This window comes from Lipotes vexillifer, unplaced genomic scaffold (genome assembly GCF_000442215.2).
Source record: "Lipotes vexillifer unplaced genomic scaffold, Lipotes_vexillifer_v1.1 scaffold120, whole genome shotgun sequence".
In the NCBI taxonomy this organism is placed as follows: Eukaryota; Metazoa; Chordata; class Mammalia; order Artiodactyla; family Lipotidae; genus Lipotes; species Lipotes vexillifer.
The window spans coordinates 470,220-534,126 of NW_006791240.1; the positions used below are offsets into that span (position 1 = coordinate 470,220).

Here is a 63,907-nt window from a genome sequence, read left to right on the forward strand (position 1 = left end):
TATAAATAAGTGCTACGTATATGGAAATAAAGATTCATTAATAAAAATGTATTTCCTCCTATAAGCTGAAATAGAAAGCAAAGGAAAAAGCATATCCTGTCTACTGTTTTCAATCTGTAATAGGATTTCAGTTTGTAATAAGAAAAACATTTTTGAAAGGGTCATCTGTGCATGGTAAAAATTCAAGCAGTACAAAGGATTATTTTGATAAAAGATATTGTCTCCCAACCACTGAAGCTCCTATTCTTCTACCCCATGCTACCAGTGCCCCAATTTTCCTTTGCAACTTCTAATTTTGTATATAAGCATACATGTGTGTATAATTATATCTTTACATATAATTTTTGGTAACATTATTTATGACCCTTTGTATTTCCCTATCCATAACTAAGTAACTATAGTCCACTTATAATTTTTGGCCAATATCGTCATTGATGGACACCTCTTTTGAGGACTATCTTGTTGGTTGTCTCCTTTTTCTCCATAGTCATTTGGATTAGCTACTACTGAAGCAAAACATTTATTTTATAGTTTTCTTTCTTTCCTTTTCCTTTTCTGATTGCTTTCTAGCAAGGTTTGGTAGTACTCTAGGGCTGCTGGTTGATGAGCTGAAGCATATCCCCCTGGGTTTCCTCCCTGAAGTGGGCCGTTCCTGAATGATTTTCCTGTCATTAAATCCTACCGACTTGTTTATTCAGTCCCTCCAAATCCCACTCTTCAAGTGGAAGCCTGGGAATGGTCTTAAAACCAAGGAGTTGAAGGAGCTTGAGTTACTGATATACCCGCTGTTACAGAGTAGTGTAATAAAGATCGGGGCAGTTGCTCATTCATTGTCATGAATACTGCTAGTTTCCTGGCTGAAGTACCTCGTGCTCTCTGATTCTTCCTACACTTGCTCTGCAATGTCATAGAAAACTACTTTCCCTGTTGGCCTCATTTCTTCTCTGTTCAGCGAGAACTCTAGCTTCTATTCCTGAGAGTAAAGCATCCTAACTTCCGCCACTTATTCCACTAAATGAATCTGAGTTCAAGCTTGCAATTTATCTTTCCTCCTCTATGGCTGGCGGAGCCCTGAGATATACTGTCACCTGACTGCAGACTGCCATTTCAGGCTCCTGGTTTCCAGGCCAAACCTTTAATGCCCAACTCATCAATCCCTTTACACACAGTATTACTGAGGATATAGACCTGGCTGGATATAACAGAGACACCTTACTAGCCATGGCAGACACAAGAAATTCCATCTCTCTTTGATGTAGTAGTCCAAAAACAGGAGGTCCCTGGTCCAAAACAGGTTATAGGATAGTAGCTCTGCTCCCCAAGGCCATCCAAGGACACAGGTTCTTTTTCTCTTGTTCTGGCTTTCCCAGTGAATTACCTTCGTTTGGTCTACAGATGATGTGCTGCTTTGTCCACATTCCACGCAGCAGGATGGAGAAGAAATGGGCTGCCTGTCTCCTGCTTCAGGGCACTGTCTGGAAGTTGCACACATCTTCTCTGTTCATAGCCCATTGGCCATAACTTACATGGCTACACCCAACTGCAAGGGCAGCTGAAAAATAGTCTTAAAACTGAAATAAAAAATATATACTGAAAAGTACAAAAATCATACATGTATAGCTTGCTGAACTTTCATTAACAGAACACACATGCATAACCAGCATCCAGGACAGAACGAGAGCATCACCAGAAACCCTGAAGCTTCCTCATGCCTCCTTCTAGGCTCTATCCCCACCCAAAGGGAAACCACTCCTCTGTGTTCTAACAATAATAGTTTCACCTGCTTCTGTACTTTATACAAATTGAATCATCCACACATCATTTGTGTCTGGATTCTTTCACATGACATTATGTGAAAATTGGCTGTATTGCTGGGTGGGTACACTCCCAACCAAAACTTCTATTATTATGAAAGAAGGAAAAAAGGTATCAGGGGACTATTAGCAGGCTACTAGCTACTAGCCATCTTTCTCACTGACTTCAATGTCTTTCTAATTTTTCCTTTTCCTACAGCCTCTTATCAACTCCCCTGCTCCATATTAGCAGATGACTTCTCTGCTCCTTTCCCCAAGTCTACAATAGCAGATGACTTTGCTGGAAAATGCAAGCTGTGAATGCCTTTACATTATTACTGCAAATATACCATATCTCCACTTACTATATCTCCTTTCCTCTAGACTCAAATCAACTAGCATTAACATCACTTTGTCATGTGGTTAGAGCAGTCACAGGGCCTGCTCAAATTCAAGGGGGCAGAAAAATAAAATCTAGTTCTTAATGGGCCACATCACATAAGAGCATGTGGGATGGGAGATTTTGTTGTGGCCATCTTTGGAAAGTGCAGTCTACCACACCTACCTTGAAAGCTTTTGCAGAGTTATTTAAAACCATAGTAATCATATACAGAACTGTGAGAAATAATAATAAATTGTGTTTTCAAGCCACTAAATTTTGGGGTGATTTGTTACACAGAAACAACTATACAGTTAGGTGTATCACTTACCTACTGTTTCAAGAATGCTGCATAACAAACCATCCCACAACTCTGTGGCTTACAATCATAACTATTCTTACCCACAAGTCTGCAGGTCAGCTGGGTGGTTCTGCCAGTCTGGACCAGATCAAATGCACCTGCAGTCAGCTGGCAGGCTGGCTGGGGCACAGCTAGTCTAGCACAGCCTCACTTACATATCTGGCTGTTTACTGGCTATTGGCTGGTACAACAGAGGTGACTGGGCCACGTGTCTCATTATTCTGCAGGCTGTGCTGGTCTGGGTTTGTTACCATGGCAGCTGGGTAGCATTCTAAAAGGACTAGCCGAAGTGTTCAAAACCTTTGGAAGTCAGTCTACTCAGAGCTGCCATGTTATTATTTCCTCTGTATTCTATTGGCCAAAACAAGTCACAGGGCCAGTCCACCAGATTTAAGGGGTAAATAAACTCAACCTCTCCGTGGGAGGAACAGCAAAGTCACATGACAAGAGTGACAAATATATGCAGGGATAAAAAGGTTGGGGACACACTGCAATATGTACCCTAAATATGTAAAAACCTTATTGTTTTCTATAATATATGTTTTATATAATATATATGTAAATAAATTCAACTCCTTTTTTTTTTTTTTTTTTCGGTACACGGGCCTCTCACTGTTGTGGCCTCTCCCTTTGTGGAGCACAGGCTCCAGACGCGCCGCTCTGTGGCATGTGGGATCTTCCTGCACCGGGGCACGAATCCGTGTCCCCTGCATCGGCAGTTGGACTCTCAACCACTGCGCCACCAGGGAAGCCCCCAATTCCTTTTCTTTTAATTCAGTTCTCACTGGCCTATTACTTTGCCTCCTTTCCTAATCCTCGTGTTCTATTTGAAGAAGGATAAGCTGGGGTTTTTTTGTTTTCTTTTTACTACAAAAGTTAACTTATATTCTAGGGATTCAATAAAGCTCCCAACACCATAAGTAAGAAAACTCTAGGGATTCAATAAAGCTCCCAATGCCATAAGTAAGAAAACAAGCTGACAGTTAATAACAAATGGAAATGAATTCCTCTGCATCCGGAGCGAAGCAACTAAAGAATAGAATAAGTGACTCAGACAACTCAAAGGTCAATAACTGGACTTTAATGAATAATTCTCGTAAAAGCATTTTTGCACAGATATGCAGGTATAAAACACATATAAAGAATGAACATAAAGATTCCTTCTCTCCTTAAGTACATCTTAGAACAGCCATGACTAAGTTTAACTTGATATATATTTCAGAGCTTAAAACCCAAGAAACTAACAAATTTTTGCACAGTTTAACTTGAGGCACATGCATTTATTGTCCTAACACTGGAAATACTTTCTTGACATTTGATTTGATACTCTTATTGGTAAGCTTTGCCTTTTAAAAGTTTTCCTAGGAGAAAATACAAGAAAAAAGTATCTATCCAGATTACCCATCACTCTTTGAACAATACTTAGGAATAACACAATCTTAAAATAGCTCAATTTTGAAAAACATGGACAAAATGCTGGAGTGTTATTCTTATATTCAGGATCTCTTTTTTAAAAAGAAATGAGTATAAAAAAGTAATTTTGTCCTGACATTGGTGGGATGAGATACATTTGTACTGTTCACAAATTCAACACACAAGAGTGTCTGTTTTAAATGAGATCAATACTAATAGGTAACAAGAAGTAGAGAAGCCAACTTTAGGAGATGCACTCATTCCAGGGTACTTGGTTAATCCCTCTCGGGTTTTACCAGCACATCTCTGAAGAGGTGCACATCCTAATCTCACAGCTATTTAACAATGATCACTTTCCTTATACACAGAAAATATGCTTACCTCTTTGACAGCTCCAGTCTTAACTGCAAAGAAAAGGTTATTACGAGAACCCAGTTCTAGGTGCCCCAACTACATTTTATCATCACAGGTAGCTCTCAGTTTTTCTTAACAGGGGGATTATTGGCCGTGCGTGTAACATAATTCTTAGTTGTGGAGGACCATTCCAGACACCTAGCATTCCTGTCCCATTCACTAAAAACCAGCAGTTTTCAAGGTCGCCGTGACAAGAAAAAACATACCCATATGTTTCCAACTGCCCCTTGATGAGAATCACTGAGTTAGATGATTCAAGATTAATATCTATTAACTTCGTGACTTCCACAGAAAGCAACTGCTTCATTACCTTCAGTAACAATGACTGAAGAGAAACATTTTGTTTTAAAAAACATTGTAATTAAATATTACTTTGGAAAGATAAGCTGATTTCTTCAAATCCACAGTGATCTGAAAGGATCAGATGCACAATGTGCAATACTTATTTGTCCCCAAATGCACACATACAGTCACAGGAAAATGACTGTTTACCTTCTACTGGCAAATCTTACCCCATTTATCTTTAGTATAAAAATATGTCCATCCACTAAAATAAGATAAAAAACGTGTAGGACTTCTTGATAAATTCGCTCACACTGATGTTCCTGGAAACTGCTGTTGTCTTTGCTCCAAAACTTGCTGATTTAATAGCTGTTGTTGTTTCTGTAAAAACTGCACCACTTCTGGACTTCTTAGTAATGACTTAAAAAGGAAAAATAAAAAACATATTTATTAATAGCATTATTTTATGGGATTAGATCATATTCATGTTATAAAATTACTCTTCTGTATCCTTACACAAGATACCATATGCTTACGAAACGAAACATCCCTAAATTGAATTCACTTCTGCATCTGATGTACTGCAATTAAACTGCAAACTAATAATAATAAAATTTGATGTCATATATCAAATACTAAAACCTAAAACTCACTGGTGAAGCCTGATCTTATTGGTGATTTTGCACACAAAGGAAATGCTTTTATGATGTGCCAGCATGTATACCCTTTACAAAACATAAGAGCCAAAAACAGCACTGGATTACAACAAGAAAAAAAAAAGGAAAAGGCGCACCATGTGAACATGGTTAAATGCCAGTTTAGAAACACATACGTGTATGACTAGTACTGGAACTCAAGTTCCTCCCACTAGTTTACTAAGTCTTTCTGAGAAATTAAAAATGGTGTGTCTGTGTGTATAGGTATGTGTGTGTGTATATATAGGTATACATGTATAATAAAAGTAATATTAGCACATTACCAAAATTTCAGAAAAGAAATACAACTGCTCTGAAACAACCAACACAGTTTTATACACTCACCATTTTTAAATATAGTTATACTCATATGACAAATATAATAGACTATGGCTAATATGTTTTTATTAAAATACTTATATAAATTGATGAAGGTAAAAAAACCTTGAACCTAATAAAGTGAACAAGATAAACCAAAAAAGGTGGAAACATTATCATTAAAAACTGATTTTTAAAGTGTAATATTACAGCATAGTATATTTCCTATTTATTACTTTTCTTTAAAATTTATTGGTAAAGACTGCCCAACCTTTATTAAGTAAATGTACTAAAGTCTACTTAGCTGTTATGAGACTGTTGGACACTGAGGTTGTTTAAACTACCATTTTACTATTTGTGATAAATACATTTCTGGCAAATATCCTTATGCTTAATTTATCCATATTTAGAATTTGTTTCCTGAGAATGTCTTCACAGTAAGTATGATTTCTGAGTGAAGGGATACAGACCGCCCAGCTGCTTTCTAAAGTGCTGTACTAATACAAGATGCCATCAGCAGAATGAGTCCCTTTCATGGAACCCTCAACATCACTGTGTGTTATCATTTAAATAATTTTCACTTATTGTACTGTTTATTGTATGATTTTTACTGATATGAAATATCTTTCCATATCATATAAGGGAAGCATTCTGCTTTTTTCTGTTTATATTTCTTGCAATGTATTGAGGTCAAAATTTTGTCCTCCCCTATCTGTGTGATAAAAATGTCAACCATACCAACCACAGTCTTTTACATATTTGTTGCAAATGTTTTTCCTATATGTTATTTTCAAGTTTGCATTTTTATTTTTACCACCATTTTTAACTACAATATTCATTTTTATGTAGTGAAATTATATTTTCTTTGTAATTTTGTCTTTATGAGATTCCAACGTGTACTGGCAGAGGCACAATTCTGATTACCAGTTTAACAAATTTTAAGATCTCAAAAGCTCAATAGTTCCATTTATAACAAACAACTTTTGTTAGATTTGTAACTACTTTACAAACAGATATTTACCAGTCTTTTCTGATTTAACACTTGTTCTAAAAGAGTAGGTCTTGCAGGTCGATCCCCAAAAGATCCTGTTCTCTGTTTAACAATGGAGAGTATATTATCTGCACTTTCCTGGGATAAAAGATAAAAATGCAAATAGGATTAAATGTTGATATAATAATCCATGATTAGAGGCATTTCAATGATGTAATGAACAGGTCTTTGCTTCTCTTCCTTCTTGCCCAGTTCCTGGGAGCCTTTGAGAAAGTCCCTCTTTAAGTCATTAGGCAAAGTGTTGGCAGTTAATTTTATATAACATGCCTCACTCCCTCTCCCTCCAGGACTTCCAACCTGGGATCTTCTGTCTCCAGAAGGTCTCAAAAATCAATAGTGGGGCAGGGTAGGGGAAGGGAACCTATTTTAATATTTGTGAGTGATTTTCAATACTACAAAAAAGTGCCAAGTGTAAATTGAACATTCTCCTCAGATAAAGCTATCCAGGCCAAACCAAAGTTTGCCTGCCTTTGAATATATGAACTCAAAGGCCATTCATGTAGTGCTAATGAAACACTCTTGATAGTTTTTTGCCCAACAAAACAACAAACAAATTAACAACAGCAAAAAAAATGGGGAAGGGGAGTAAAATATTACTCAAAGAAGCAGTTGATACACAAAGATTTCAAAATTTGGAAGTCACCAGGAGAAAAATGACAAACTGGCTTTGAAAAGACTGGAAAGCACTGGTATAAGTAATCTCCTGCCACTGGTGTAGACAAAACAGGCAAGTCCTAAAATGACACCATACTCTTTGAGACATCATTCCTCAAACAAAATCAGCAGCGTTTACTACCAACTGTGTATTCCTACTGACCTGATAAAATCTTAAATACAATTTTCCTGGCTAACAAAATGTTAGTTCACTGAAACACTCTGACTCTTATAAAACCATGATACAATACTGACCACATCCAAAAATTCTGACCAAATATAAAGTCACATAAGCTATGCCACGTATGAATTCACTCTTATTCTGCTCTTCATTTCGGTTATTATTGAAGCTGTTTTTTTCTCTTGACCTTCTTTCTAATGTCCTCTGAGTTGTCTATTAGAATACTCCCTTTCTTTATCTCTTTCACTATGAGAAGTTTATCAATCTGATGTTAAAAAAAATGTTCAATCCCTTAACATTTTAAGCCTCACAATATAAAAAACTGTAAAAAGAGGAATCTAATACCCAGAGAAAACAAAAATAATTTTTTCCTCCCTCTCTCCCCATAGGATTAACTACTTATGGGACTGTGCTTCATTTTTATTGCACAAGAAATGGGATGCCGAAATTGATGATGGAGTACCCTGCATTCTCACCTCACACACAGCACTGTGTACATTCTGAATGTTAATAACACAAAATCACAGAAGCTTGTAGTGAAAATAAACTTGAGTCATCTAGTTCAAACTTCTACAAGTGTTGGAATTCCCTTTTCAAAAATTTTCAACACTTTTTGTCCTAAGGAGTTACCAACTTTTGAGGCATCCTATTTGGTTTTGAATATCTAACATGTAGGGAGCGTTTACTTAAGGTTGAGCTGAAACACATAACCCCTGTGATTTTCACCTAAGAGTCCTAGTTACTTCAGAACTATGCAAAATAAGTCTACTGCTTCTTCCAAATGATAGCCTTTTAGATATCTAACGATAATGATCAATCTCACAGGTCAGTTCTTTCATCCCTGGTTCCTTTATGTGTCTCTCACACAGCCTAATTTTTAGATACATCGACTAAATATTATATACGTTTGTTTCTCATTTAACCCTGATTTGTGTAAGAAATACTGATTTTTAAATATCTTAATTTCTAATCTTGCTGCTCACACTATGGCAGAAGACCCCATCACCACCTACCAGTCCTACTATAATCATCTCCTAAAACATCTCTAAATCTATAGGCTCTTGACTTTAATCCACCCCATCAGAGTTGAAGCCCCTGTTACTTCCTAACTAGGAACTTTCTTTTGAAGACTCCAAATTCAAAATCATACATTCAACATTCAACATCATACAAAAATTGGCTTCAAACTCTTAAATTTATCTTTTGTGAATTTTCCACATAAATATTCTGCTTTAGCTAGAATGGTCCCCTTGCTGCCTTCCCAGAAGTACCTTCTGTATTCCCACTTCCCTTCCTTTACTAAAATGTATTCTCTTTCTTTTCATCACCAAAATTCTAGGGAAGCAGTATAGTGCGGGGATAAGAATGAAGGCTCTAGAACCAGATTGCTTGGGTTTGAGTACTTGCTGGCTGCATGACCTAGGCCAAGTTACTTAACCTCTCTGTGCCTCAGTTCCACGTATGTAAAATATAGTACTTATCTCATTGCTGAAGGGTGTGAGGCTCCATTTACAGTTTTGCACAGTGCCTGGCACATTAAGAAACTTAGCTGATTAAGGACATACTATTAGCCGTCCTTTCTGGCTTATACTGAGTTGTATTTTCTTTGCAAAGCCTTTCTAGAATATCTCAGCCTACAGTGATCTATCCTCTCCACTACTAAAGCACCACTGTACAGCTGGCCCTTAATGTATCCTGCCTGTCCCTGTTAGTTATTTTCTTTACACTCAGTTCAACAAAGACTTACAGCTCTTGATTCCTCAGAACTGGTAAAGTGTCCCATACTGTAAGATAAATGGCTATTATTTGTTGCTTATAGCAATTAATTATCTTCCCTAAAAAAATCATGCAAATTGTTTTAGAATAGGAAAATTATTAAGGTTCTTTTCGGGGGGGGGGGGGGAGGAAGAGATTCGAATTCAGTATCTATTTGCCTTTTGTACATTTTCCTCAAACTGTAGATGTAAATGCTGGGCAATTAAAAAAAGAAAGTTGCTACAGGTAAAAAATACTTCCTTCTTGAAAAGAAGTATATTATCTCCTCTTTCTGTAAAGAATTCTGAAGTGAATGGGTACGTTTGGGACAAACAGAGGGACAAATGACTATTTCATTCTGTAATAAGTGGCTTATTTACTGATAATTGGGATACTAAGAACAAAATCAACAGAACAGGACACTGAGAACACAGTAGTACTAAGCACAGAGTACTAAGAACAGAGAACTGAGAATAGGTTTAACTGAGAAAATAACACTAAGAACACTAAAAGAGTACTCTTAATAGGGGTACTGAGAACAGGGTACTAAGAATAAGTATGCTAAGAAAAGGATACCGAAAATAGGGTAGTGATAACAGGAAGAGATTATCTTCTCCAAAGTACCAATTTCACGCAGGTTCCTAAGTCTCTGCCTGCTCCTCTAGTGATGAATCAGGTCAATCATTTACTATCTGCCCTTCCAGCCCATATCCCAGACCTTTGAAAAGACAGCTTTGCTGACATGTCACATCATTTTCATTGAGATTTATTCACCTCTCACAAGGATGCACCAGAACCGTTCAGGCTTTGCATATGTTTGTATAAACTGTAGTTGAGGGCAAGCACTCATTAACTCTCAGCCACAAGTCCAGCCACAGCAACCTGGCCCATTTGGGAGGCGGTAGGCAGGCGCTGGAGACGCGGTCTGCGGCCAGAGTGGGGTTTCTTTTTCCACCTCCCACTCCCCCAGACCCCAGTCGATACCTCAAGTTTGACATTTCCTGCGCTGCCAGCCTGGGCGGCCCCACCGCAGTTCAGGGCCTGGTCGCTTTTTTTCTTCTTGTATTTATCCTTGTACATCTTGTTGCGGTGTTTCTTGCACATCCACGGCTTGCGCTGCTTGGCCACCTGGCTCGTGGTCTCGCTGCAGCCCTCGTAGGTGCAGGTCTTGCTCATGCTGCCCCCGCCGCTGCCCCGTCTCCGGGCTCCACCGCTGCCGCCCTCTCCCCCAGAGTGGGTCTCCTCGTCCTCCAGATCCTCCAAACTAGCCGTGCTCTCGCCTCCCCCCGGGGGGTCCGAAGTGTCCAGCAGGTCTGTCTCGTCTTCCCCCGCCTCCTCCTCGCCATCCCCCGCCACTTCGCACAGGTACCGAACGGGCTTGCCCGCCCCGGCGCTGCCCCCCAGGGCCGGAGCCTGCCGCAGGACGCCCTCGGCCGCAGCCTCGTCCGGCCCTCCACAGGGGCGCATCACCAGCAGGGTGAACTGAGAGGCCGCGGCTGGGACGGGGGTTGGAGCCCGGGCCTGGCCAGGGGCAGGGGCGGGGGGCCCGGGGCGGAGCGCACCGCTAGCGGCGCCCGGCCCCGCGCCCTCGGCGACAGCCTGCACCTCCGTGCTGCTGAGACCTGGCGGGGGTCCACGACCCCAACCCTTCAGCACCTGCCGGGCCCAATTGCACTTAGCAAACCAACGACCCGGGACTCGCGAGAGGAAAAGTGGCTGGCTCAGCAACGGCGCCCCGACTACGCCTGCGCGGCTGCAGCCCGCGCTTGAGCGTCTCTACGCTCTGTCCCTTTCAAGGAACCCGGCGTCTCCGAGGGGCGGAGCTGAGCGGCCGCCGGAGGGTCTGACTGCGCATGTGCTGTGGACTCTGGCGGGAGATGCTGCGCCGCGCGGTCACCGCCGGCGCCCACCGGTTTGCTGAGCGCACTTGAGGTTCTGAGGTGCTGGGCGGGACAGCGCTTTTGCCTGGAACCTACTCTGCCTAAAACGTTTCAAAGCACTTTTGTACTGGAACTCCACAATGTAAATTCAGCTTTTTCCTGAGCAATCTTATGTGGCGTCAGGACGCTCATTAAAATATTTCTGACTGAAAAGCTGACTGAAAAGGGAGATGTGATGCTGGGATGTGGCAGTGTCACAACCGGGCCCCAGTAGTTAGCAGTCAAGGAAGGCAGAGGCGGCCGATTTGAAAATGGTACCGTGGAGGAGTGGACCAGACCGGGGGCCAAGGAGTATTTGTGTGGAGAACTAAATGATTTACTCCTGAAACCTTTTTCTCTCTTGGAAACATTTGATTTTTAATACTTGGCTTTTGCTGTGACCTCCAAGGTAAGTCTTAAATAACGTTTTCAGTAACTATAGTGAAAATGTGTGAAAAGGAATACTGAATGACAAATGTTAAAAAAACAAACAAACAAAACACACAGTGATCTATCATTTCTACCAGTTGTCACACGATGGCTGATTGCTGAATCTGGACTCAGCCAAGTCTCGGGAAGGGTCGGATCCTGCCATGTCCTGAGCAAAACTGTCGGGTAGATGTGCTCTTTCCTTTTATTTCTTCCTCCTGCCCTGGTCAGAGTTCCCATTCCACCTATTGGAAAGGAAAGCAGTGGTTATCCAACAAATGACCAATCCATTGACGTTAGTGTTTGGGTGTTGATGTGTGGGTCGGTCACCAGCTACATTTGAAGGAGAGGCACGTTGGAAGGGAGAAGGTTTGGAATTAGACCGACCTGGGTGGCACCGTGCTGTGTGACCAGGGCTAGTTAGTGACTGCCTCTCTGAGCTTCAGTTTTCTCACTGGTAAAACGGGGAGTAGGTTGGTTGTGTGCTAGAGCCAGTTGAGTGCCCACTGTTAAGATTTCACGAATTCATTTAAAAATTAAATTCCATAAATTTACAGTTAAATTATGTTAGAAACAAAGGCTAAAAAACTTGAAACTCATCTCTTTCTAATTGTTTTACTCTTAGCTCTGCTGATAAGATTATTTATGTCTATTGTATCTGTATGTGGAAATACTGTTTAGTGGTATGTAACTGCATATTTCTTCCCAACTCTGCATTCAGTGGTACGTTGGTAGCTTGAAACCAGCCATGGTGGGACTGTTTACACCATGGAAATTGTCAGATGCTACAAAGCAGGGTTTGAATTATTGTTGGTTGTCTCCAGACATAAGAAAGTAATAGTAAAAATGTTAATGAAGATTAAACTTAGACTGTTTCATGTCTGGGGCTGTCACATTGTCAATACCCCCCTCCCCCCAACTGAGGAAATATTCTTTCATTTTTTGACAGCTATCATTATTTCAGCAAAAAAGTTGCTTACATCATTGAAAAACAAGTGAAGTTTTGGCATGTGTCTTCATTGTTTCACTTTTGTCCTTAATGTAAACAAAATCTCCGCCAACATTCATGTCAGAACTACACTCTTGGTCAGTAACGTGAGCAACTTCCTTGCTGTATTAGAGAGAAATCAAGCATTTATTTATTGTTTGAATTTGTGACACTATTGTTGGTGAAATAATTATAAAAACTGATAGTGGATTTTGCAAGATATGGCAAGTCATACTGAAGTATAATAAATAAAGAGTCTTATATATTGTATCATTAATTGTAAATTATGTGCTAAACATTCTTTATATCAGTTAACTTGTTTTAAAAAATTTATGAGCATATCACTGAGGGTAGTACTGTTTAAATCCTAGTACAAATTCCTGTTATATAGTATTTAATAAATGACAGCAGGTTTTTTTTTATTTTAAATTTTATTGAGATAATTTACAGGCCATAAAACTACCCATTGTAAATGAACAACTTAATGATTTTTAGTGAATTTATTGAGTTGTGCAACCATCACCACACTCCAGTTTTAGAACATTTTCATCACCCTATATAAGATCCTTCCTGTCCGTTCTCAGCCAACCCCTGCTCCTATTCCAAGACCCAGGAAACCACTAATCTACTTTCTGTCACTGCAGATTTGCCTTTTGTGGGCATTTTATATAAATGTAATCATGTAAACATGGTCTTTTGTACCTAGCTTCATTCACTTAGCAGAGTGTTTTTAAGATTTGTCTACTTTGTTGATTGTATCAGTAGTTTATTTCTTTTTATTGTAGAATATTATTTCATTGTATTGTTTATCTGCTCACCAGTTGGTGGACATTTGGATTCTTTCCAGTAATGTTCCATAACGGCAGCAGGTGTTATTATCTAGGGCTGAACACAGAATAGGCTCTCAAAATATTTCCTGAATGAATATATTAACAAACGAATGAGTCAGGGTGAAAGAAGGAGCGTGGATGGACACAGACTTTTAGGTTCTAGGCCTGGCGCAATCCCTAAGTGTCAGTGCAACCGACCAGGTGGGGACCAGGAGTCTCTGGTTTAGTTTCTCAGTTATAAAGATAGAGTTGGTCTAAATGATCTGTAAGCTCTTTCCTAAGTTTAGAATATAATATACTTTAATGATCTTTTACTGTGCTTAGGCCTACTCCTTGGGATTCTGATTCCAGTGGTCTGGCGTGGGCCTGGGCATGCATATTTTTAGAAAGCTCTCTAGGTAATTCTAATATGTAATCAGGGCTGAGAACCATTGACTTATCTGTTATAGCTAAAATGTAATCTAGTAGACTTATATATATAAACAGATAACCTAGCTTTGGGCTTCATTAATATAGTGTATTTGTCACCAACCAATAACATTTTGCATATATAGTTTTTTTTTTTTTTTTTTTTTCGGTACGGGGATCTGAGTTTCTGGGGAAACTTCTCCTCTACCTCCTATCCCTACCGTCCCAAGTCACCTTCATCCCCCAAGAGTCCTCGTCCTTCCTGGGGCGACCAGGAAGCTGCCACATATTCCTCCTGGCTCTGGACGGAGCACAGGCTCCAGACGCACAGTCTCAGCAGCCATGGCTCACGGGCCCAGCCGCTCCACGGCATGTGGGATCTTCCTGGACCGGGGCACAAACCCGTGTCCGCTGCATCGGCAGGCGGACTCTAAACCACTGCGCCACCAGGGAAGCCCTGTGAGAGGCTCTTTGATGTCCAGCGTCTCCTTACCTGTGCCCTCAGCCCATCTTACTGGCTGACTTTCTTCTTTAAAGTGCTCAGAATGCAGTAAACAGGAAACAGTAGTTCATTTCTTCTAGAAGAGAATCTCCAGTGCTTTATGGACACTTTACAGATTGGTATGCTTAATTCATTTCTAAAACTTTAGTGTACAACTTCTGAATAAACTTTTTCTTAAATCATGGAATAGTACCTCTATTCCTAGCCAAAAAAGGTTTGACCTGCTTCTCCACATGAGGTTATTTTAGATTTGCAAGACTGAGCCTGGTTGACATTTAGGGAGGATTTCATGTCGACCGGGGTCAGTGAAAGTCTACTTATTCTATACATCTGTTTACTCCCCTCCTGTGTGGTTTACTTCAGCTTCTGTCTCAGGAGGACCATCTAGACCCGTCGTAATGCAGCCCCAGGGAACGGGACTTTCTTAAAAACATGTTGAATCAGTCAAGGAGTCATGCAAATAAAGTTAAAAAAATAAGGAGAATTGTTGTTAGAAGTGCTTTTTCAAATAAGGTAAACAAAAAAGAACCTAGGTTTCACACCATCTGTATTATGTGTACTCACCACTGCTTTTTATGAACTTTTGTCTCACATTGTCAGACAAGGAGAAAAGAATATACTAAATTCAAGGCTCTGGAAGAGCAAGAAAAATACTTTTGAGTTGAGAATATACTTTAAATGCTACCAAAATTCAGCAGAAGAATTAAGTCAAAGTGCCAGGTTTATTAACCATTTATTAATAACAGAAGTACTTAATTTTTCCAAAAGGAAAAAAAAGGGCGGGGGGAAGTAATGTCAAGTAACTTCTAGCTGGACAGTAACTCCAAGGTGATGTTTAATGTTCAACACCATACATTCGTACATCTGTATTTTCTCAATATGATGAAAAGCTATCTTGGGTTTTTCTTTTCTTTAACAAAGTAACTAAATATGAAAATTTGACTCTACAAACTAGTATACATAAAATAGATAAGCAACAAGGATTTACTGTATAGCACAGGGAACTGTATTCAATATCTTGTAATAACCCATGAGGGAAAGTAAATCTGAAAAAAAATATATAACTAGATCACTTTGCTGTATACCTGAAACTAACACAATACTGTGCTTCAATTAAAAAAACTGAACAATGTTTAAAATATTTTTCCATTCCAGTAGTCTTTTTAGAAATATATTTAGAATGAATAAGGGTATACTAATGGTATGTCAGAATGGCAAAGGACCAAGCTGGAAAGGCACCAAGCCTTCTGGAACAATGTCAAGCTGGGCATGGGGGGCAAGAGTATTTGTGTCAAACCACTGTTGCCCATTGCCTTCTAAGGGCCAGATGTTAGACTCTGGGAGAGGAATCCAACCAAGACCCTTAGGCTATGGAGCTTTAAACTGCAAGCATAGGATAGCATCAGCCCCTCCCCTGGCATAGTAAGGAATTAAGGTCCAAGGTAGTGTGACTCTGCAGAACCTTGGCTCCAGCCCTAATCTGCCAGCTCAGCTAGGGAAGCAGCAGCTCCTTCCCAGGTGAGATCAGGTGCCAGGATCCAATCCTTGAGACTGACCAGGGTTTATTTCTTATGTAGTTGGCTGAAACTGGTTTCTATGAAGCTCTGCCTGCAAGGGATCCACCCTGGATATGTTATCCCTTACCTCTTAGGTATTTGTTGTTTAATTGAGCTTAATGTAAGTTACCAATATAGGAAGAAACAAGTCAGTATTTCCCTTCTCTTGAATTTACACTATGCTGCCGAGTTGGTGTATTGAATAAAGTTTGTTCTGATGTTTAAAATACAATAGTAATTTATATTTTGCTTTGGATATAAAATGTATTTGTATGTCTAATATTCTGAGAAGACCTAGAATTTCAAATGAAAGTGTAAAATCATAATTGGCTGAACATTTGATAAAGTCCTATGATTTGTCAAGGACGGGGACTATGAGTTTAAGATTTATTCAATCAATCAATCATTCTTTTTTAAAAAACCTTATTGGGATATTTCTATATCATAAAGTTCACCCACTTAAAGTATACAATTCAGTGTTTTTAAATATATTTATGGAGTTGTGCAACCATCACCATTATCTAATTTTAGAGCATATTCATACAAAAGACTATGGAGAGATCGTGCTAGGCCTCTGGGGACTCTGAGTATCAGAATTAAACAGGAAAAAAAAAAGTAACCAAAAAATAAATACATAGTTTCAAATGTAAATTTCATAACATAATATCTCATCATACTACTTAGAAATTTTTAGATTATATAAAAATATGAAATATTTGAAAACAGTACCTTTCTTTAAAATTCAAGGACATGTCTGTGTTTCCGATGTCTGTTTTAATATTTTGTACTGTCTATTTACGTTAGTTTAAAATGTCCTGTAGACTTTTATAGTAAGTGCACGGACTGAAACCATTCTCAACTATATAGGTAGTAGAAAATGCTGCCACAACTTAGCTTCTTTTTAGACAAGTGGGTGTGAAAGTCTTAGCTGGATCCCAAACCTTTTAAATTAGACTGATTAAATCATGCTTTGTCCTCAAAGTTCTTTTGAAGCTCAATTAATTTTTCTTGAAAATTCTGGGTAACGTGTTCCACATCTGCTTAAAACCACCCCATCTGGTGTTGTAAAATGTTAACTGATCTTTAAATCTATCATCATAGCATCCACATGAGAGCAATCTGTTTCTGAGTCAGTATCCTTTCATCTATCCTCATGTTAGATAGATTATGCTGCAAAGCTGGAAAATACAAAGATCATCAGTGAACAAGGTTATTTTAAAATATTCGATTTGTCGAAAAAGCCAAGATAATTTCCTGCACTATAATGAGATCTATCCCCTTTCCTTTAAGTTTAAGAGGGACCTCATTTACACTGTAAATGTGCATTTACGTTGGAGAGATCTGACTGCCCCTTCTAACCCAGGTAATTGCATTAGTAATAGGAGTAGAGTCGACCTTTCCGATCTCCTATGTGAGCAAATAGGAAGTATCAGCATCACACAGGATGTATTCTGGCCAAAAATGTTTAACATGAATCGAATGAAACCTATAATTTCCTGTTTATAGGGGAGGGAGGGAGGGAGGAATAAGTTAAACCACACAATGAGGAGACAATCAGAAACATCTAGAATGTGGAAATTCTAAAAGATGACTGGTCTGGTGTAAAAAAAAAATTTTTTTAAAGATAGGGTCGACAAATTTTTTGGATTAAAAGAGACTGAATACAACAAACAAATGCAATATGTGAAACTTGATTAGAGTCCCCCTTAAAAACAATAACAAAAAACAATAAAAAGTATCTAGGGGACAATTGGAGACATTTGAAAATGGACTGAGTATTAGGTTACATTAGATAATTATTCCAAAATTTTTTTGATGTGGTAATTACATAGTGGTTATGTAAGAGAATATCCTTATGTTTAGGAGATTTATGCTTGAGAATACAGGGATGAAGTGGCATGATAATGTATATTTTATTTTGAAATGTTTTAGCTAAATATACATACATATAGGAAGCAATTATGGCAAAATAAATTATTGAATCTAGGTAATGAGGATAAGTATGTTTATTGTCCTGGTCTTTCAATTTTTCTGTATATTAAAAAATATGCATATTATATACAAAATATAAATTAAAATATTTATAAATTGAATAAAGAGAAAGACCTTTGCAAATATAGCTTAAAAGATATACCTCATTGTTTTGCAGTATTTCAAATTTGATATTTATGTTTTTCATTGATTACATCAAAAATTCCACATAAGTCCATAATGTGAGCCAAATCTTTTTTTTTTTTTTTTTTTTTTTTTGTACACGGGCCTCTCACTGTTGTGGCCTCTCCCGTTGTGGAGCACAGGCTCTGGACACGCAGGCTCAGCAGCCATGGCTCACGGGCCCAGCCGCTCCACGGCATGTGGGATCTTCCCAGACCGGGGCACGAACCCATGTCCCCTGCATCAGCAGGCAGACTCTCAACCACTGCGCCACCAGGGAAGCCTGAGCCAAATCTTTAAAAAAAAAAAAATCCTTGAAGAACCATCTTATTTGGACAAGACATTCAAACTCTTCATTGACATTTGATAAATTATGGGTAATCTGTCATTGAAGGGACTACTTTTAAACACTCATGGATCTGTGGCCCCTTTCTCTAAGATTCTTGGTAATTAAGTATTGCTAATGAATAATGAAATGACTTTGTAAAAATATTTGGTGGTTCTTTTTTAAATTGGCTCTGAACTAACATTACTGACTCTCCATCTGTTAAATAAGTAATGATGTTGGAAAAGTTTTGTTTTCTTTTAAGTAATTTTGAGGGTTTCAAATATTGACAATTCTTTTGTATTCATTGTCAGTCATTTTGAAAATGACATTTTTGCTACAATTTTTTCGGGCCTTGGAAACTTTACATATGCAAATGGTAAAGCTTGTTTATCATAAAGGATGCTTTCATCTACTCATTTACATCATGCAGCTGATTTCAGTGTCTTTTGTAATCCTCTTAAAGCAGCATTGCAATGGAATAGAGGAAATAATTTAATATGATCTTTTCTTCCTCTTTGTAGTTATCTTTTATACAGCTAAGATTAATTTTTCTTGAATATTGTGTGGCATGCCATATGATCATTTACGTTGTTCTGTAGAAAACAATGAGACCTGTCTCCTTCTGCATAGAACATTGTCACACGTTCCAGGGACAGTATTGCAGTTTTTAGTATTCTTTAAATATAGAAATATATATCTCTTCCAATCAACATGTTCCTTTGTAAAATGCTCGCTTAATCTTGTGTTTGTCGGCTTAATGAGAAAAAGCATGCTGGCAGAGTAGGCACATTCGTGACTGTTCATTTGTACAAAAAGCTGTAAAACCCAGCTTCTAATATTTAACTGAATACTTGTCCATATTTAAAATCTATATTTGACATTTTGAAAGAAGAGCTAAATGAGGAAATTTGTACATTTGCTTAGAATCACCATGATTCTATAGCTACAAATGCAGACCAATGCAGTTGTGTTGTTTTGGTGACTCAAATATCACCCATGTTGCTACCCTTGGTGACCTGGCTTTCTGTAATGGGAACAACTCTTGGTAAAATTCTGAACAAAAACCAATGCATTCTTTCCTCAGTATATATGGTAGTTAGATTCCTGTGAGTTCAATATACATTAACACCATGAACACATACTTTTGGTTATATATAAACCAGAACTTGAATCTCAACTCAGACAATTATTAATAAGTTTTTCACCTACATGGAAGCCCAGAAGAACATTCAGAAGTTGGACATGATGCCTACAGTTCCGTTTTGGTACGGGCCTGTCTGCATATTGCAGGCATCTCGCATCCCTGGCCCTACACACTGAACATTTGTAGAGTTCCCCAAAGCTCCAATCTTATGACAACCAAAAATGCTCCTTGCATTTGCAAAATGCCTTCTAGGGGCCTACATCACATCGTTTGAGAACCACTCACTTAGAATTTAATAAGCACTGACAAAATATTAAGAAAAATAAAATGTTATAGGTGCTATGAATGCATGGGTAATTCTACCTGGAAGACTTAAGAGCTTCAGAGAAGAAGTGATAAGATACCTTAAGTTGAGCCATGCAAGATCTACATGGACTAAGATAAAAGGGCATGACAGACAGAAGAAACATATGATAAAGTTTATAAAGCTCAGAGGCCTACAGCTGGAAGGTACAACTGGCACCCAGGTTGCAGAGGTACCTGCATGGTATCAAGAAACCATTCAGGGGGCTTCCGTGGTGGCGCAGTGGTTGAGAGTCTGCCTGCCGTTGCAGGGGATGCGGGTTCGTGCCCCGGTGTGGGAGGATCCCACATGCCGCGGAGTGGCTGGGCCCGTGAGCCATGGCCACGGAGCCTGCGCGTCCGGAGCCTGTGCTTTGCAACGGGAGAGGCCACAACAGTGAGAGGCCCGTGTACCGCAAAAAAAAGAAAAGAAAAAAAGAAACCATTCAGGGAAGTACACAGAAACCAGGTTTTGGAAAGGCTTGTCTTCCATGCTAAGGAGTTTGCATGCTGGGAAGTCCAAGATCAAGGTGCCAATAAGATAGATTTTCTTCTGAGGACTTCTCTCTTGGCTTATAGGTGGCTGCCATCTCACTGTGTGCTCATGTGGCCTCCTCTTTGTGCTAGTGGAGAGAGAGAGAGAGAGCACAAGAGCACAAGCCTTTTCCTGTCTCTTCTTATAAGGATACTAATTTGTATTGGATCAAGTCCCCACCCACCCTTATGACCTCATTTAACCTTAATTACTTCCTTAGAGGCCCCATCTCTGAATATAGCCACATTGGAGGTTCAGGCTTCAACCTTTATATATAAGTTTTGGAGGGACGCAAATATTCAGCCTATAACAGGCTGCCATGACAAAATACCATGGACTGGGTAGCTTAAACAATAAGCACTTATTTTCTCATCATTCTGGTGGCTGACAAGTCCAAGATCAAGGTATTGGCAGATTTGGTTTTTCCTGAGGCCTCTCTCCTTGCTTGCAAATGTCTGTCTTCTTGCTCTGTCCTCACATGGGCTTTTCTCTGTGCACATGGAGCTAGAAGGATCCCTGGTGTCTTTTCATCTTCTTATATGGATACCAGGACTATTGGATTAGGGACTTAGCCTTAGGACCTCATTTAGCCTTAATTACCTCTTTAAAGACCTCTCTAAATACAGTCACATTGGAGGTTAGATCTTCAACATGTAAATTGTAGGGGGACACAATTCAGTACATAACAGATTTTGGTAGGATAATTTTGAAATTTTTGATTTACTGTTTCTAATCTAGTAGCAACCAAATATATTCCCCCTATCTAAAACCTTCTTTAATACCAGTTAGAAACTTAGTGTGTTTTTCTTTTCCTTTTATATCTAAAGGTCTTTGAGGTCTCATTTTAGCATAATTTCTGTTTAATATATCTCCTAAGATTTTACCCTTACTCCTAAGAAATATTCTTCCAGCCTAATCTGTCTCTTCCTTTCTTTTATTTTATTTTAATTTTCCCTCCTTTGTGATATGAAGACTGACATATTTTTCACCCCAGTTTTTCTGTGAGATTTTGAGCAATCATGTCCCCCTAGAGACAGTATTTTTAAATGATCAGCATTTTTATTTGTCGTTGGGTCAGCAATAATTTATTTCAGTTATTTCTCTAGTATAATCTAAGAAGATGGCATTTTTTTTCAATACAGATGCCCATTTGTTCTTATTGTAAATATACCATCCTTTTATGGTTGAGCCTTGGCTTGAACTCATGAAATGAACAAATTTGGGCCATCTTGAGTTTGCATAATTGGGGGTGACTCAAGACTGTTGACAAGTCACCTAAATTTAAGACTAACTCCTCTGGCTCTGAGTATAGAATAGAATTTGGGCAGTAAGATCTGGTACTACCTATCTGAGCTTAATGTTAACAATTTAAAGCTAGAATCTCATATGCTATTGCTCAGTGACCCATGTGGAACTTAACTATCTTTACCGACCTGGCTGAAAACCACAGGTAGACACAACATCCTAAATCAACTATACTTCAGTTAAAAAAAAAAAAAACAATTAAAATTAAAAAGCCACAGCAGAAGCAGGAAAGTATGCTGCTGAAACTCTGCCTCTTTCAAGGCAAGACTTCACTGGGACTCAAAGGCTCTCTCCTGATGGTTAAATCCCTATATCAGCCCTATCTTCAGGCATAGACCTACCTGGGCATGTATTGTTCAAGGTCATCTGCAGCTACCCACAGAGTAAATTCTACCTCAACCCAGGTTTGCTTGCTAAGGCCTGTGTGACTAATGTTCTAGATCACCTGAAGTGGTCAGTGCCTGCAGCCCAGGCAATATAGAGAGAGCCCTTGCCTGTATACAAAGCCAGCAGATCAAAATCTTTAGGCAGCCGAGGCTTAAACTCATTCACACTGGCTGAAGCAGCTAAGAGCCAATTTCATGAAAAATCAAGCACAAAGTATTAGCTGTGAAAAGATTAAAACTCCCTGCATGGCCTGAGCTTGGTATAGTCCTCACAAAACTGAAATTACACCGATCAATTCCTCCAGCCTCCAGAAACCTCAGTTTTCATATGTTTTAGTCGTGGTCTTCAAATTCATTCAGGTGTGTGGCAACAATGGAATTCCTGATGCCAAACCTCAGAATTGGATTGGGGCTTGTCCATCCTGAATAATCCCAGCACTCCCCTCGTCCCTTCCCTTCCCAGGGGCAAGGCCTCTCTCTACCGCAAGCTTATGTCAAGTCTAAGAGAGGCACAGAGCGCATGTTCTCAGCAGGCAGGCACACCCAGGAGAGGGAGGAGGGAGGAACCATTGAGCTACAGCTCCCACATCTGCCACTAGCATTATTCACTCTTTCGCCCCCTCCATGAGTGAGAGGCCAGGGGTATCTGGGTCCTAGAAAGAAACATGAAGCAAAGAAAAGTAGACACCCCCCTCACCTTACCCACATGTGCACTCAGTTTAGGAGATTCTAAAAGTGTTTGTAGCTTTTTTTATACTAAGAGGAAATCTTTAAAGTCAGAATGAAGGGTTTGAACTTAATTTATCAGCTCTGGTGCATCCTCAGAGTTTTAAAAGAGAAAAGTAAAAATCATCAATTTAATGTGGGAATGGTGCATAGTCAGAAGATGTGGAGAAACTGGCTAGGAGGCTAATGGAATTTTTAAGCAAGAAGAAAAGATTAAACTCATAGCAAGTAGGAATGAAAAGGAGGGGACTGATGTAAAAATTTCTTCACATGCAGACAATCTGATTGTGAGCAACAAAGGAAAGGTGGGGGGAAGAGTCATTGCTAGTTGATGAGGTCTGAAAGCTAGTTATGGGAGAATGGATGGCACCATTAGTAAGTGAGGAAGACAGGAAAGTTTTTTTTTCTTTTTTTTTTCCACATCTTTATTGGAGTATAATTGCTTCACAATGCTGTGTCAGTTTCTGCTGTACAACAAAGTGAATCAGCTATATATATACATATATCCCCATATCCCCTCCCTATTGAGCCTCCCTCCCACCCTCCCTATCCCACCCCTCTAGGTGGACACAAAGCACCGAGCTGATCTTCCTGTGCTATGCAGCTGCTTCCCACTAGCTATCTGTTTTACATTTGGTAGTGTATATATGTCGATGCTACTCTCTCACTTCATCCCAGCTTCCCCTTCCACCACCTGTGTCCTCAAGTCCATTCTCTATGCCTGCATCTTTATTCCTGCCCTGCCACTAGGTTCATCAGTACCACTTTTTTAGTTTCCATATATATGCATTAGCATACGGTATTTCTTTTTCTTTTTCTGACTGACTTCACTCTGTATGACAGACTCTGGATCCATCCACCTCACTACAAATAACTCAGTTTCATTCCTTTTTATGGCTGAGTAATATTCCGTTGTATATATGTGCCACATCTTCTTTATACATTCATCTGTTGATGGACACTTAGGTTGCTTTCATGTCCTGGCTATTGTAAATAGTGCTGCAATGAACATTGTGGTACATGTCTCTTTTTGAATTATGGTTTTCTCAGGGTATATGCCCAGGAGTGGGATTGCTGGGTCATATGGTAGTTCTATTTTTACTTTTTTAAGGACCCTCCATACTGTGCTCCATAGTGGCTGTATCAATTTACATTCCCACCAACAGTGCAGGAGGGTTCCCTTTTCTCCACACTCTCTCCAGCATTTATTGTTTCTAGATTTTTTGATTATGACCATTCTAACTGGTGTGAGGTGATACCTCATTGTGGTTTTGATTTGCATTGCTCTAATGATTAGTGAAGTTGAGCATCTTTTCATGTATTTGTTGGCCATCTGCATGTCTTCTTTGGAGAAATATCTGTTTAGGTCTTCTGCCCAGTTTTGGATTGGGTTGTTTGTTTTTTTGATATTGACCTGCATGAGCTGCTTGTATATTTCAGAGATTAATCCTTTGTCAGTTGCTTTGTTTGCAAATATTTTCTCCTAGTCTGAGGGTTGTCTTTTGTCTTGTTTATGGTTTCCTTTGCTGTGCAAAAGCTTTTAAGTTTCATTAGGTCCCATTTGTTTATTTTTGTTTTTATTTCCATTACTCTAGGAGGTGGGCCGAAAAGGATCTTGCTGTGATTTAGGTCATAGAGTGGGGAAAATGGTTTTGACTGAGGATATGGGGCTGATGAGTTGTTTGGTTATTTTGTAATTTTAAGGTATTTTAGACACCTTACCAAAAAAGGATATACACAGCATAACAATAGAATAAGTATAGATAAAGGTAAGATTTTACCTATAGATATAGGTCAAAGTATAGATAAAGGTAAAGATTTTACCTATAGATATAGGTAAAAGTCAGGATCAGGGAAAAGAAAGCCACAAATGACAAGAGTCCATATTATTGCTATGAATGAGATTTAAATCTGGCTCTGAGCCAAATGACCAGTTCCCTCATTCTCATGAGTGGATAGCATAGAGCATATCAGTTATTTGGAGGGATAGGGAACACAGTTTTTCAGCATAAAATTTTTTTTCACTATTCTGATACTTTGGCTCTCTTGGCTGGTCCCCAGAGTCAGTTACCAAAATCCAGTGATCCTAAGTTGATTTCCTCTCTTGAGTCCTCATGTACTCCTCCACCACTCAGAGCTGTTACTTAGGTTTGGGCCATTTCTGTTATACAGGGATCTCTGCAACTGTCTCCAATTAGTCTCCCTCCAATTCTGTCTCCACATTGCAGTGTCAAAGATCAACAAAACCAGACACTAGGTAAAGATGGATTTTATTGGAATAAAGGAGAGACCCCAGGGTATCCCGAGTTCAACTCTGATCTGTGCCTAGGTGACTGGGTGTTTTAAAGGGAGAGTGAGGGAGTAGGGAGAGGGAGTGAGTGGGGGCTGGAGCAGAGTCAGGGATGTGAAAAAAATTACAAAAAGCAAGTAAGTGGTTCCTGTCTGGGTGATTCGGCCATCAGTGCCTGCTAACACATTTACTGAAGTTAGTATACCCTCCCACAGAGGGTGGAAGGCAGGCCCTGTCCTTAGGATTACATTTCAGAGGAACAGCTTAGAGGTCCTTAAAGACACTCTTGGGCTATGGGAGGTACAGGCAGAATTTTCTGTAGGACATAAGAAGGATTTACAAATGAAGCTTTTAAAATAAATACTCTCAGAAAAAGGAGGTCAGGGGCCTCTCTCAGCTGTTGGCTGGAGCAAAGGGTAAGTTCTTTTGGTAACCTGGAGCTTTTCCAGGCAAAAATTCATCACTGTTCCAAACATGCGACCTTAGGCTGCTGGAAGCCCCACTAGTTTGGTGCACGGGTTTGCATGTTCTTAGCAGCCAGAGCCATCTTTCTAAAATCTAAATGGAATCTGTTACTCTCCTGTTCCAAACCTTTCATGTATTTCCCATTTTCATCTGGAAAATGGACACACTTCTCAGCATGACTTACAAGGCCCTTTGTGATCTGGCTTCCACTCCCCTCACCAGCCCAGGTCGCATCATCCCTGAGGGAGGGAACAGTTACTGTTTTTTGAGCGCTGACACCCACCCTCTTCCTGTTGAGTCTCGGGTTTCCTGAACCTCTTCTGGCTGGTGAGCTGTCTCTGTGGGACCATCACGGAAAGTCCTGTCTTCCTCCAGCCAGCAGCGGGCGGCTTCAACCAGGCTGTCTCTTTGGGGACCTCGAGTCCAGGGCAGAAGGACACAAGGGCAGATACCTGGTTAAGGCGCCTGCATCCCAGAGCAATGCTCTGATCAGTGCAGATGACCTTGGTGACCAGCCCTGAGCATTGCCTGTTTCTCTTTCTGAATCTGGCACTCCTGCCCTTTCACTGCTTCTATGAAATCCTGATATCCTTCCCATAAACTGCTGTTTACCTCAGCCAGAGTGGATGGGCTTCTGCTGTGGCCACCAGAAAACCCACCGTTCTTCTGACCAACTCCTGCTTTTCTTTCAGGCCTTGGTGTAGATGTTGGCATTTTTTTCCTTCCTCGTGCAAGAGGCAATTTCATCTGCCTTTATTTCCATCCTTTTTTTCTCCTACTTCCCGGGCTTTGTATCATTAATCAGAGGGGTGGATCCCTCTTACTTACTCATTCTCTAACCCTGTTTCCTTATTTTCAATAGTTTTGTTTTTATAATGAATGTTGCGATCATATTTACAGCAGTTATTTATGCCTGAGTCCCGGTACTTAACTGATTTTGGTTTTCCTATTCTTTAGTTCTTAATTGTGAATCGCCTCAGTCAGCAGGGTATCCACAAGGTGTTTAATTTCTAGATCTTTGTCTTTGCATAAGAACACACTTGGGCTGGGAATAGAATTCTTAATTACATTTCCTCCCTCTAAATCTTTACAAATTTGCCATTATCTTTAGGAACTCAGTGTTGCAGGGAAGTCTGGGGAAAGCATCTTAATTTTCGTCCTTTTAAGGAAAGCTGCTTTTCCTGCTCTCTACTTGGATATTTATAGGATTTTTTATTTTTTTTGTTGTTGTTGTTGATAAGGCATATCTAGGTATGGGCATTTAGAATTAATTTAGAATTTTCTATAATGAAGCTATAATGAAGCAATTTTCCATATTGACTGTTTTTTGTTGTTGTTGTTAGCATTTAAAGTTTATACTATTCTATCTCCTGTATCAGTCAGGGTAGGACCAGAGAGGCAAAACCAGGGGGGTATTATTTCTTTTAGGGAATTGACTATACGGTAGCCAGGCTTCAAGGTAGCTCACCCAGTGATCGCTGGTATTTGTGCCTTTGTGTAGACCCCTCCCACAATGTATTAGTCTTGGTCTGTATGACCAACAGAACATAATGGAAGTGATAATGTGTGACTTATGAGGCCATAAGGACATTGCTGCTTCTGCCTGTTCTCTTGGATCGCTCACTGGGGGAAGCTGGCCACTGTATTTTGGGGACACTTGAGCAGGAGAGATGAGGGACTATCTCCCGCTAATAGCCAGCATCAAATTGCCGAGTGAGCCATTTTAAGAATAGATGCCCCCGCCACAGTTAAACCTTTAGATTGGGGATTGGCAGATTGACTCACCACGTCAAACAGCCTGCTGCCTATTTTTGTAAATAAAGTTCTGTTGGGGCACAGCTGCAAACATTTGTAAATGCATTAGCCATGGCTGCTTTTGCCCCTTCACAGCAGAGCTGAGTAGTTGCAACAGAGACTGTATGTCCCACAAAATCGACAGTATTTGTTATCTGGCCTTCAGAGAAAACGTTTGCAGACCGCTGCTGGCATGTGTTTTTTTTTTAAATTAATTAATTAATTTATTTTTGGCTGCATTGGGTCTTCATTGCTGTGCACGGGCTTTCTCTAGTTGCGGCGAGCGGGGGCTACTCTTTGTTGTGGTGCACGGGCTTCTCATTGCGGTGGCTTTTCTTGTGGAGCACCGGCACTAGGCATATGGGCTTCAGTAGTTGTGGAGCGTGGGCTCCAGAGCACAGGCTCAGTAGTTGTTGTGCACGGGCTTAGTTGCTCCGCGGCATGTGGGATCTTCCCAGACCAGGGCTCGAACCCTGCATTGGCAGGTGGATTCTTAAACACTGTGCCACCAGGGAACTCCCTGATGCTGGCATCTTGACTGCAACCTCATAGGACAGAAGTACCCACTAAGCCACTTCCAGATTGCTGACCCACAAAAACTGTGTGAAACACTAAATATTTCTATTGTTTTGAGGTAATTTGTTGTGCAGCCATAGGTAACAAACACATTGATATTATATCATTGTGGGAGTTGATTAGAAAGTCTATGTGAGTCGGTATTGTTTCTGTATCTGGTGTTGGGGCCTGACATGCTTGGGGCAGATGGTTGGGAAAGGAAGACGGATGTGAACTGGAGCTTGCAAGGCTGAACTGAAGCACCGGACTAGAATGCACACTGGTCACTTAGCCTCCACCCGTGATGACGAGGCTGTCCTGTAGGAGGTGCTGGCTCCCTTTGTCCGGGAGGTAAACGTGTACCTGACTTGAAAGTTGGAGAAGCTAAGGAAGGATCCTGTAGGAGCTGAACAGTTGTGGGCCCCCCTACCGCCCTCATCAGCTGGGTGAGATGATATGCCTGAGTGCCTTGTGCCCTGCCCTAAACTTTTGAGCATAAAAAGATGGCCCCTATTTCACTTCTGCCTTGTGAATCTCTAGCAAAATGTCTCTTGTTGCCTATGCTAACACAGAACAAGGCATGACAGAATCTAGGAAATAACAGCTCCAGCGTACCTATCCCCTGTACTTTCTTATCCTCAAAGGGTCAAGCACTTTTATGTAATTAGCATCATTATTAGGTGATGTATCTTTCCACCCTCTCCATTCCTAATTACAAGTGGTTTGAGAAATTGCTCTCAAGAGGTCTGACCCAGTCTACACATCGTTGCAGGCTTCAGAAAACACACAGTCCCTCTACGCAGTGGCTCTGGCATAACTATGTGAGGGCCTACTGTGTAGAGAGATTGAAATGTTTTCAATATTGCTAGGCTGTCTCTGCCTTTACAGACTGAAGGACAGAATGCTAGAGGCAGTGTGTGCCAAGATCTTTGGTCCAAATCCTGCAGAACCCCAGGCATCTGAGCCAACATCTTGGGATCTGTGTTGCACAAGGTAGTAGAATGTTGCAGCAGTGACCCTCAAATTGCTCACAGTTCCCTTTGTCCACACCTTTGGGTTGTTTCCTCCCACACTGACTCTGACCTTGGCTGTGCAACTTGCTGTCCCCGGTGAGACAATAGCAAACATGACACAATCATAGACTTGAAAAGTGCTTGTGAACTAGCTTTTTATACTGCTGAGAAAATACTGCCAGGTTATAATGTTAAGCAAACAAGGCAAAGCAAAGATGAGTATGTATAGAAGGTTACTAATTGCATAACAAGGAGGGCAAATACTGTACTAATTCATTTACAAAAATGCACAAGTAAATTTAAAAACTCAAATATTTATCAAACCATTTCTTCTTGCATCTCATATTCTCTCTTTTTGAAGTTTACCCTTTATAAGTTTTTTACTGAGAGTAGGTTGAAAACCTTCTTGGTTGTTGTTTGTCTGAAATGACCTTGTTTCATTCTCATTCTTAAGGTATGATTTAGTTGGGTATATGTTTTAGATTGGCAATTATTTTCCATCAGAACTTTGAGGGTATTATTCCACTGTTTTCTGGATTCTGTTATTGCTGTTGAGAAGTCAGTTGTCAACCTAGCTATAGTCTTTTTGTAAGTAATTTGTCTTCTCTCTCCAGCTGCTTTTAAAACTTTTTCCTTGCCCTTGGTGGTCTTCAGTTTCCCTGTGAAATGTCTGGGTGTATATTTCCTTGATTTGTCTTGCTTGAGGATCATTGTGCTTCCCAAACCTAAGGATTCATATCTTGCATCAACTGTGGAAAAGTCTCAGTCATAATCCTTCCAATACATACTTACCTCACATAATGTATGCTCAGTTAATAACTCTTGAAAAATTCTGCCACATTTTGGACAATTACTCCTTTTTTTTCTAGTTTAATGTCTTTTTTTTTTTTTTTTTTACCCAATAACACACTAAATAAATATATTACAGTTATATTTTAAATTTCCATTTCAGGCAAAAACACACTCATCAATTGACTTGACACACAGTTCCTAGTCAGAGAATATCAAAGGAACAAGTGTGAATTGCACAATTTTGCTGAATCCAAACTCTCCTCTGTAAGAGAATTGAGGTGGAAAGATCTTGCTTTACATGTGCAGTATTTTCACATTTTGAAGCACTACTATGTTTACCCATAATTTTGCACTAAGGATATTTTCCTGTGCTATATTCAGTGCAAGATAATCACAAACTCTGAAAGGTGAAGAGAATGATGCAGAAAGAGTAATGCACCATCCAAAGTGTGCCTTTCGTGCACCCCTCTGCCATCAACTACCACCTCCTCAAAAGTCTTCTCCCATTAGCAAATATAAATACAAATAGTTTATGAGCAGACTGTTTTTTTTTTTTTTTTTTTTCCCTTGCGTTATGCGGGCCTCTCACTGTTGTGGCCTCTCCCATTTGCGGAGCACAGGCTCCAGACGCGCAGGCTCAGTGGCCATGGCTCACGGGCCCAGCCGCTCCGCGGCATGTGGGATCTTCCCGAAACGGGGCACGAACCCGCGTCTCCTGCATCGGCAGGCGGACTCTCAAGCACTGCGCCACCAGGGAAGCCCGAGCAGACTGTTTTTGTTTCTTCTTAAATTACAGTTTATCATGTATATATAGATGCCAGGTAAGAGCAGCTTGTGTCTTTTCCTCTGAAATCTCTGCCTCTAACTACTATGTAAGTGGAGAGTAGGTGGTGAGCATTCTTGGTACATGAGAAAAGCCTGTCTGAGGGTGAAGCTACACACGGAGGAAAGCAGGGCTGAGGAAGGAGAGACAGAGTCCACATAACATTGTTTGAACTCCTGAATCCACCCTGCCAGATGTGCTTCTTGACTTTTCATTTTTGTGAGCCAATAAATTAGATTTTTTAAAAATAAATTTATTTATTTATTTATTTATGGCTGTATTGGGTCTTGCTGCGAGCATGGTTTCTCTAGTTGAGGTGGCGAGCAGGAGCTACTCTTCGTTGCGGTGCGCGGGCTTCTCATTGCGGTGGCTTCTCTTGTTGCGGAGCACGGGCTCTAGGCACGTGGGCTTCAGTAGTTGTGGCACACAGGCTCAGTAGTTGTGGCTCATGGGCTCTAGAGCACAGGCTCAGTAGTTGTGGCACACGGGCTTAGTTGCTCCGCGGCATGTGGGATCTTCCCGGACCAGGGCTCGAACCCGTGTCCTCTGCATTGGCAGGTGGATTCTTAACCACTGCGCCACAAGGGAAGGCCATAAAGTCGATTTTTGTTTAAGCTAGTTTGTTACGTTAAATCCAGTGGAGTCCTGACTAGTACTTAACTTGACTTCTTTCCTGATGTCAGTTGTGTGTTTTAGTGAAGGTCCACAGTGTGCACACAGAGGGCTGGGAATTGGGAATATAGTTGATAGGGGCTTTTCCATTTCTTCAACAATTTCGTAAGGTTTCTCATAGTTTCCAAGCCCAAACTATGTGACAGCAATACCTGTCCATAAGAGGAAGGCCATCTTCACTCTTTAGACAAACTCTCCATGCTAATATTTATATCATTTTAACTAGATCTTTTTTAAAAATCACCCTTTCAAAAAAAAGTTAATGGGCCAAATGTTGACCATATCAAAATATAAAAACCAAAATATTAAATATATATTTTTAATCCTTTGTATATAAATATAAAATATTTTAAAATATGGGTTTGCACTACAGGAAGCAAATCACCACCATCATTTCAGGCATTTAAATGTTCCAAATATGAAATAACTAGAAATAATCAGGAAGTTGCTGTATGCAAGCTTTATGTTTTTGAGGGGTGGAGATGCTTCTAGTTTCCTGGCAATTCATTTTATTTCCTAGCTTGATTGGTCCTTCCAAGAGAACATCTCTTAGAGGAGCAATAGGATGATACTTTCAAGGTTCTGAGGGCCTCCTTGTAACCTGAGTCAGGTTGCGATAGAAATTCCAGAGCTGAGCAAAGGGAGTGCGGATGGGAGGGCTGAAATATGATGAGCACAGTTCCTACTCACCCCAGGCGCTAAAGTTCCAGAGCATCGACGTATTGTAGTGAAAGAGCATGCTTGAAATTTCAGGGTGTTCATTGTAGTAATAATCTTTCTCCAAGACGTACAACACCAGAAAACACGAGAACATTAAGCATTCAGCTGTTTGATGATGCACATCAATAAAAAGATGGTGTAAGTGGAGGATAACATGGGCTCCCGCATCGTGTTAGGGGTTCATCCCCTATGAGTCATAGGGCTTTGTGTGTACCATTCTCATTTTTAGCAGGTTTTAATTCATCTAGAATATGATCCACATGTGACTAAGAAGAAAAGGCTAAAACTAAATGAAACTGTCCAGAAGAGAACTGCCTGATTGAAAATGTGATTTATAGCTATGGCAGCATGAATAGTCCTGTTTTTATTGTGTTTTCTGATCACCTTCTCCAGAGGCAGAAGCATCCATATTAATGGCCAGATCATCAGACTTTTGCACTTTCATAATAGCAGAGTAAGGACGCAGTCTCTCAACAACTTTTGTGTATATGTGCTTATTCTAGAACACAACAAGATTGTTCTTCCTTCCGTAGAGCATTCAGATACATCAAATTTAGGAGATTTATACTCTCAGCACACTGAGAAGCCTCCACGTGCTCTAAGGGAGTTCTTACTTTTGAAAGCCAGATATTTTGCTGAATATTAAAAAATGACTCTGTTATGAAGCAGAAACTAACACACCATTGTAAAGCAATTATACCCCAATAAAGATGTTAAAAAAAAAAAATGAGACATGACAGAACTAGAAAATCACCATGCTCTAATTACTACTGTCGTAATTGATTCAGGCAAGAATCACCATTGGAGGCTAAAACTACTGGGAGAAAAGTTGTTGGAAAACAAGATATTCAGTCTCAAAATATCATCCCACAAATTGCTTTAAAAAAAAACGAATGAGGTATGACTAACATACAAAAAGCTGTACATGTTTGAGATATACAACTTGATGAGTTTGGAGATAAGTATACACCCATGAAACCACCACTGCAATCTATGCCATAAACATATCCATCACCTCCAAAAGCTTCCTCCCACCCCTTTGTTTATTATTACTATTATTATTTTAATGTATGTATGATAAGAACACTTAACATAAGATCTGCCCTCTCAGCACATTTTTCAGTATACAATACACTATGGTTAACTATCGGCTCTACCGTAGATCTCTAGGATTTACTGATTTTTCATAATTGGAACTTCGTGCCCTTTAACTAATTAATACCTCCCAGTACCTTCCTCCTCGCAGCCTCTGGCAACCACCATTCTACTCTCTGCTTCTAGGAGTTTGACAATTTTGTATTTACCAATTCTGAGGTAATTTTTTAACTTAATGTGTTACTGTTACAAAGATGTGCAGATCTTTAATCATTCACTATGTTAATACTGTAATATCAAAATACTGTTGCATTCTTTAAACATTTCGAATTAGATACATTAAAAGGAAGTTTTTTTTAAAAAAATGGTACAGTTGCTGTGGAAAACAGGTTGGTAGTGCCTCAAACCCATAGGGTTGTTGTGAGGATTAAGTGAATTAATAAGGGTATAGTGGCAACCACTGTACTTACTACACAGCAAATATTCAATACATGTTAGCAATTGTTTGCCTCATTTAAATAAATACAAATCCTTCATAAATTGCTTTAAGAGTAATGTCTGCTTATGCTGTTATCTATGCACTTCATTTTACTTCATACCTCAACATCTTATGTTAATGATTTCTCACATAAAGGTGTTTTTAAAGACATTCACATTTTCTGACAGATTTTGTGTCTGTGTTTTTGTACCCATGATTCACAAGTATGAATAAGGAGTGCCTAAGCAATTCAGATAAAATGCCTTTCTTGGACTCGAATCCACATTCCTTTTCAAAAAATTGAAACAAAAGTTCAGATTATAAAATAGTAATGGAGTTGGCTTTTACTCACAAGTGTGAAAACTTGCTGCAATTCAGAAATTATTCATGCATTCAGATTTGGGGGTTGGAAGGAACTTTAGAATGGTATAAGGGGTTTAAGGTAGCAATACATGAAAAAAAGTTCAGCTCTCACTCACAATGACATTTATGTTGTCACCATCAGAAGTTCTTTGAGGCTAAAGATATACAAGATTTTCCTATCTCTATGGGAAGTTTCTGTTTATCTATCCCATGATTCAATACATAAAATTATTTATTTGAATCTTGCCTAATTTAAGCCATTTACTAGGAATAAAGAATAAGTATTTGTGACTTACAACTTTAGCTTACAAAATACCACCGAGCAGACTGTTGGCCTACTTTACCTGAGAAGAAATTCTGAGACTGTTTACGTGGAGCTGTGATTTGTATCTTGTAAATAGTAAAAGCATAAGGAAAGTATCAGCAGTCATGTGAGGTGGTGGTGTGCTCTCTCCTGTGAATATTATCCAAACCACTCTATTGGGACCTTTCTCACTCCACTTACCACATTCCATCCTATGGGGTTTTATAATTTCAGAAGTACTTTGACATATTTCATTTAATTGTCATAAAATTTTTCTGAAGTAGGTATTACTATCTCCATTGGATAGGTGATCAGGTTAGGTATCTTTTCCAAAATCATAAAATTACTAATGGAATAGCTGTAGGGCTCACACCCAGGCCTTCTTAGTCCATCTCCAGGGCTCTCTCGCCCTGTTGCCTCTCAGCTGTCATTGTCCCTTTACACTAAGGACATTTTGATACGCTCCCTTCAGCGACAAACTCAGGGCTTTGCCCAAGCACGTATACTCAGTGACTATGAAGGAGTGCATGAAGGAAGGGAGATAGTGGAGGAGACTTGAGGGCCTGAAAGAAGGGGAGCTTGATGAGAAAGAGGAAAAGGGACGCTAAGAGTAGTGAGAATTCTTTCTTGACCCTTGTTGCACTGTTGCAAATTTTTAAAAAATGGAATGAAGGGAAAAAGCAAGCACCTCCTCTGTTGATGACATCTCCCCATCTAGGCCGCCCTCTTAGGCATTCACTGACCTCCCCTTCTCCCTCTCCACCCCTATCAATTACTGTTCCTTGGCTTCTGGGCATCAAAATGGGATAATTGATCTATCTTCAAAGAAGCCAAGTTGGCAAAGGAAAACCGGCTTTATAAAAAGGTGCCACGATAGTGGTTCATGGGGAAAAAAGTAACCCTGAGGGGATAGAAAGGATGTGCAAATGCTGAGACGGACTGCTGGTATCTGTTTATAGCATTCTTCACTTAACCATCTGTTGACGTAAAAAAAACTCACTGTGAGTTGAGTTTACTCAGTGTCTTACTGAGGACTGTAGCCAGGGAGACAGCCTCTCAGAGAGCTCTGAGGAACTCTTCCAGCAGTAAGGGGGGAGGTCAGTATACATATATATATATGATTTTGGCGAAGGGGGTATATGTAACCAGCACACATCTTGGTAGACAGTTTCTGCTAGTCACCAAGAAACAGTAATCTTAGTTAATGGTTTTAGTGCTTTTCTAAGAATGGGAAGATCAAAAATACAGGTTCATAAAAAATTTCTTCTGAAAATATATAACTATCTGAAGGCCTGTTCTGCCAGTTTTCCCAGAGCACAGAGTATCTTATCCTGATCTTCACCCTGACCTCCTTTCAGGGTGTATTAAAGGTCAGCAGCTACAGTGGCTTATGACTCAATCCTTGTAGAGCAGGATGGCAAGCAACATTTTTTAGTTGTCACATTCTAAGGACAAAACTCTCAATTGCCAAATCTCACTTCTCCTTCTAACCATTTTCTCTGAGGAAGCAAAGAAACTCAGCCAGGAAACTAGGAGGTGCAACCCATCCATCCCACCTCAGCGAGGTCCATGTGGGATGCCAGGTCCATTCAGACACCCAAACCACCTGTGCCTGAGTCTGGGTATTGAGGTCAACCAGTTCCATCCCTGCATCCTCCTCATCTCATCCCCATCACCTCCCATCTCTTCCATGTGTACCCTCTACTCTTCAGCTCAGTGCCCTTCCCTCTGACTCTCACACTTTATTGGCCCACGGTCCTTATGACTAGGTATTTGGGAATCATATTCTATTTTAAGGAACCCCCTCTTTTGCTTTAACACCTTCATAGAACATTCACTTCACCCTTCCTTCCTACAAGATGCCATATCTTTTTCAGCTCTTCTGACAGGAAAGACTTGTTCTCTGACACCTGATATTTCAGGCCTGCTGCTGGTGGTGGAGAGTGGGCTTATTCAGTATCAACCAGGCTCCCTGTTTGCTGATTCCCATTATTTTACCCATCCCCTCATGGCAGTACCTGTCCTCATTTAATGCTTAGAAACTGACCACACCACCCTCTCTCCCTCCCTCCTAACTCTTTTAATTGGTGGGCCAGCTGTCTGCAACATCCCCGGGAGATTTTGGTACTTCATTCAGTGATTCCCAGCTACACAAAGAGCCATCCTGGGATATTTCAGCCACACATCTGGTTTTATGTTCTGTGACCTTAACTCTATTGATCTTTACTTTCCGTTTTAACGCCCTACTCCTTAGGCATGCCCCTCTCCCCACTGGATTTTATCATCATTGGAATTTTCCATTTCCAATATCTTAAACTCTAACTTTCCACACTATCAATCTGCCCTCAGTTAGTTTCCCAATGACTCCTTAATTGCTAAATTCAAAGGATTCTTTTCAGTCCTTTGCTTATCAGTCCTCTCTGTGGAATGTGAATTTCTTCTAGAAATTGTTTTCCCTCAGACAACTTAGTTGGTTTTTCTAATATCTTTGGCCTCCTTTACCACTGCTGTTGTGGGCCTTTCCATGGTATTCCCCAGAATTCCGTTCATGACCTTCCTCTCGTCTCAGGTCCATACTCTCTGGTTGCTGTCTTCTGCTCTCCTAGCTCTAATAATATACACTCGGATTCTGGTGACTCCAAATACCTTCAGCTCAGATAGACCTTTCTATTTTTTTTTTTTTAATTAATTTTTATTGGAGTATAGTTGATTTACAATGTTGTGTTAGTTTCTGCTGTACAGCAAAGTGAATCAGTTATACATATACATATATCCACTCTTTCTAAAATTCTTTTCCCATATAGGTCATTACAGAGTATTGAGTAGAGTTCCCTGTGCTATACAGTAGGTTCTTATTAGTTATCTATTTTATATATAGTAGTGTTTATATGTCAATCCCAATCTCCCAGTTTATCTCTCCCTTCCCCTTCCCCCCTTGGTAACCATAAGTTTGTTTTCTACATCTGTGACTCTATTTCTGTTTTGTAAATAAGTTCATTTGTACCATTTTTTTAGATTCCACATATAAGCAATATCATGTGATATTTGTCTTTCTGTGTCTGACTTACCTCACTCAGTATGATAGTCTCTAGGTCCATCCATGCTGCTGAAAATGACATTATTTCATTCTTTTTTAATGGCTAACTAATATTCCATTGTATATATATACCATATCTTCTTTATCCATTCATCTGTTGATGGACATTTAGGTTGCTTCCATGTCCTGGCTATTGTAAATAGTGCTTTAATGAACATTGGGGGAGACCTTTCCTTTATATATCAGCCTCATACACCCTACTGTCAGATCTACATCCCTCCACGGATATCCCACAGCCATTCAAGCGTATTCCAAACTTAATTCTTTATCTTACCCTATGAATTCATTTTTGCTCTTTATTCCATATCTCAGTTGTTAGCAGATACCTCATCCATGGAACTAAAAACCTGGAAATCATCATTCTGTTCCCTTTTCCTTCCTTCTCACTCCCATAAACAATAAATCATAAAGCCATACTTTTCATCAATTCTCTACACTGTGCCTCCTATACCTCTATCCCCCCAACCCCAGACTAAATGTTCCCTGCACTTTCCCTCTTTTCCTTAGCGCATAGTGCAGTTTTTGGTCCATAGCTGCCTACTATCTGCTCTGTCCAGGAAAGAGAGCTTAGCTCTTGCTCATGATCTAGCCCATTACTTCAGCACCCACTTCCTCAGAGACCAGGACCAGCCCTGACTCCTTGAATTTGTTTCATCTCATCTATGAAGCTCAGGAATGATGCCAAGCAAGGGGTCTAGCTTTTAATCTGGGCTCTTATTAAGGAACTTGGAGACGCTAGACATAGAAGCAGGGACTTCGGGGAGGGGGAGGAGGTAAGTGACCACAAACTACTTTATCACAACGGACAATTAGTTACTGATGGTGGGTGACTTGGTTTTGTTAGTGATGTACTAGAATGGTACAGACACACCTTTAGATTAATAGTCCATCCTCCTTTGAACATACCTCTTCTTCAAAGCTTAATTGGTAGCCCTTGCAGTCTAATCAGAGATATACTAAGGATCCCTTTTGGGATAGGGAGCTCAGGCTAGACATCAGTATATTCAGAAGGAGTGACAAGACACCAAAGAATTGGAACCGAACAAATGAACCATGTGAGCATTTCAATAGAGATTAAAGAAATAGAAATGTCCTCCTCCTCATACTGCATCATTTAGAGTATGGGAAGATGCTCATCATCGTCTCCAAGCTTTGTGGTGGGAGGTGTAAAATCAACGTACAAACAGACAGCTAGAAATTCTGAATAGGGTAGAACAAAAGAATGCATTATAATGAACATGTTGGTGGGATGATGTATCAGACAACATAATACTTTTTTATATCAAATTTCTAGTCTTCATTGTGTGTGCTTATATTTTCTGTTCCTTTAGCTCAGGAGTTGGCAGATCTATTTTGTCTTAAAAAATATGACATGTGCAATCACAACTTTCCATCAAGTGCTAAACATCCCACAGGACAGACTCAGAATGTTCAAATCAATAACAAATCTTTCCACTTAGTGAGACCCCTAAATTTATGGCTCATTCTTTCCTCAGATTTTTCATACTGAGAAATAACTTTGTTAGTGGTCAAAGTCTTGAAATTTTCAGCCCAAGTTTGATACTAAGGAGTTTAAAAAATCATACCAGAAATTGGTCACATATTTTCCCTTCAAATGTAAATTTCAGTGCTTTTCCCCTGACAGGTGACTTTGACCCTGGTAGGATGACATTTTACTAGTAATAATTTGCTTTTCGAGGCAATGATTCCTCTGAGGGCCCAATCCTTGCCTCTTACTGCATCCTTATATTTCATACTATGGCCAGCCTTGTGCCTTATATATAGTAGATAAAAATTGTAAGTGTTGGACATGACCATGTAGTCATCGTTTCATCCAACCCTTTCATTTTGGAGAAACAAGTCCCCAAAAGGTGCCTTCACTTATGAAGAGCTAATTTGGTGAAGAGCTACATCTAGAATCCAGGACTCCTGTGTCAGGACCTCCAGTCTAGTGCTCTGTCCACCAGTATGATAGATATCTGCTCAATGAAGCACTAAAACTGCCCTTGCAGAGGTCACAAAGGACCTTCTAATCACCAAACCCAATGGCATTTTTTCATTTCTAATATGCTTCAGTCTACATCCCTGGGAAACAGAGAGAAGAAATATTCCAGCTGGAGCCACTTCAACTTCCTAATTTCTGGTTGATAAAGTTATTTTCCTCATTCTTGCTGCCTTGTCAACCTGCCCAAGATCAATCCTTTTACCTGGGCTCAGTCTCATCCCCTCCAGCTCCTTCAGGAACTTTTCACTGTCAAGTGTATTCCTTCATCCACAGTTAAAATTATTTGCATCCTTAAACTCTCCCCTGGGCTGGCTATTTACCTGTAAAGTGTAAACACACTCAAGTCTCACAGCTCACAAAGTGCCTCTGATCCTTGGTCCCCTCCCCTTCCACTATCTTTCTCTCATTACCATCAATGATAACCTTAAAAGAACCATTTATTCTTTCTGTGCCCATCTCCTTTCTTCCCATTCACACCTCCGCTCCCTGTGGCTGGCCTTTTCATGTCAGTCCTGGCACTGATCTTGCCAGCAGTTCCCGTGATTTCTAATGATCAAATCCAGTGGATACCTTTCGGTCTTTATTTCACTTTTCTTTGACATTTGACATCGTTGACCTGTTGTGGACATTTATCGTCAGTTTTGGTGGCCCAGCATTGAAACCCACTTCCTTTGAGGAAATTTTCAACCTCATGGGGCAGATTGAGGCATTTGTCTATCTCCCAAATGCTGGATACCTGTTCCCTCTGTGTCTTTTCTTCACCACCCTCTCCTGCAATGTAGATATTCTACAAGGATCTGATTTTAGCCACTTGAATATCTGTATCAGTGGTTCTCAACCTTTTTTTATATCCTAGCACACACAGAAAAATGATATTATGGCACACTGGGGATAAACAAGAGGGAATTTTAGGGTGACTATGTCGACTAAAAAAATTTATAACCTAAAAGTTGAGAATTATGTTTTATTATTTGGCAGACAAAACTGAGGACTTAAGCCCAGACACAGCCTCTCAGATAGCTCTGAGGGACGTCTCCAAAGAGGTAATGGAGGGGCCAGGATACATAGGAGTTTTTGCAACAAAGACCAGGTAGTCGGAACTTCAAAAGGTTACTGTTAATTAAAGAAAACTAGGTATCTCAAGTTAAGGAATTTAGCACTTTTCTATGTATGGGAAGATGCAAGAGTCTGGGCTCACTGAAATCATTCCTCTGATATGCATCTCAGCTATCTGGGGCAAGGATCCTGTGCTTTCTCATTCTGAGTCTCCTTAGGGTGCATCTTTGGAGGTGGCTGCAGCAGTTGACTGCTTGATGGCAGGCTTCCTGTTTCTATCCTGAGTTCCCTCAGGGCTCACTGTGGGGTGGCTGTAATGTGATGGCTTGATGGCTGCAGTATCCTTTGTTTACTAATATGGCAGGCAACATTTTTTTCACTGACAAGTATATGGGAGGTTGGTGGAAAAAACTTGTTATAGTTTCTTTATATTATATAAGTCTGATAAGAGAAATAGAATGAAAGCCTCCAAAAATATTTTTTTAAAAACTTTTCGTTGAGAAAGTGGAGTTTGTTTCTGTGAATATAACTTCTTTTTAACAGGTTTTATGCTTGAATGACTTGCATTCAATTCTTAACCAAGACTTTTGAAATGATGATCTCTTCAAGTTCTTGATGGCCACCATGGAACAGTGTGGGTTCCACAGGGAACTTCATCAGATCCCACGCTGCTTTAGCCACTCTTCAAGGAACTTCACATTGAAGCTGCTCATGGCTGGAGGTGACTGAGGAACTCTGACCCCTCGGGAACTTACCAGCAGTACTGAAGCTTGCGGGATCAGTTTCTTGTAGCAGACCTGCAGCCCACTGAAGGCACAGTGCTGTGGGAATGCTGGTTGGGAAGCTGGGTCTATACCATTTCCTCTCAGCCTTCTTTCTCCTCAATACACCTGAGGGCCACATTAGTGACATGGTGACTCACAAGGGCATATCTTTGAAAAATCCTTCTGAGTAATTCTGTAATAGTCCCCAAGGACTATTGCCCTTCCTAGTCTGTAATTTCTTTGAGGGAAAACTACACCACAGGCTTCTGTGGCTGCTGTAACAAATGACCACAAACTTGGTGGCTTAAAACAACAGAATTTATTCTCTCACAGTTCTGGAGGCTAGAGGTCTGAAATCAAAGTGTTGGCAAGGCCACGCTCCCTCTGGAGACTCTAGGGAAGAACACTATCATGCCTCTTCTGGCTTCTGGTGGCAGCCAGCATTCCTTGACTCATGGCTGCATCACTCCAGTCTCTGCTCCATCTTTACATTACTTTTCCTCCTTGTGTCTGTCTCTAATCTCTCTCTTATAATGATCCATTTAAAGCATTTAAGGTATCTTATTGGGATGTGATGGCATTTAGTACCCAGCTGGATAGTCCAGGATAACCTTCCCATCTTAAAGTCCTTAACTTAATCATACATTTTTTTTTCCTAAATAAGGTGACATTCATAAGTTCCAGGGATTAGGACTTGGATATCTCTTAGGAAGCCATTTTTCAACCTACCACAACATCTTTGAGTAAGTGTTCTCAAGAGCCATGAGTGATGTTTTCAATTAGAAATATTTTGGTTTGCCTCAGGATTGGTAATATAGAAAGAGAGAACTAGTGTTAAATCAGTGTATATAAAGCAAAGATCATACCTAATTCAATGTTCTGTTCACTAACTTGTATAGAGATATGGTGTCAGACAAACCAGCCCAGACACTGCCTATATGTTGAGAGCAGAATCAAACCCAACCTGCTTCTTTTAGTGCAATTTGTTTGCATTATCCCAGGATCAGGACACACTCATCCCATTACTCTGGGGGCCATCTTTCTAAGCCACAGTGAATCAAAATTTCTGACACAGGGCTTCCCTGGTGGCGCAGTGGTTGAGAGTCCGCCTGCCGATGCAGGGGATGCGGGTTCGTGCCCCAGTCCGGGAGGATCCCACGTGCCGCGGAGCGGAGGGGCCCGTGAGCCATGGCCGCTGAGCCTGCGCGTCCAGAGCCTGTGCTCCGCAGCGGGAGAGGCCACAACAGTGAGAGGCCCGTGTACCGCAAAAAAAAAAAAAATTTCGGACACATTTAACACCAATTAATTCTATCTTTTACAGAAAAAATGTTCTGATTTTTGCTTCATTTTGTTTTTTAAAAAAGTAAGTTCTTGTCAGTGTCAAGAATATTGACTTATTCAATTCACCAAGTATTTATGAAGTGCTTAGCACTATGATAGATTAAATGGACAGACAAAAATGAATTATGTATATATATATAGTTTATATATATATATATATATATATATATATATATATATATATAATTCAAACCACTTCTATCACTAAATGAAACTGTGAAGTGAAATCTTTAGGGGTACAGTTTTATTTTTCCAAACAATTTGACCCTTTAGGTATCTAGTGCCTTCAGACTTGGGTGAATATATATGAGTCAAATGTTATTTTAATATAAAGCATTATATTACATAAGGCCACACCTGACAGACTTCTCCAAGAAGACAGGTCTTATCTTAGACTCCAGCTCTCAATTATTCAGGCTTTCAGAATAGGTGGGAGTGGTATTATTTTTGAGAAGGGAAGCACACCCTATAGGTGGTCACAACAAATAGATGATTACTTTATGCATAAATGCAGCCGTGATTACCATAATCCATATAAATAGTAAGTTAAGACATGTCTTAAATTTGACTTTGAAACTATATTAAACTGGAGAGGGAAAGAAAACAGAATGAGGAAGTAGAAAGTAAACCTCCCAGTTTATAATTTCAGAAAATTATTGCACTTTTTTTTCTTCCCTCTTACTAATTGGAAGTTTTAGCACAGAGTCTTAACATTGTACTCGAGCAGAGAAGCGGGAAAATCCATTAGCAGTTCGATAGTGGTGTTAGCAGGCCGTTGAGAGCGCAACTCTGGGGACTGCCCAAGTGCATGGATGGAGCCGCGTAGTTATGAAGTCACAGGTGGTTGGTGATATTAGCTCATTTGCAGAGCAATATCCCAGTTCCTAAATCCTGAACCCCGAATACCCAATCGGATCTGTATGTCCAGCTTCATAAGGCATAAATGTACCACTCTACAATGGTTTGATATTTATTTGGAATCATTATTTTTCCTTCCCCTAAAAAAAAAAGAATACTGAAAAAAAAATCAGCTTCTTGCTAATTAGTCCTCAAGTGTCAAGAAAGGGAATCTAGTAGTAATGGAAAAGTAGAATCGTTAGAAGAGTGACTCACCCGTGGGTGGAAGAATATGTGTGTGTAGATTTTATGCTGTAGGATGTTTATATGTCTAATATATTTAAAAATAAAACTGAAATTGTTTCTTTACTGTAAATGGTTAGGGTTTTGGCCAGTTCCTTGGTGATTCAAAGAGGCTGCATATAATGTATCACATGGAAAACCAGGAGTTGAATAGCAGTGTTCTTTAGCATCCTGTTGACATTAAACTCCTCCCTTCCCCCTCCCCATCACTTCTGTTAGGTGAAAACTCGTCATTCATCATCCCTTTTTTCAACAAATATTTATAGGGCACCTGTGATGCAGAAGGCCTGTGAAAGACAGAAGTGAACAGTCGGGAGAACGGAGGCAACAAAGCACAGGCACCAGGAACGCAGACCCCAGGGTGGGCAGAGAAGCCTTTCCCAGGGTGGCCGGCAGTTCTGCAGCAGGGGCATAACTTCAAAGGCCCAGAGAGAGCAGAGCACCTTCTAGGGGCTGAACTGGGAAGAAGTAAGGGAAGAAGCTGCAGATTTAGGCAGGAGCCATATTTACAGGCCCAAATCAGAATTTGGTGTTAAAATACCCTGAAGTATTTTAACTTGCTGACAGATTTTGAATAGGGAAGTAATACGAGAATTGATTTCCACTACGGAGTTAGAGCTAAGAAGGGCTTGGGCCGCCTTTTCTGACACAAATGGAGAGGGAAGCTTTGAGGAAAAAAGCTGCCAAAAATTTTGGAAAACACTGCTTTTTAGATCCCCTTCTTGGAGTTTCTCTATTCATATTAGCATATTAAGGGAGTATGAAAAACTGGGAGCAAAGAAACCATTCTAATTTTCTTTCAGCCAGGGTCTTTCACACATTTTGATTACAGATTTTGTTTTGCTTGTAGGATCTATTAACATTCTTTGTAATTCTCAAGAGACAGACTTTGGAAAGGATTGGCCAGTATAACAGTCTCTGCTGTATAGAAATAGATTCCGAACAGAATACCCCAGGTGAGGAAAATATCAGCATGCATTTGCTGAGTATATGTTGGAAGAAGGGCACCCCATCTTATATTGAATAGGCTGCAAGGCACTTATTTCCTTGAGAACAACTCTCATTTTCACTCTCAACTCTCCCCACCCCCATAAAGATTACTGTGAAAACTAAATACTTACCGGGGACAGGGAAGGGTAAGCTGGGACAAAGTGAGAGAGTGGCATGGACATATATACACTAAGAAACGTAAAATAGATAGCTAGTGGGAAGCAGCCACATAGCACAGGGAGATCAGCTCGGTGCTTTTTGACCACCTAGAGGGGTGGTATAGGGAGGGTGGGAGGGAGGGAGACACAAGAGGGAAGAGAGACAGGGACATATGTATATGTATAATTGATTCACTTTGTTATAAAGCAGAAATTAATACACCATTGTAAAGCAATTATACTCCAATAAAGATGTTTAAAAAAATCTATTGATATATATTCTTGACATTAAACTACCTTTTCATTCATCAAAACAAAACAAAACAAAACAAAAACTAAATACTTGCAACATAAAAGAGGGAAATACCACTGTATTCTTCCCTGATACCTGAACTCTATGCTTATTTTCATGACTGAAGTAACAAATCCTGCAAATGGGTTTGATTAATATGCTGCTGATAAATCTCAACATAAGCTCTACTAAAACTGAAGAAATGGCAGAAGAACAGACATTGCTTTCCTACCATATACACTGACCAGTGCTTTCTAACTAGATCATCACTTTTTATAACACATTTAAAAACAAATACAATGTTCCTCTTTTCTGGATCTAAGTATTATTTGTGTTTTACAATGTTTTTTCCTCTCTAACATGTTTTTGAGCAAACATGGAAAGTTATTTAATTTTTTTCGGTAACATAAAAGTTGTTTAGTCTTTTTAGAAAGTCTTGGAATGTAACTACATATTACCCAAAAAACTGTAGTTGGAAAAACAATCCTAATTTTATGAAACATTATTTTTATCTTGGTGTATAGCAGTGCATCTCCTTTAAGTTCAATAGTATGGTATACATTCGGTGTAGAAAAGAAATATTTAAGATTGTATTCAGTTCTTTGGTATTGAAAGTTAGTACTGAAAAGGACCCTAGAGAACATTAATTCAGAGTGGATGAATCGAATTGTGAAAACGGTGGTGAATCCTCAGATCAGGTAAGGATGAGTCTTCCTGTATCCCCCTCTTCTTCTTCCTTGCTTTTTCAGCATCTGCTCCCACTTCTGTCGAAGTTTTCCCTCTTCCATTCTTCCTAGTGGGTGAGGAGATCTGGGGCCCCCATCCTCCACTTTGCTATTTCCTACTTTAGCTTTGGGCAATGACTAGAGAAGAGCTTGATATCATAGTATAAAGGGTCAGGCTCCACTCAGCTCTCTAAGCTTAAGTGATTTTAGCACAAATTTCAGGGGAGAGGAATGAAAAGACTAGTCTACCTTTAGACTCTGCCACTAACTAGTCATGTTCCAAGCATGTCATTCTAGTGAGATGGAGTTTCAGTTCTGTAAGTAAACAAATTTGTGGCCTATTTTGGTAATTTTCCTTTGAAATACAGTTAATAGATGCCTAACTTTGTTCTTTTATTTATACATTTAAAAAATATTTACAAAATACCTACTGAGTGCCAGGCATTGTTGAAAGGTTCTAAGGATATAGAAATGAGCAAAAATGATGTGGTCCCTGCCATATGCTCTTGTAATGAGGAGACTTTAATGGTAAAACAAGGATTCTTCAACCCCACATTCCCATGACATTTTATTTCCTCCCTATGCGTTTAAATCTTGTATCCAATCTAGCAGAGTTGCTGACTTCATTTTTTTTTGTAAAAGAAAATGCATTAATATTTATATAAGAATGTACTGTCAGAATATCATTTTTTTTAATGAAAGAATTCCACTAACTTTTATATCTGAAGATTAGCACTGGTTTTTCAGTGTTTAAACATTGGGATACCACAGATTCTAACAGAAGCCTTTTGATGTTTCTTTTTCTTTGTAGATTTATCATTACACATACTAAATATTATCTGTCCTCCAAGTGATCTTTAATAAGAGGAGACTGTTGTCTTTGACACTTGCCCTAGGCATAGAATGAAATTTTAAGCTGAAAGTATTATAGGATTTTAAATTTCATTATCTTTTAGAAGAATTACCCCATATTATATGTTATACTGTTAATAGCATTTAATTCCAAAGATTTCAATTAAAATAAGGTCCCAAACATAGACTTTGGGGGAAGAAAACTGAGCAGGCAAAGTTTGTGTATGGGAATTCATCATAACTAGGCTCCGGATCTTGGATCAGCAAACTTACTTCATTGAACCTGACAGTCATTCCTGCATGGTGTTAGGCACCATGTAAGTTCCATGGGAGAATTTTGCCTGAATGTCGTTCCTTTTGCGTGCTTAGGAACCACGGCACAGAGTTCTCCTACCATATTCACTGCAGTGTGCTTATCAGTTATCACAAGTTCCACTTAGCATTTGCAAATCTCACAGCTGCTGTGAAGTTGAAAACGCTGTGAGAACAGAATTTGGAAAGGAGGAGAAGGGCAGGATAGATGTTGAGAAAAGTCTCTATGTACTAAGAGAATATATTGCTGGTATCACTCAAGGTGCCCAATAGTTGTTTCCTTCAAAGAGATACATAGGAAATAAGCCTCCACGCCTTATTTCCAAGACAGACTTCTTTCCTCCCTTTCTTCCTTCCACAAGAATTAATTGAACATGTGTTGTGCTGAGGATAAAGAAGCCTCCATCATCTACCCTTACTGTCTATCTATCATTTAGATATACGTACATTTTGATCATGGACTCTTTTTTTATTTTTGTATTGTGGTAAAATATACATAACATAAAAGTTATCATTTTAAGTGTACAGTTCAGTGACTTTAAGAAAATTCATATTGTGGTGCAGCCACCTCTTCCCAAACTGAAACACTGTCCCCATTAAACAATAACTTCCCATTCTCCCCTTCTCCAGCCCCTGGCAACCACCATTCTACTTTCTGTCTCTATGAATTTGACTGCTCTAGGTACCTCAAATAAGTGGACTCTTACAATATTGGTCCTTCTGTGTCTGGCTTATTTCATTTTGCGTAATGCCTTCAAGGTTCATTCATATTGCAGCATGTCTCAGAATATTCTTCCACATTAAGCCTGAATAATATTCCATTGTATGTATATATCATATTTGTTTATCTGTTCACCTGTCAGTGGACATTTGGGTTATTTCTACCTTTTGGCTTATTGTAAATAATGCTGCTGTGAACATTGGTGTACAGGTTTTGTTCAAGTCCCTGCTTTCAATTTCTTTGGGTATATACCTCGAAATGAAATTGCTGGATCATATAATAATTCTATATTTAAATTTCTGAGGAACTGCCATACTGTTTTCCACAGTGGTTGCACCATTTTACATTCCCATCAGCAATATATGAGTGTTCCAATTTCTCCACATTCTCACCAACACCTGTTATTTTCTTTCTTTTTTTTTAAAGAATAGTCATCTTAATGGATATGAAGTAGTATCTCATTGTGGTTTTGATTTACATTTCCCTAATGACTAGTGATGTTGAGCATCTTTTCATGTGCTTATTGACCATTTGTATATCTTCTTTGGAGAAATGTTTATCCAAGTACTTGGCCCATTTTTAAATTGAGTTGTTTGTTTTTTGTTGTTGAGTTGCAGCAGTTTTAAAAAACATATTCTGGCTATTAATCCCTTATCAGATTTGCAAATATTCTTTCCCATTCTATAGGTTGCCTTTTCACTCTTTTGATATTGTCTTTTTTTTTGGCTGTGCTGCGCAGCTTGCAGGATCTTAGTTCCCTGGCCAGGAATTGAACCCCAGGCCCACAGCAGTGAAAGCACCTAATCCTAATCACTGGACCACCAGGGAACTCCCTTGATATTGTCTTTTGATGGACAAAAGTTTGTTATTTTGGGGAAGTCCAATTTATCTATTTTTCTTTGGTTCCCTGTGCTTTTGGTGTCATATCCAAGAAATCGTTGCCAAGTAGTCATGTATTTTTATTTATTATATACATGAATTATGTACCAAACAGAAAAAAAAATGAAATTCTTAAAGGACAAGACAAAGATGAAATAAGCAATTATATTAAAAAATTTTCACTGCATATCCCTGTGATTGAATATGCTACATTGTTTTTGAAAAACATGATTTTAACTTCTATAATAATTATTCTATAATAAGTTCAGTTTCTTTCCATAGTTGGATCTAATGGTGGTCCAAGTGAAAAAGATACCTCACAAAGATACGTATATCCAAATTGGAGATGTTCATGGTTGGTTGTGCCTGCTGGGTCGTGATGCTGGTTTTCAATTCCATTCACTGATTATGCAAAGATTTTAGTTGAAAATTGCCTACCAGATGTCCATCTTCCCTGATATCAGTCAACTGTTTGTTCAGAGTCATCAAAAGGTCCTGAGTTTTTTGTACTTTTATAAATGGATGTAGTTTCACTGAAATCTCACATGTGGATGATTTAAAAATGGGTTTGAAATACTTATTTTCAACTTTTTAAAAGTGAGCACATAAGAGAGTTGTTACAGACAGCACACATTGTTTTCAGTTGTCTCATCAGGTAATTATGTAAATAGCTTCAAACATTCATTTTTCAAAATATTCTCCCCAGAGTATGTTTCTTTCAAGAAGCAGTTATTTTCTCAACTCATTATTAAAATCAAAATTATCAAAATGGCAGCTCTACCTTGAAGGAAGTGATTAAGGGTGTTTATGTCTTTGAAAATATCTTCCAAACAGCATATCCTGACAGCCACTTGTCATCCCAGGAAAGACAGCAAATCTGTAGCACGGTGTTTGTATAATAGAGATGTATAATACCTTGATAGTCAACAAGTCTTTTATGTATTTTGCAACAAATATCCCCCCAGAGTCCTCTGTGTCATTCAAAAGATTATCATGGTTATTCCCCACATCATTACAAAGTATTGTGAAAGAGTCTATTTTAAAGGTCTTGTCTTCATAGAAAGTAACTATATTTTTGACATCTCTAGCATTTGATACACTTCTGGCTTCAACTTCTTTGCTGTAACATCTTGACTATGAATGAAGCAGTGCAGGGTTTCATATGTGGAAGTGTCTCTGTGACTTTATCCCAGAATATTTTTTATTCCACTTAAAGTAGCTATTCCATTAAGCATATTTTTCCATAAATCTTTGTTTTTATTAAAGAAGTTACTGTTGAGAATACACCTTCTTTGGTACATGTTTTCCTTTAGTTGTCCATAAGAAAATGAATTATTTTTGTATTTTTTTTTGAACCCGACTAGAAATCTCATACACTGACTTGTTAGGAATGTCTTTACTCTTTTCTATATATACAGAAAACCTGCTGTAATGTACAATATAACATTTATCTCTTTACATTTTAAGCAGTGTTTGCTGAGAATCTTTCAATGATATTTGCTGATAAATGAATGTGTTTTGGATTGTCTCCATATTTGTTTCCTTGTATTTCAAGTACTTTTACCATAATAGGAAGTTAGTATTTATCCATTCATATGTAGCTTTTTGTCTTTTTAATCTTTCAATATTAAGTAAGGAGACTCAAAAGAGGCTTCTAAATAGTCTCATTCATTTTAATGATATTTTGTGAAGTGCTGGATTGACTATTGTCCAACTTGATTCATGGCATGGTTGGAAGTTCACAGAGGGAGTGGCTAGGGGAGCACTGTCCAGGCAGAAGAAAGAGCAGTTGCAGATGCTGTGAAAAAGGGGGCAGCTCAGAAACCTGTCAGTTAGTCTGCTTGGTTTACCAAAGGATGAGATCCGGGGACCATCACGTGACGAGACTGGAAATGTCAGCGGAGCCGTATCTGAGGATTTCTTTAGGTAGAGTAAGCAGTGAAATGAGACTTAGCCCAGGCTCTTTACGAAACAGAACCCGAGGCAAGGATTAAATGCTAATGCTGTCCTGGGAAGGGTAATGTCAGGGAGTGTGATAGAGGGAAAGTGAAATGAGTCATGGATGGATGGGAGATAACACAATGTCTTAAGTTATGGAGCTGGCTGTTGCTTCATGAAGAAACAGCCAGTTTCTCAGCCACATGAAACCCCCCCAAATAGGCTATACAGAAAAACTGTGTCTCAAAGCTGTCCATCAGAGGGTGTATAGAGAGGGAGTTCATCTGCTAGCACCCTCCTTTCTCTTGTCTTCCATTGAACAGAGTTCACCTGAAGAATGTTAACTCCCTGGACTTCTGGCTTGCATCATCTGGCACCTTCTGGAGAGCCAGGTTCCGTGCCTCATAGTGTGGTGCTTCATCTGAGTCTAGGAATGGGAAGAGGGACCAGAGACTCCAGGTGTCTGCCTTAGCAGCAGGACTGCGTGAGCCCACATGGAACTCGTCATTGTGGCAGAACAAATGGCCAATATAGGATGTGCCCTATATAGATGACCTCTTGTGCTCCTCAGATCTGCTTGTGACCTTCCATTGTATGTGGCTCCCTCATACACTACAGGACTTCCATTGTTGTGAGAACAGGCTGTGCTCACTGCTTCCCCAAGTCAAACAGTCACAGAGCCGCCTTCAAGATGGTGACTAGTTGTGATTTGCAGAGACATTTAAGGCAAGTGGGTTGGTGGAATAAGCTACAGTGGGCTGGTCCTGAGGCTCTAATTGACATTTATCATCTCTCACCTCTATCAGACATTCTGTATTTCCCTACCTACGGCCAACTGTCAGCTGGTCTAAGTTGCTTTCCTGCTGGAGTGACCCAGAACTTCAAGTGGACTGACCCTTTATTTGTCCTGTACTTTTTGGGTCATGGTTGCTGTATTTTCCATTAACCATTATCAGTGGGCATGGCAGTGCTGAGAGAGACCTAGTGAATCCCTTGGGTTTTAGATATTATCCCCTATGACCCCATTTTGTGGAGGGTCAACACCAACTCCTTAATTACATCAATCAGACAGTAAATAATTTCCTTGCCTGTTGAACTATTGGCATGAAAGCCCCAGTGGTCAGGTAGTCATTAACTTTAAGTTCAATGAAACTCATTATTCACACAGGCAGAAATGCTCCTTCCCTGGGAACTAGGACCTCTAATTGGGTAGGACCTTAGACTATAGGGAATAAAAGCACAAATATTTCAAATGGACCCCTGTGTGGTGAGGAGGCTACTTCTACTTCACTTGGTTCTTGGACCCATATATTCTTACTGTTGGAGGCATAATACTATATATCAGCTATTGATTTGGCCAGTATATCACTTCCTAGAAGACAGCAGCCAAACCCTGCAAGATACTAGACCCATAGCTAAGCCTTCAACAGGCTGCTTATCATTCTGTTTGTCTGGCTGCTTTTAGATGGTGGGGTACCTGGTATTATCAGTGAGTCCCCTGGTGACAAGCCCATTTCTGCACCTTCTTTGCTGTAGAAAAGGTCCCATGTTGGAGTGAACATTGTGTGGAAAACACGTTGAGAGATAAAGTGTTCTGTAAATGCTTTGGTGGTGGTGATGATAAAGGAAAGGCAACCCCACAACCAGAATTTGTATCAGTATTGGTATGGAGTAATAATTACTCTCTCCTCCAATGTGGAAAAGCTCTGATGTCATTGACTTGCCACTAGGTAGGCTGTAGGATGACACCTCAAAGGATGGTGATGTGTTGAGGGCACAGCTTCAGTCTCTGTTGCTGGCACACTGGCCACTCAAAAGTGGCTATAACCAGATTGGCCATAAGACAAGAAGCCCTTGTTATTAGGCTCATGCATGGTCTTCATCCCTGCTACCCTGGTCAGCCCTGGTCTGGTCATGGGCCTATTGCACAAGCACTGGCTGGACAAGGTCAGTCGTCCACATCAGACCATCTTTCAGGGTTACTGACAATTGGGGCTATCATGTGACAACTGTCCAATTCCAGCTCCACCAACACAGCATAATGATAGATCTGTGAGCCAGTCCTGTCTTTTATTCCTCTGAGAGTTGGTCAGTGGAAATCCATGGGTTGAAGGAGAGGCATTGATATGGTAGAAGTAGGTAGCATGGCAGTCTGGACCAGAAGTTACTGGTACTTTACTCATAGTTTTGGACCTGCTCCAGCCCCATCCCAAATGTGCCACTTCCATCATACATTGGGTTGCTTCTACGTCTGTCCAACAGTACTGCTTGGTGGGTCTGAAAATATGCTGTGCTGTACAGAGGCCACACTTCCTTCTCTGCCCCAGTGACTGATCATAGCAGAAATATTAAGACAGATCTATTCCAGGGAGACAGGGGACTCCTCTCACAGGAGATTTAGCTTGAGAACTTCCCAGTGGCCCTGCCAAAATTTTCTTAGAACTGCACTGCAGTCTAGGACACTTCCATCCACGCTTTCATCCTTCTCTCCTTCTGTCAGGATCAGATCTGCATTGCATGTCTATTCGCATCTTGGCATTTGCTTCTCAGAGGACCTGGACTAACACGTGGTGCTTCCTCTGAGTCTGGAAGTGGTGGAGGGGAGTTAGAAGCTCCAGGCCCTGGGTTCAGGAAGAAGATCTGCACAGGCATGTGCTGAGGGGTTGGAGGTGGCCATGGTTGAGGAGACAGGGAGGCTGAAAGATCTGGGAGGGTGCATAAGTTTATGTCCAGTAGAGAGGGTTTCAACAACAGATTGAAGCTTGCAACTTTAGCAGATCACCCTGGTGGGAGTAAAGTGAATGGGCTGGAAGGGAGCAAATATAATGACAGGAAGACTGGTTAGGAGGCAGTATTCCAGCCAGGGGATAATGAGTGTGTGAACTACAGCGGTGACAATGAGAATGGAGAGAGGGGGCAGGTAAGACGGAGGGAAATCCACGGGACTCAGTGATATTGAGGCTAGACTTTGGGGAAGAGAGAGGAGACAAAGCTGATCTCTTGGTTACTGTTTAGAGCAACTGAGAGGATAAGAAATACAGAATGAAACCCTTTTTTTTTTTTTTTTTTTTTTTTTTTAATAAAGCCTTTCTGGTCACATTGAGTTTGAGGTGTCTGTGGAACATCTATGTGAGGATGGATGAAGAAGGAGTTTGAACAGCACATAACAGATTTTGGGATTCTCAGCCTTGTGGGGAGGCTGTGGGTGTGAAGAGAAGGGGCCCCGTAATGAAGTCTGGGGCTCACCAATGTTTAATGGGAGGATCAACGAAGAGGAGATGGGCGCAGAAAGTGGAAGTGAGATGCAGCAGGAGAAGTGGGGTCCTGGAGGCCAAGGGAGTACAGAAACTCTGGAAGAGAGGCAGTTATCAGTGGAGCTGGGTGCCCTGGAGACGGTCAACCAGGTGAGGACTAAGACATTGCCACCTTGCTGCTGTTGGTGATCTTACCAAGAGGAATTTCACAGCCGAATCCAGGCAGAAGCCAGGCTAGAACGGCTTTGAGAATGAAAGGGAGGATATGGAAATGCGCCACTCTTTCAGTGAGTTGAGTGTGAATAGAGAGAGTGAGAAACTTGTTGCCAAGTGGGTAGGCAGAATTCAAAGAGGAATTCCTTTGTTTTCTGTTAATTCCTTTTTTGAGATGGGAGACACATGTGTGCAGATTTAGGCTCATGGGAAAGAGCCAGCTGAAAGGAAGAGGTGGAAGTTACAGGAGAGAGAAGGAGTGAGGCAGGGGAAGGCTCAGGTCACAATAGTTTCTGCCTGTTTTATGAGGATTTCTGGATAGAGAGAGAGAGAGAGAAAAGGGATTTCTTCAGAAAGAGCTCCTCGATGTAAATAAACCTATACAATGATGTCAGGTACTAGTCCTCAGCTCTCTGTGGATCCCGCAACCCTACGCAGATAATGGCGATGGCTGATGGATAGATTTTTACAGTCTCCACTGAGCTTTCATGAACTAGTCAGGTTGGATCTGCATAACTCATCCATACAAAACTCCTGCAACAATCTGATCCTATTGCCATCCCAGTCTCAGTGCAAGCATCTCAAACAATTGAACATTTTATTAGTCAGAGGAAGAGTTTATCCAAGATCTCACTGTACAGAAAGCTTTTGTCTAATCTCCCCTGTGTCACATTTCATTATGACAGATGTGTCTGATTCCAGCTTCTTATTTACATAGCAGGCAGACATATTGTCATTACAGATAATTAGTCTTAAAAGCACCAGCTTTTAAAACACTCAAGTCTTAAGTTTCCCATTCATCCATCAGCACGGTAATGAAAAATATGCCTCTTCCCGCATTAGGTTCTGTGTCTGATTTTATTTCTGCTCAAGCTTTTTATCCTTCTCCTGTTTGCCAGTGGAGGGGAAGCACGGAGGGGCCCAGACGAGGCTATTGCTCCAGTATTCCCAAACTGCTGACATTCTTTTCTGGGAAGATAACTGAATCACCAAATTTGATGAAAGGTCCCTGAACTATCAGGAAACAGATTTTCCATGGAGTCTATGAATATAACTATTAATTTTAAAGTCAAAGATCTTGGATTTTTTCAGCTTGGCTGTTTCTTCACTGAGAAGCATTTAAAAATAAATTATTGCATATTGACAAAAAATATGATAACGTGGGGACGTTACTGTCGAAGAAACACATTGCAATATGAAAATCTAAGTAATATAAACTTGTCTTGAACATTTTCTAAGAGATTTTACTTAACAAATACACACTGGAGAATCTCAGTCATTCTGATTCAATTGGTCTAGGCTGGGGTCTGAGATCTACATTTCTAACAAGCTCCACAGACCACCCTTTGGGGGACTCTATTGATTAGTGAGAGACCTGACTTCTCAACATCAACAACAGAGATGGAGAACAATATTTTCAAAATGCTGGAAAAAAATTGTCTATCTGGTAATATATATCTAGTTAAAATTGCATTCAAGAATGAGGGCAAAATAAAGACATTTTCAACAAACGAATTTGGAGAGTTTATCACCAACTGATCCTCATTAAAGCTTCTAAACAACTTTAGGAAGAAGAAAAGATAAACTAAAGGTGTGTCTGAGATGCAAGAAGAAATGATGAGTAAAGGTTAACATATGGTTAAATCTAAAATGTTGAGTCTATGACAAAAATATTTAATTTTGCAGGTAAAAAAAATTAAGTTCGAAATGGAAATGGGTTAAGAGTATCTGGCAAGCAAGTGGTTTTAGTTAAAACTTTCTAAGATCTTTTATTTGTTAGAGGAAGGTGGAGATACTAACTTTAATTTTAAGTTATATATAAATATGAAGTTAAGGGTTAAATAAAATAAAAATGTAATGAATAACTTTCAGCATTTCAGAAGGAAATTAGGTAACTTTAAAAAATGGAATCAAAAGGCAAAAAGGAAGGGAGAGAAAAAGCATCAAAATAGCAGGACAAGTAGAAAACACAAAATAGAACAGTAGAAATATTTTCAAGGATATTGCAATAAAAATAGATGTAAATGGTCCAGACTTGCCAGTTAAAAGAGAGTGTCAAATTAGATTAGAAAATAAATCAGGATTCTCAATAGGGGATCAACTCTGCGAGACTGGGTAGCAGCGGCCATGCTGGGGAGAGCTGACCCCACTCCCAGTGGCTATGCAGGAACTTCACCCAAGGGACTTGTCACTGGGGGTCCAAGCTGCCACTTTACACATACAGGGAGGTGCCTCAGGTCTGCACATACTTCCAGCAAGGCTCTGCTTCCATGAAGCAGGACCTGCAGCCCCTGGTTGCCTGGAGTGAGGCAGCTGCCATTCAGACCCACATGTCACCCTGCCAGGGCTCTGGCTGGAGCCAACCTACAGAAGCTCTGGGCTCACCTCCCTGCCTTCTGTGGCATCAGGAATTGTGTCCTATTCAGTAATTTGTAATTCTCAGACATCAAAATAACGAAGTAATTATTCTGAGAAGTTTCAAGTATATTATTCCAATTGAGTTTGTGCATGTATGGTAAAAAATAGTGGAACAAAAACAAACTATCCAATGCTTTGGACACAGTCTCTCTATTATATTTTACAAAAATCATTTGGAAAGGTAGACATACCTCTGTATGCCACTCAAAGCTATCTGAAAAAAAAAAGTTAACATAAATACAACAGTTGACATCGATAGCATGTTTAAGATTAGCAAACAGATTGAACACATGCACAGATGTGTAACCAAACACCATGTAGAGCCAGCCTACCTGGAGTCCACAAGAGCATCATCAAACCCCCCAATTCTCCCACATGTAACCTTTAATAATAGGCTGTTTTGATTATCTTTAGACTTTTTGTAAGTATTAAAGACTTACCTAGGCAGATTGATGTCTTTAATACTTTAGTTTCTTCATTAAACAGAGTTTAGGGAATAGAGGTTATATTAAAAATTAAACTCCTTCAACTGATAATGAGCAATTAGTGGTTTTGGTTTTAGTTTGTTTGACTTTTGCTAAGCTGTTCTCCGGTCATCTCAAGTAGAACTTAAACTTTTATGAAGGTGACAAGTGAGATAATTAATCAATTTAGTTTGGTGTGAATGCTGTGGATTGTCATTGGAAATGTCAACGTTATTAGTCTAGAAAAAAAAAGAGCTTTATTTTCGTCTTGTGGTCCTCTCCTGATAGTTTCCATGAGATTTTGAGATTTTCTTGGAGAGGATGGTTCAGGTGTTTTGGGATTCTCTCACAGGAGTTTGGTGCCTCTCTTCTGTTGTTAGGGCTGACCTAAAAGCCACGATGATGTTGAATGTATTTGAGTGTCACGCCATGAGAGTGGATAAAGGGCATCCTTGTTTGCGGTTAGTTACATCTTTGGTCCTCTTATAGAACAGTCTGTCCTGGAGACCTACAGCAGCCCCTTATGACCAGCAGTTCCTTGCCAGCTTAAGGATGTTGAGAGGCAGATGGGTTTTGAAGACACAGCAACCTTAAAACTGGCATAGTGACCTTGCCCACCTGGGATTCTCCCAGGAAGAGGCCACTGTGGGGAAGAAATGGGCAGAGGGGCTTGGCCAGTTACTCCTGCTCAAAACATCCTTGCTCTTTTTCCCTCTTTCTCAACCTCCACTGCAACATGAACTTCTGAATTGCTTTTCATTCCTGTTTATCTTATAGAGCCAAAATAACATAGCTTACATTTCCTTTACCCAAAATCTGAGACTATTTGGAAGGCAGATAAATAGTTTGAGTAGCCTCTGTGGCAATGTGAATAAAATTTAGTGCCTGAGAGATTCCTTTAAATGGAAGTGGAAGATTGTTATTCACTCCTGATCAGTTTTCATTTTCATTCTCACTTTAATTACTGAGCTTCCTTTCTCTGAAATCAAGTCTCTAAAACAGACCTTAATTATCCATTTTTAACTGCAGGAAGATTTATTATTCAAAGAACAGCTAGCAATCCAGAATAGATGTTATTCTGTTCATATTTTAAAGGGTTAGTCAAATATTTCTTCTAATGGAAACATTTTGTACCAAAAGCCTCTAGACAAAATGGTAGATAGCCGAAGAGATAAAGATTTAAAGTAAGTCTGTAACAGAGGAAGATGACTAAATCTTTTGAAATCTTTAAGGCATGATCCCCATGGAGTAAATGAATTAAATTAACATAATTAGAATGAAACAATCTTTGCATTCATACAGCATCTTATTTTTCCAAGATCTCTTTTTGCCTTATATCTTACATAAATAATCCCTCTAAGGTAAGTACTCTTAAGCCTATCTTGTCTTTTAAAGAATCTGTTAAAATCTCTTTATGTGCTTCCCTAAAAGGGATTTTCCTTATAAAATTAGCCTTTTTTTAATCTATAGCCTTAAAATACAGAACTCTATCTACCTTAAGATGTAAAAGGATCATCATTTTCCTTCAGTTCTCTGTAGCCTGGTTTATAAAGTTTGTTTGCCAAAGAAGCTTAGGAAATTATCATTTTTGGAAGCCTTTAAAAGTAGCAGAGCTCTTTATCTCTTGGTCATGGTTTCAGTGTGGTTCTTCTGGAAGGGAAGTGTAAGACATAGACACACAGGTGTCTTTGGAAAAGAGATAATGAAAATTAGTTGTAGAGATGTCGTACCAAGTGTTGGTGGTATCCATAAGTGGAAGCATCCCATAGGCAGACAGAAGTCAGAACCAGAGCTTGGTAGAGAGGTCAGTACTTACATATGGGACTAATCCATACAGGAATCATAGCTAAAATTGTGAAAGTAAAATATCTATTAAAGAGATGAGAATCCAGGGTGTATCTAGGGTGAAGGAGGAAGAGGAAGGCGGAATCCAAGTGAGAGTCTGAGGGGTGTGCTTGAAAACACAGGAGGAAACAAGGGCGTTGTGGTGTCCTGAAGGAAGACGATGGGGAGGAGAGCATTTCGCGAGCTGGGATAGATCATCTGTGCCAAGTAGAAATTAAAGTAAGGCCATTGCATTTGGTATCTCAATTTTTTTTTTTTTTTTTTGGTTAGATAACCTTGAGGGAACTGGGATAACAGTGGAAAGCGTGAAGGATGAAGCTGATAGGGGCTGTGGAGAAACGCCTTAATAACAAAACAGAGGACATACCAGTCAGTATATTGCCCACTGGAACAGTTGGGTGCGAAAGTTTAGAAATACTGATGTTAGCTAGCAGGGAACTGAGGTCTAGTGACTCAGGGTGGGGGCATCTCTGCATAATTGTAGATGGACTGGAAGACCCCAATAAAGAGGGAAAGATGAATATAATATTATAAGGACTCAGAGAAGAGGCTGGAAGGAATGGAATCCTTCTAAGTAAACCTTAGAAATGAGAACCTTAGAAGTGAAGAAACTTCATTTCTTTGTTAGAACCTTAGGAATGAAAGACCTCACAGGTGATGGATTGGCTCTCTCATTATAGTAGAGAAGGAAACAATTCTAGCAGGAAGATATTTTATTAGGAGGTGGGGAATGGGGTTAGGGAAAACAATGAAGAAGAGGTGACATTTGGGTCATGCCTCTTCAGTAACATCATATGTCTAGCTATTTCACAACCAATAATCATCAGTGATTTGCTTATCAGTGAGTAATAATATACTGCTAACTCTTCATTATCAAGGCCTTTCTCCACAGCCCTTTCTGACTTCCTTCTTTGACACTCTGTTACATTAATTACCTCAAGATTAGCTGTCATCTATCAGGTAGCCAAAGATCATAGAAAGAGCATTCAAGGAAAGGAAATAGTATTCACTAAAACAGAGTCGTTAAAATGCAGCAAACAGGTCAGTATGGCTGAAGTATAGGATATTGGGTTGGATGAATGGTTAGAAGTGAGCACAGAAAAGTAATCTGAGAGCTCAACTAGGAAGAGAAAGGCCGTACTAAAGAGCTTGGATGTGATTCTCAGAGGGGAACTCATGTAGATTTCCCTCCTCTGGGTACAGTGTATCATATTGATTGTGCTGATGCTACCCGACAAGGTAGGGTTCTTCAGGTGCTTGGAATGGGAATTGTGTGGGGGAGGGGAGTTTTTCACTGTGGTGGGGGCTAGAAGTGAGGCAAGGACTTCTCTTCAGCTGAGAACCTCTCTCTACCTCAAGGCTATTAGGCTTGTTTTCCAGGGAAATCTTACTCCTTGGAACCACATGGACCATGAGGTCTATCACATGGTTGCTGTAGCCAAATTCATACCAACAAATAAGCTTAACAAAAGGGTCACTGAGGGCAATGCCAGGCCCTGCATCAAGGTGGACAAGTGAGTGACTCTGTTAAAGTCACAGGAGAGTGTCTAGTCCTCAGTGTTGCCCAGGATGCTCTTCAGGGGCCCTCTGACACCTGCTCCACCACATTTTTGATGTCGAATTTAGCAGCTCTCTCTAGATGGCAGGTCAGATCCAGAACACACTCTTGGCAGTGCCTTTGGTTGCAAGGATGATGCTCTGGACAGCACCATGACCCTCACAGAGGGGCCACCATCAGTCTCTGGGTAGCGTTGATGGCACGGACTGTGATGGTGAGTCCTCCGCGACGTGAAAGTTTCATGGATAACCTTGGGCAGGAGAGCCATTGTGGTTGGTGGTTCAGATGGCATTCGATGGTGAGTCCTCCGCGACGTGAAAGTTTCATGGATAACCTTGGGCAGGAGAGCCATTGTGGTTGGTGGGTCAGATGGCATTCCTGACGATCTTGAGAGAGCTCTCAGGTTTCTCATGGTTCACTCCCATTGCATGCACATGGGGAATCAGCCGAAGGGGCAAAGATGAAGACTTACCTTCAAGTAAACCTCAGCCTTCTCAAAGACACAAGGGAACTCCACATCAACATCACCCCATTTGATGCTGGTGGGGATAAGGCCTAAAAGAGATTTTAACTTAGTTTGCATGGCACATAACTAATGTGTTCCATGAATTTACTCACAGTGATGAGGTGACGGGTGAGGTGGAGAGTTTGCCTAGAGGAGCAGGTGTAGAGTTGGGCTGCGGCACAGGAGTCCAGGGTTATCACTTGGGAAGCATTCTTGCATAGTTCAAGGGCCTAACAGAAAGCTCAAGTTCACATCAGGATAGTCCTGTGGAAACTCTGAGAGCACCAGCCAGGACCAGGTCAGCATTCCAACTCTACAGACGTGCAGCCCCTTCTTCTGTCTGGTTCCATTCCTCACCGAACCTGCCCAGCCCCGACCAAAATGTCTGACTTGATACTTGACACTGCCTCCCTCTATTTTTTCTTTCTTTTTTTGTAGAGACCTGGGCTGGTTATCTCTGCAAATTCCTGCCATTTAATTCAGTTCCATGCACTAAAAATCCACAAGAGTTTAAGGGAACAGTTGGAAGAACAACTTGCTTGTGCCTTATGCACTTGGAAGTGTAGCTATATGCCTTGATCTTTCCTGGTTACTGCTTAGCTGTGAAGAAACAATTCTCAATAGTGACCTGATTATTATTTAGCTAAGTCCAGTAATATTCTTGAGAATTTAAAGGAGCATAAATGATGGAGGTGACAGCCCTCTCTATGGGCTCTCTTACAATATAGAGATCACTTATAATGAAATTCTAACCAGTAGATTATAGTTCCTCCTATAGGGGATGAAGAAATAAAGATTTATGCCTAGGCTTTAACATTTAAACTAGTATGAGTTTCCATACTATCCTTCTGTTTTAAGTTTAAAAAACTTAATATGACATTTTCTTAGTTTTGAAATCAGACTCTGATTCTCAAGGAGCTTTGTTTGTTGCAAAAAGATTTATACTTTATATCCTAAATTGGGTGAGAAGTGATGCAGAAAGAAAACATTCCCCCATCTAGTCATTAAAATATTTAATCTTGGGCTTAATCCTTGTAAACAAGTTTCCCAGGACAACACTTAAATGCTACCCGAAGATTAGATAAAACAAAACATGATTTTGATTAAGTGTAATACATTAGCAAAATGTCAGTTTGTGATATTTTTAAATGAGATAGGAAATGCATGATGGCTGATAAATTGCCTCTCATTAAAAGAAAACAAGAGAACTAAGTTTTTTTTAAGTATTTATTTCTGAATTTGTATACGTTTGATATACTTGTCAACTTAAAAAAAAAAGCACAATGTAAAGGCTGTGAGTCGAGTTTATTCAGTGTCTTACTGAGGACTATAGCCCAGGAGATAGCCTCTCAGATAGCTCTGATAAATTGTTCCAACAGGGAAGAGGGGAAGTCAGTATATATGTGAGTTTGGCAAAGAGGGTGCAAGCAACCAAGCGCACATCCCAGTAGAAGTTTGTTGCTAGTCATGAAGAACAGACACCTTAGTTAATGGTTTTAGGGCACCTTAGTTAATGGTTTCAGGGCTTTTCTAAGTATGGGAAGATGCATGAGTTTGGGTTCATAAAACTTTCTCCTGAAAATATCACACTGTCTAAAGGCCTGTTCTGCCAGTTTTCCCAGAGCACAGAGTGTCTCATTCCTGATGTCCACCCTGAACTCCTTTCAAGGTGTATTAAAGGTCAGCAACTTCAGTGGTTAATGAATCAATCCTTGTAGAGCTGGATGGCTAGAGACATTCTCAGTTGGCACACTTACCAGCCATACTTATGTTTTCTGATTTATTAAATGGGAAATTTAAGCAGTTTCATAAAATGAAACAAACTATAAACCAATTAAGCTTCACTAATAGGCAGAATTCCCTTTTGCATTTTTCTAATAGCCCTTCTTTGGGTTTCATGGCCATGTGGCTCTACCACTCTCCCCATCCCACCAGTCTTCATTTATTGAAGATTTTGGCACCTGACTCATAGGAGTCGTGACTTCCAGAACTCTTGCCATAGTTATAGACAGCATTCACACCTGGTGAGCAATCCATCAAGCTTCAACTTCACCTCCTTAACTTACAAAACCTGGACTTCCATTCTCCATGAGCAACCCATCCTCAACCTCTTTCTCACCAAGAACAGCTTCATTTCTGAAGCTGGAAACCAATACAAAAATAATCTCTGCCCACAGCTCCTTAGTGGTCCAACTTCCACCCACCGTGCCCCACTGAGTTCTTCAGTCCCTCGAGCTCCTCGTCGCCTCATCGCTTCCCTCCCTTCCCTGACTACAAGTCTCTTTCCAACTATTTCCTCCAATGGTATCAGCCTTCCAAGTCTTGACCTCAGCTAAACATAGAATTGGTCTTTTCTGCCCCTATCCCTAGGTACTGAATGTTACTGGAGGAAAACACAGATTGTTGTTACTATATGTTTTTGGTCCCCAAATCTCAGTGAGACCCTCAAAGCAATCCTTTCGTGCTTCTCTAGGGAGCAGTCTCTTGCTCTCCTCCCAGGGATTATTCACTTTTCCTTAAGTCCCAAGCTCCCTGCTGCCGTCTTCATTCTCAGCGGGTGACATTGCACCATGTTTCACAGTGAAAAGATGAAGCTTTCAGGCATGAACATCTCCACTCTTGTTCCTCAAGGTCCATGTTTTTCCCCACTACACCTCTTGGCTGACACATACAGTAAGATCTCAACTAGACGTAAGGGGATTATGCTAAACTGAAGCAGAACCAGTATCATTATGTCAGGATACTGGCAAACACCATTTAATGGTTACTTTTGTTTGATTTTATAGCAACAAGCCTTCCATCTCACAGATAATGAGAAATAGCCCTGTACTAAGCACAATAAACCCAATATATTATCAAAATATTTATGTTTCATAGGTGCTCATTGAATGAGTGAATTAGGTAAACGAATGAATAAATGTGGTAAGCAATCCCTGGAGTGAATTAATAAATGAAGAAGTACAAGAAGTTTAGGAAAAGTTTTCAGCCCAGGAACTTATAATCTAGTTTAGAAACATCTGAACAAGATGTTATATAATAAAGTTTTGGACTGTGTGGAATAGAAAATTAGAGTTAAGCTAAAATATAAGAAGGTGTTAATTATTTAGGCAGGGTAGTTCAGACAAAATGTTTTTTTTTTTTAATTTTTTTTTTTTTTTTTTTGGGGGT

General features: G+C 40.0%; 1 protein-coding gene across 1 annotated transcript; it reads right to left on the reverse strand.

Moving 5' to 3' along the window:
* Window positions 1-4,951: 4,951 nt before the first annotated feature.
* RFXAP (regulatory factor X associated protein) lies at window positions 4,952-60,586 on the reverse strand. Its single transcript, XM_007464258.1, has 6 exons — window positions 60,398-60,586; window positions 60,068-60,200; window positions 11,063-11,277; window positions 10,281-10,952; window positions 6,677-6,784; window positions 4,952-5,062 (listed from the first exon to the last, which is right to left on the reverse strand). The coding sequence occupies exons 1-6, from the start codon at window positions 60,584-60,586 to the stop codon at window positions 4,952-4,954; spliced, it is 1,428 nt and encodes a 475-aa protein (XP_007464320.1).
* Between the last annotated feature and the right edge of the window lie 3,321 nt (window positions 60,587-63,907).

Excerpts from the sequence above, each read along its gene's own strand:
- RFXAP (XM_007464258.1), bottom strand. The coding sequence starts at position 60,586 with ATGGCTCTCCTGCCCAAGGTTATCCATGAAACTTTCACGTCGCGGAGG. Across the intron at positions 11,278-60,067 it reads GGTCCATGTGGTTCCAAGGA|GCAGAGTAGGTTCCAGGCAA; the intron begins GTAAGATTTCCC and ends GAAACGTTTTAG. Across the intron at positions 6,785-10,280 it reads CAGGAAATGTCAAACTTGAG|GAAAGTGCAGATAATATACT; the intron begins GTATCGACTGGG and ends CTTTTATCCCAG.